The sequence below is a fragment of the Aphelocoma coerulescens genome, chromosome 7, assembly GCF_041296385.1.
Source record: "Aphelocoma coerulescens isolate FSJ_1873_10779 chromosome 7, UR_Acoe_1.0, whole genome shotgun sequence".
NCBI classification, from domain to species: Eukaryota; Metazoa; Chordata; class Aves; order Passeriformes; family Corvidae; genus Aphelocoma; species Aphelocoma coerulescens.
The window spans coordinates 19,425,395-19,476,605 of NC_091021.1; the positions used below are offsets into that span (position 1 = coordinate 19,425,395).

At 40.9% G+C, this 51,211-nt stretch overlaps 1 protein-coding gene across 1 annotated transcript; it reads right to left on the reverse strand.

Annotated features, from left to right (window-relative positions):
- Positions 1 to 3,002: 3,002 nt before the first annotated feature.
- GAD1 (glutamate decarboxylase 1) lies at positions 3,003 to 31,220 on the reverse strand. The gene is made up of 16 exons (XM_069021523.1): positions 31,136 to 31,220; positions 29,326 to 29,388; positions 23,970 to 24,128; positions 23,022 to 23,264; positions 20,220 to 20,310; positions 15,555 to 15,667; positions 14,037 to 14,152; positions 13,855 to 13,934; positions 13,596 to 13,650; positions 12,373 to 12,489; positions 12,149 to 12,213; positions 8,746 to 8,824; positions 7,002 to 7,151; positions 5,566 to 5,673; positions 4,807 to 4,896; positions 3,003 to 3,176 (listed from the first exon to the last, which is right to left on the reverse strand). The coding sequence occupies exons 1-16, from the start codon at positions 31,203 to 31,205 to the stop codon at positions 3,003 to 3,005; spliced, it is 1,773 nt and encodes a 590-aa protein (XP_068877624.1). The 5' UTR covers positions 31,206 to 31,220.
- Between the last annotated feature and the right edge of the window lie 19,991 nt (positions 31,221 to 51,211).

Genomic DNA, 51,211 nt, shown 5'->3' on the forward strand with positions numbered 1-51,211 from the left:
CTTCAAAACACAAGATACTCCATTTAATGAAGACGTAGAAACGTTAGTGAGCAAAACATTGTATACGCACCGAAGAGCTCTGGATCTGTTTCTCACTACATCACAGAACTGTCAGGGGCTTGCTGCACGAATGCCAGTAAGCTGTATTATGGTCTTTCCTACAGCTTCATGATCAGGATGAAGATGATTCTCCTCACCTAGTTTATATGCTTCAAGGAAATTTAACGTCTCGGATACATTATTATTAGAATATTGAGATGGAAATCTGGATACAAGGTTTACAAGGTTAAAGTATTAAGGTTAGAGGATTGAGGGATAGTTAGAGCTTTAGTAATACTGTTATTGACAAGGGAGGTGGAGGAAACCAGCAATTCCGACCTAAGAATTGGTGGAAATAAAAGAACCATGGTGCTTGGGTGGAAGACATAAAATCCTCTAGTGAAGCTAAGTCCCCAGTTATACACCTTTGGATTAATTATATTAGTTCATATTGTTTCTCATAAACAAGAAGGACTGACAGAAATTTTTCAGTCTTCCGTAGCTGCCCTTTGAATAAAGTAAAACTGACTGAGACCAGATTTCAGACAGAAGTCTGAAATAAAAATGTGACATGTGCTTCTTCAAAACAAACTTCTTTCTGTACTCTTAGAACATCTGTCAATGAGAGGTCTTCTAGTTTTGATGAATAGCTGGTATCTATAAAGAATGGCATTTAATATTACGTAAGTTAATACTGAAATCAATGTTCATGCCAACTACTTCTGTACTGCAGGCCTCAGGTCATACACCATGGATGTTTACATCAGGAGATGTCAAGTATTGAATACATAGTAATACTATAGGGTTATAATTAAGGAAGACAGGTTTAAGATCAAGAAAGCAAGAAACCAACTAGACTGTCCTGAGGAAAAAAATCTAATGAAAGAAATACTGTATTGGTAAGATTACTAGGGGGTTTAATGATATAAAGTAACAATGCAGATCTATTTTGAAAGTCATACTCATGAATCTAAAGGTCAGTGACAAAGTTATAATAATTTTTAGATTCAACTTAACTTGAAGAAAATATTTTACAGAAGGTTATGAAAGAGGAATAAGCAAGAGTGCTATGAAAAGCTGGAAAGGCTGTGCTATACAATATAGCATTTACCGTAACTGCATCTTTCTTTTCCCTGTACTAACACAGCCAAAAATGTGAGACATCATCCTCAAAAGATGACCAGTGGGACCTGCAGGATGGAAATCTCTCTTGCCTGTAGGTGTCCTTCCACAGGACTGACAGGGGCCAGAGAGACTGCAAAAACTGCACAGCATGACTGTATTTCACTGAAAATGTCTAAAATAATTCAATTTTATTACTGAGGTGGAGGGGAGGGAAAAAAAGCAATTAATTACTGACTTGCACAGAATCATGTATGAAAACACTTGAAATTAGCATATTTCATTTTTCACCATGACACTAACTCAGTGAACAGAGGATTATTGAATCTCCATTTTGTTCCACTATTCTGTTTCCAGTATGGGCTTTTCCACTCAGTAGTGTTGATTATCTAATGATTAAAATTGATCAAGCTGCAGATGAATCTGGTACCTATCCTCTGAAAAGCCTAACCAGTTGAAACTATTGGGACAAGCCAGCTGTATTAAAGGATACTGAGATTATTTTTGGTTTTATTTATTTTATATGCTCCAAACAGATAGTGAATTCCATTTCACTAGAAGAATGATGCTGGTTAAAACTCCCACAGAATTTAGTTAAAATGGTCACAGAGGTCAGTCCTGAAATAAAACTCAAAACCAGGGGCCTTGGTTAGCAATTAATATTCACTAGAAAAGCATTCAGAATACTGAACAGACAGTCTGACATTACAATAAATAAAACTGAACATTCTAATAATTCTAATAGATTAAAGGGATCTCATAATTTCATAGTCTATACACAATGTTAGAATTCTTTATTTTCAGTAAAATTATCTGTAAGTTATTACTTTAAGGGCATCAGGATTTAAATGAAAGTGTCAACTAATATTTTCGTATTTTTTCTTTGGCTCACAAAGACACTAAAATACCATAAACATTATTTAGAACTTCAATAATATATAAATAGGTTACATTACAAACAGAAGAAAATACAAGACAACTCTTCAGCATGGTAAATCTCTGCATATAAATAAGCAAATATTTCAGATACCTACAATTCAACAGTTATCTTGCTGTAAAACTATTACATTTAAATCCTTTTACACAAAGTCATTTAACAATAATATACACAATCTACACAAATTAACCTCTAAAAATACAGCAATAATATACCTGTTACAATGACTCTGCTACTGTCATCCCCTGATTTGACACTAAAGGGCAAGTACAACTATTTTACTCAAAGGTGCTCTTAGAGATTTTTTTTGTATGTGAGAAAAGCACCAACAATAAGATCTAATACTGTTATACATTTTCTTTAGCTCCTAAGAATCTATATTTTAGAAATGTTTCTATATGTCTATTTCTGTCTGGCAGAAAAACTTGTAGCACATTATCCACATCAAAGTTGTTGAAAGAAAAGTTAATTTTCTTAAAGTGGAAAACATGCTGTGGCTTAGATCTAAGTTTATAACCACTTTATATATATATATGTGTATATATATATATATATATATATATATGTATGTATGTATATAATTATATATATTTATTTATACTGTACATATATACTGTGTAGAGTTCTTAATTTGCTATTTTAATGCTTACTAATTTTCTGCTGTCTACAATAAACAAGGCCAATGTAAGAGTCAATAATACTTCAAGATAATACATTTTCCCTCAATAATATGATCTATCAATACACATATATTTCAGTATCCTATAGTTGTTTTGTTTAAGGATGTCTTAGGAGGTTGGAACTTACAGAAAGAGAATTTCCTTAAAATGTGTTCTGCAGAACTGGGTAAAAAAAATAACCAGTGCTGGAAAGCAGTGAATTAGAGAAACAAATAATTCAACCACTACAGCTCCTGCCCCAATCTCTCAATTTCCTCAATGAGAAAGTCAATGTCAGACTTAGTAGCTGCTGGGTTTGAGATGACCATTCGGAAGAAGTTGACTTTATCACCCTGAGGCTGATATCCAACCATGGTGGTACCTGACTCCATCATCAATGCCTTGATTTTTGGTGCCACCTTTACCATTAGGAATAAAAAAAGAGAGGGAATAAAAAGAGAGAGAGAGAGAGAGAGAGAGGGAGAGAAGAAGAAATTATTCTTTCCTTGTATGCCACAGCATTTCTTAATTTGGAAAAAATAAATTGACAGGTGCTTGTTTTAATAAAAAATGTCTGTAACAAGAAAAAGCTTGAAAAACTAAATATGTAGGATTGGCTGTTTAAAGGAAAATTGACAACAATAATATCCATCCTTTTGATTTACAGATTAATAGCATCTTAGACTACTCACTATATAGTAGTTTTATATATTAAATGTATATCTCATTTCTTTGTGCTGAAGATTTTGTCACAATTAAACATTTTCTGCTTCTGTATGAAAGTCCACTCCAGACCTTTTTGAGGGTTATGGATGTTTTCCTTGAGAATATTACGTATTCTCAAAGCAATTTGTATGTGGGGACAACAATGGAAATTTTTCAACAAGATCTATGTCATAAAGAATATTTTTTTGTTAGCATAAGCCATGGAAACATTCCAGTAGTTTTGCAGTATTGTGCATTTATGACAATCTCCCTTCCTTGGTTTAATTTACAAGGAATAATGTTCTGACAGTCTTAATCTTTGATATTGACTAAGCCCAGTTTTTCCATTCAGACCTTCATCCTCCTGCTCTACTCTCTGCCAGGCAAGGTCAGATGTCTGGCTCTGTTACTGTTTCATAGAGTGCTTTATGATGTCCTCTAACATTTAACAGGGTCAAATCAAATATTTCATCCCTCTTGCTGTTTCTTACCTCTATCTTCCTCTATTCTCTCTTTTTTTCGCAATTTCTTTATTTAACATGGGACTGGCTTGACCCAGGAATTTCTATTCTCTTCTATTCTCTTTCTCCATTGTGATGCAGTCATAAAATCCTCTACAAAATCTCCCAAATTTGCCCATTCTTCTCCTTTCCCTAACACACACTCACACACACACAAAAGAGCAATTACTTTTGACACCTATAAAATTTTGTCTCTTGAATTTATTTCCTTCCACTTCTGTATAAAACACTACTACAAAATTGACGTATTTTTCTTCCCTCGAGTCCTAAGTAACATCATATCTTTTCTGGTGATGCTTCTATGATGCCTTAACTTCCCTCTTCCCACTTCAAATAAATTTATCCCAAAGTCCTCCAAAGGGTATTCATTTTCACTGAAATGCATTCATGCATTGGCATTTAAAATCAAAATAAATACCTGAGAAGGAACTTAGAGGTTTTCACATCCTTTACCTGTCCAAGCATTTTCAAGTAATTACCCTTCTGTTTCTCTTGCTGATAAGCTGTCCTACCTAAAGAAGACTGCAATGTCTGTAGCCCTAGCTACTTTTTGAAGCTTCTAATGCTTGTAAGCACAAAAGTGATCCAAACCAAAGGATAACTGAGTATGTTCTGAATCTGGTTTCACAGGGAAAACATTACTTCAGCATCAATATAAATAGAAGACAAAAGTGGACAAATACCAAGGTCACAAAAAGCAATGGAGAACTGACATCTCCGAATTTGGAATATGTGCCAACACATAGATATATTATTTTAATGAATAATAAATTTTGAGTTGAAAGAGTAGACTATCTTTTTACATTTAACTAAAAATACTTACCCTGTGCAACTTTTCTCTTCTCTCATCAGAGTCTGGCATGCCCCTGAGACTTGGAGGAATATACCAAAAACATACATTTGTATGCTCTGGCTGCAAAAAGAACCAAACATACACATCGATTAAGAAACCAATACAGATCAGTCCCACACTAAATACTAGTCTGTAGCATATTTTATCACAGACATAAAAGACAAATATAGTCTTAACTTTCCTAGTCCTGCATGTTAAATAGAAAGAAATGGATTGCAGTACTGCTGCTTGCCTCTGCTGCCTTAGCTTCCCTATGCATTGTCCCATTTACAATATTTAGGGTGTTAATGAAGTGCAAATGCTTGCACCTTTTTGCAGTTTTTTGAGTAACGGTTTTTCAGGATCACAGCAAGGGCAACCCAATTTTCCTTTTCTTAGTAAAGGGAGAAATGGAGTTTATACTATCACCCAAATGTTTATGTAGTGGCACTAGCAACAGAATATGCAGCCAAAATAGCAGATTCTCAGTTATGTACGTAATAATCTCAGCATGAGTAGGTTGTGTTAAGGTAATCTTCATGCCCTAAACTGAGAAGGTCTCTGCAGAAGAGGAGGAGATAAATCTGACATTTATGGTACAAAACCACATGTATTTGACAAAAAAACTGCCCAGATGCCAATAGTCATGTAGTTCTTTAGAAAATAAGAGCAGTTTTGCATAGCTGTCTTGAAGAATTGTGAGAAGCATAAAGCCAGATTTGGGTCATAAATATGTGAAAGAAAACTTACCTCCCCTTCAAAAACCATCTCAAATTCTTCTCTGTTTTTTATTTTAGTATAGAGATATTCTGCCAGCTCCAGGCATTTATTGATCTGATTTTCAAATCCTACTGTACCCTGTTTTAATAAGAAAATAAGTATTAATTAGGTGGTAAATTTTTTCTGCCCCAATGCAATCACCTTTTCAGACAGGTTCCACTCTTAAATATTTTCAGGCAGAAAACATTTAGCAGTACTATTTCTTGTAGCTTAAAAGTAACATTAATCAACACTAAAAAAGTGGATAAAGATGGCTGAATTGTAAGTCACTATTTGGTTTTGTCTCATTTTAAGAGAACTTATTATGAAAATAACAAGTGCTTTCACTATTTTTAGTAGATTATTTCAGGCCTATTGTGTTTTTTTCCAGTTTCCAAAAATATTATGGATATTAAGTCTTGGCTTCACAGCTGCTGCTGAAACACCAGAAACTTGGAATGGGAAGTCAGTTGAAAGGATAAGAATTGGGAAGTAATTTATTTCCTCTGAGCAGTTTGCAAGAAATGTGCATTTAAGTCAGGAAGTAAAAGTCTGCAATATGTTTACTAGAAGTCGCTTGCCTACCCACTGATATCTTGTCAAGATCATAATCCCAGAAAAAGTATATAAATGTTGATAATAAATACCTGGGGTTTTTTTAAGTACATTTTGAACATGAATGAAGAAGCAAGTATTTTCTCCCAAAGTGAAAATTGTTTTATGATTTTGGAGTCTATAATTAGATTTAATATCAATTTTATATAAAAAATTAGGCTGTGGACAGGTTACCCAACTGAGTTCCCATTTTGCCAGCAGAAGAGCAAGAATAATAGTAATGAGATGACTGCAGATAAAGCAATAAAAATGAAATGTGTTTTCTTGACTACGTGAACCCTCATCTTGTGGACACGTAAGCCTGGACATAAACCTGGACATGCTTAATTTCAGCCAGGCAATACCAGAGTAGTACCAGGCAATCAGCTGTGGAATTGTCACTTGGGCAAAGCTTCCTAGGAAAAGGCTTTGTTTTCCAAGTTGCTTATAAAATCTATGCATTGAAATATCATGATCAAAGGATCCTTGTAAGTCATCAAGGCTACTCTGCTGCTACTAAAAGTAATCTGTCATAAAATACATATGCAAGTGTAGAGCATCCCAACAAGAGACCATTTTGGTACCCTGCTCTCAATGGTTTTTCTTCAGGACTCATCTAGTGATTTAAACTTTTCTTCTAATTGCCATCTGAATTTACTGACAGTTAGCACTGTTCTACAGTTCACGTAGTTCTTTTCTGAGTTATTACATGGATACTTGTGTGTTTAGAGATTGTAATTACACAAACATTTATGTTAAAATATTCTATTACATGACAATTAGAAATTAAATAAATTAATTTCTGTTTTTTGAGCTAAACTCTTGTTATTTACCTTTGCTTTCCACATCAACCAGAATTTAAAAATGTCCACATGTCGACCACACTGTATTGCCTTATCTCCAGTGTCATAGGAGACATCATACTGTTTATCTGGCTGGAAGAGATAGCCTGCACACATTTGATTGCAGCCTTGAAGGATACCCTATAATGAAAAACACATACACTTATATGACTTACCTGGCATATGTGCATTGAGAAAATGTATACATTAATAATGTATAAAAATGTATTTCAAACATGTACAGAAGAAATGTTCTTTGATGGGACGTGTTATACTGACCTTGTTTTGTAAACCTGAGCCACAAAATTAAGTTCATAACCTAAGGTGGTTCTCTTAGAAGTCACTGAGTAGTCATATGGTTTTACAGACACAAACACACCCCCCCCCGAGAAAACATCCTCAGATTAATTTGGATACTTATTTTGTGATATTAGCTTTACCCACTTCAATTTGTAAGGCCCATGTTCTTAATGCTTAAATTTCTGATTTGTTAAATTACACACTAGAATGAAGCTGTGGTCTCTCAGTGCAACAGATGGCTACACAAAATGAAGTAAAAAAACTTAATTGAAGGTTTAAACTTTGTACATTGTTCAGCTTTATGACACTTAACACTAGTGATAAGTATAAGCACAAATGACATAAACTAGACATTTTTTGCTCATAAATAAATATGGTTTACAGACCAATAGAAATCTATGGACTACTGGTTAAAATGTCTGGTGGAAACACAGGAGAAAATTCCTGTATGTTACGCAGCAGTCTTACATGTGACATTTCTAAAACAGTTTGCATTTCCTTTACAGTTTATTTGTTTTTTTTGCAAGAAACTTGAAGACACCAGTGTGTCTGATAAATACAAAAACACCTATCAAAGTTCTCATATAGAGAAAAAAAACTCTTGCCAAAATCCTGCGATAGTTGGCACAATAAGCATGTATGCCACTAAACAAAGGCTCGTGCTTCCCTCCAATAGATGCATTTTACAAAGGGAAATAAATGCTGCAGTCCTAAATACAGAGATGGATCAACTGGAAGAACAATGGCAGACCTAGGGCTGCAACTTACAACACTTCCACCTCAGTTCTATACACAGGGATTACTTCTTCAACTAAGCGCTTTTAGTAGCAATTGGCATACAAGAGATTAGTAGATGATATCATTAGTTCTATCCACAGATGATACGACTTTCACTTTTATAATTTAATAAAAATTTGTATTGCTTAGAAGAAACAAGAAACTGGTTTTGCTTACATTGATGACAAGAAAGAATCTAGATGACAGCCCCAAAAATACAGTCATAATAAAAGCAGCACGTTTTCCTTTCAACAGAACTGAGAAACTTCTAAACCACTGTGTAAGATGAAAAACTTGCTTCTTATTTAAGCAGTTTAGACTGTGACCAAGTACTAAGACTGAGGGTGTATGTTCGGTGTATCATAGAAACAATGGTGCAGCTGCTCCAATGAAGTACATTAGCATGGCTCTATTGTTGTTATTAGAATATGCAAAGATCCAACAGGTGAGGATCTGACCCATGTTGTCTACAACTTTAACAAAAAATGCCGAAAACCCCAGGACAGATAAAACAACTTCCAAAGCACAGTGTAAATCCACGCAATTATTCCTTCCAAAAGAAGTTTTGAAATTAAACATATTTTGCATTACCCTCTTAAAATTAGGGCTTGATATTTACTATTTTTTTAAATGTTTAATTATTAAATATAAGGCAGACCTTCTCCCGGACAAGTATGGCAGAACATTGTAACAACACTCCCATCATCTTGTGTGGATTCCAAGTGACTGAGTTGGCTCTGCAAAAAAATTACACATTCAGATAGGTCTGGAAAACAGAAACTTAATCTGAAGAAATCACCTTCATTTTCTGCTTTCAGCTGGAAATATATGGAGTTTTGACTATGATGACATCATTATGGATATTATTACTGTCTTAAGTGTCTTCTTTCCCAGCTATGCAGTCCAGGAAAGGAATGTTTTTCGTGTTAACATTGCAATGTCAGATTTGTGATTAGTTTATATTATTACTAATACCAGCTAATTAGTATCAGACTGATTAGCTGATACAGTAACAACATCCCCAGAAGAGTCCTCTTCTAGAAATAGCACTAATAAAAATAACAAAACCAGTTTGATATGTTCTATCAATTCAAGGTACTGATTGGGAAAGCAAATTTCAGAGAATTAAGGGACTAATGTGGGTTGTGGGAGAATAGAGTTCTTTACTGAACAGCTGCTGGAAAAATAGAAAGGAAATGAAGATCCTCTGCATGCTTACTTGCTTTCCCAGTTAGAGCCACAGCCCTTGCTTTTCAAGCCCATGGACTGTTAAAAGGCTCTAAAGCTTTACATCATATCCTACCATTCTGTCTGTAGCGCTTAAAACTTCTTACATATAAACACAAGTGAATGCACAAGATCACCTGATTTACAAGTCAAACAGATGTTCTGTATTTTAACATACTATCCTAGGCAGTTTAATGGTGACAATGAAATAAATGTGCCAACATTTCACATCCATTGACCTTTTCACCCTAAGTAATTAATTACCAAATGTCCCCTTGATTCACCGTGTGTTCCAGAGAAGCAAAGTGCATAATTGTATTTCACAGACTGTGCATGTGTTTTTGCGATGTGGTTGAAAGAAAATTAAAAGATGTTTCCTCCTCTTCTACACCCTGCTCTCAGAGGACATGGACACAACCACAGTTTCTCTGTTCTGAGCAACACAGTGATGTCTTCACCCCAGTCTGAGGACCACTGATTTCTAGATACAATTCCTGTGTGTGCTAGGTTAGGCTGTAGCAGCCCTCAGCTGAAAGAAGAGAGCAGCCTGTGCTGTACCTGGGGAGCTCATCATACATCTAAAATCAGCTGCTTATGCAGTGGAAACCAGCAGATAAATAGCTCAGTCTTAAGAGGCTTAGTTTTTCTAATAGAAAAACTGCACTAATAGTTCAGATGGAGCAGTCAGGAAAAAGGAATTTATATAACAACTTACTTCCTTTTTAAAACACCATGCCTTCAGTTAAGCACATTCATTTAACTTTCAGAGTTTCAAACAGAGACAATTTAAAGTCCTTCATTACAAGGAGCACTGGGTTTATTTTAACATGAAGCTGTCACTCTTCCCTCAGTGCAGCCACCCAGCCAGAGGCTATCCTACCACAGGCAATCCCAGCTCTGTACCATGGCACCATGCCAGTCCTCCATGGCAGTGTCTCTGAGCAAGCCAAGTACGACCTGAGTGCTAGCAACAGACCCCAGCTGGGGCCTGTGACAGGCAATTACACAGTACACGTGGGCCTCATCCCATGTTTGAAGATCCATATAGCTGACTAGGAAAGAAATAATTTCATGCTTCATGGCCTGTTGCTTTCTGTATTTGCTTAAAATTGTGGCCTTAATTAGCGCCTCTGGGTTGACCTCAGGTCAAAAGGGGTGTGCCAAACTCCTGTGACCAAACCTCTGTAGCTTAACAAAATTATTTTGCAATGCTGACTTAATATTAGACATGTTGCTATGAGTCACAAGCAAATTGGACTGGGCAAAGGTTGATAGGGTTCTGCTACTTCAAAGTACCTCACGTCACACACTGATGTCCCTGTGACAGAAGGGTCCATGGGGTTTTGCTGCCAGTCCTTCCATACACTATCCTTGATCTTGTACTTATTCTTCACTTACTGTATGACATGACCAAACCTAGGATAGTTTGTTTTCCCTAAGGAAGAGCATTGCTCACTGTACTCATTTTACACCTTTACACAGTGCCCATATTCAGCATGGCCGATTCAAGGAAGCAATTTGGTGCTAATTCAAAAGCACATGGGTAGAGCTTGCTTCAAATATTTTTTGCTTCCCTGATGGCTGATATCTGCAATGATGGAAAAGATCTAAAGTTAAGTTTCTGATTCTTCATTGCTTTTCTGATTTGTTTCAGATGGGCACCATTTTATGGTAGAGCGCTCTCAGAGGAAATCTAGAGACAAACACACCCATGGGATTATAAATATAGCATCTTGTACAGACTTGTCATCGTTGGATATGGGAACAACTGGGCCAAAGACTATGCCTGGAATGACTCCTGAGTCGAAATTGTAAGGACCAGTGGGAGGGTCACACTTTCACTCTGCTGTCACTACCAACACAAATGCTTTGCCTCTTTAAATTTGGCTGTATCAAAGGCTGGCTCCTGGTCTCAGTGGGCATCTTCGTAACCTGGGTTATGTACCTGGGAGCACACACATGCTCTTTTCTGCAGACTTCACTCTGACCTCTACAAGAGCTTCCAGTTTGTTTCATGTTACCCCCACATGGCACCTACACACATGCCCCTGTGCCCTGAGACAGGTGAGCATCTGTGACCCTTTCTGGCCTCTCTGTAAATAACCTCACTCTTCTCCCTGATACAGCAGAAGTGTAGCAGCTCTGTCTATCATAGTTCTTTCCAGACTTACAGGTACTGAAACTTGCCCCTGAAAATTGCTGCTAATTCAGTCTCTACCTCCTCTCTTTGTTCTATACACCTATCTATTTTTGTGTATGTTTGTGTGTGTGTTTATATATAAATAAGAGCAATATAAGACTAAGCATATATATATGTTCCATTTACAGAACACTCATGAACATGTGCTCTTTATTTTCTGGAAGCACTGCATACGTCTTTCAGGAGAGAACCTCTACAAATTCCCATTGTGGGTATTCATGTTCAAACACCTTCCCTGGATCCCTCATTTATCACTGCTATTCTCAAAGCCCTACATTTCAGAGATTGTCTAGCTCCCACACTTCATTTTTTTTCTTCAAATCCTTCTCCATCCATTCCCAGACTTATGATCTTTTCAAAGCTATGTATAGAACAATTTCCCTTCCTTTTTTCCGAGTAATATCCTTGTCTTTCTTGGAATTTCCTGAAAATTTCCTCTCACTCAATGGTACATCACTGATTTCTTCTGTAGTATTGTTTCGATCTCTCTAGTCTGAACCTATACCATCTATTGTTTAATTTAGTGTTTAACCTCCTTAATGTAGCAAAGTAATATTTTCATAAATTTTTGAAGTGTCGTGTACCTTATGAAAGTACTTGAATAAAAGTATTACAAATAAGCACTGTGTTGTACCTTTCTATTCCATTCAGTTTATGACGGTGCTTTCGGGACATTAAGAGTCCACCTCCCCAGGCAGCCTGGAGGAGACAGAAAAAAGAAAAGAGTCATTTCTTTGAAAAAGCTCAACGGATTTTAGTTAACTCAGAATCTAGTAGTAAGTATTTTAATTCAAGGAAAAACATGTGTAAACTAAGATCCTCTTTTGCCTGAATAGCAGCACTTTTTTAGTTACTTACATCTACATGGAGCCAGAGGTTGTATTTTTCACATATATCTGCAATCTCCTGTATTGGATCAAAGGCTCCATATACTGTCGTGCCTGCAGTTGCATTTACAAAAAGAGGAACGTATCCCTACAATAAAAATAAAAATATTAAATATAAATTGAAAACACTTTCAGAAAAAAAAAAAAGGAAAGGAAAAAAAAAGAAAAGTAAAATAATTCCAGAAACTTTATCTCATTTTCTAACCTAAAAATGCTTTTCTTCCCATGTGAAAGGCACACACAAGCAACATTAGAAACCAGCTAATCATATACATGGTAAGAACAAACTCTTTTTATTTTCTTTATTTTCTTGTAACTTCACAAAATTAACTGGTTAGAAGATAAATATTATTTTGTCTGATCTCTTTCAGTGAGGAGTTTCAATGTAGTAGAGGATGAGCAATAGTCAAGTAAATTTGGGACTTTTACAGCAGTATAAGCAAAAATTAATTAAATGTGATTTGTAAGTTGCAATTTGAAGGCTTGAAATTGTTCCTTTAGTCTTTATCCACAAATTAACAGAACAAAGTATAACAAAGCAGTCTAAAACAACAGCAATAAATGAGGAATGATCAGATCAAAGAGAGACAATTTTGAACTAGATGAAATACATATGATACATGTGTATTTCATAGAGTGCCCAAATATAAAGAAGTTAAGAAATTTTTTTTAAAAATAATCTTGATTGCTCTTTGGTTGTTTTATACAAAATCCGTGGGTTTTTCCATTGCATTGATTCAAGAAATAGCAATTAATGCCTAAAAATTAAGCTTACTGCCTATATTTAACAAATATACATGCTACCTACATGAAATCTATAGGATTTTTTAAGGGTTCTATAAAATTTTTTATGGCTTTGGCCAAACTTAAAAGTTTAGATAGAAGTAGCTTTGATTTTATGTTTTCATGCTTTTTTCCATGTATTTCCAAGCAGGAAGTTTTTTTAAAAGTCGTGAAGTACAATTGTGGTTCAAGAGTTTAAAATATTTTTCTTTGAAACAGAAAATGGGAATCTTACCAATACATATAGATAATTCTGTAAACAATACAAGAATGTATATTTAAGCATGTAAAAACACTGTTGTTATATTTATATCTTTGTAATGTTCTCTTTAATGTCAACACTCAGGTTTCAAATGAAGAAGCAATTTTACTAAGCCAAGCATTTAAGCACTAATTTTTAAAAACACAAACCTTTTCTTTTGCTTCCAGAATTTTTGCCTCCAAATCAGCTGGTATTATTTTGCCTCTGTAATTATCACAGAAACAGAAAGACAAAGCAAATTAAAGAATGTATATGGAAATAATAGCTGCAGTTGAAATAACTTAATAGGATTTTCTCAACAGGCCATTAGCAACTTGACACACTAGACTGAATCAGTCCTTAAACACAATAAAACAAATTTAACAGATCAACACATTTAATCTATCAAAACTTTAGTATTCATCCTACCTTTCATTGCATTTTATCAAAATAACATTGTCTGTTCCAAATCCAAGCGCAGCTCCAGCTTTCTTTATTGAGTAGTGACTCTGCAGCAAACATATGAATGTGAAATGGAGTGGTTGTTTAATGAGGAAGCATTTTCACTACATATATCAGTAAATTAAGAATTAGCAGTGTATTAAGCTCACATGCTCTGAGGTAAAGAGAACCAGTTTAGGGACTGCAGCCATGCCTTTGGTTTTAACTTCAGGGAAATACTTGTAGCGTGCAGCCATTATGCTGTACATGTTGGAGATCGCTCCTCCTGTGAATGAATACATAAATGAATAATAAAATAGTGATAATGAAAAAAAATGTGTATTATACCAAAGACATACAAGTCTCCTTTGCATAATGCAGTGAAAGTGGCAGTGAACTATGAAAAAATATTTCTCTGAAATGCACAAGCATCTGTCTAAACAGCATAGGACAGACTCTCTAGAAAGCCAGAGTGATAACCAGAATTTCCTAAATGCCATCTCTTTCAATTGCTATCATTTTGTAACATATTTCTAAAAAGTTCAGCTTTCATTATGCTACTTTTCCATGATAACCTCTTGTTAGCAAGAACAGGAATTTATTAACTTGTCTGAGACTGAAGAAATGCCACATATTGGGTGGATTTATCTCATCTTACTGTAGACATAGAAGTAGATGCTTAAGTGTAGATTTCTACATCTGAGCTACTTCTTTTAAACTCCCTCACAGTCAATTATGGGAAAGAGGCACTTCACAGGCTATGATTCAGCTAATCTATTTTGACACTTACTTTTGAAGAATTTGAATTGAGGGAAAGCACCTATTTCTCTTGGTTTGCTGCTAAAAAGACCCGGAGTTAAAAATTAACTCAGTCCTTTGGTGCAGATCTCAAGCTTTAATAAGACCAACCTTACCTGTAAGTCTAGGACAACCTCTTCCCCTAAAGTTTTTTCATTGACAAGAACACAGAAAGACCTGTATTTTTCTAGCAGATAGGACTTGAGAGCAAACAAGTGTGCACTTTTTGTGGGCTGCTCCAAAAGGAGGTGGTGTTGTCCTTTATGGTCTGTAACAGGGTGGTGCTCCCTCATGCCAAATCCAGAAGAGTTCTGCTGGGGACCCACATTGTCCACGTGTTGGCCAAGGACCTTCACGTGGTTTATCATCAGTCATTTCTGTCACTGCTCATTGCCTTTATGTTACTTGCATGGGAAGACACTTTGTCTTGGTCCTTACACTGGAATCATACTTGTGAATCCAATCAGATTACATCCCAGATAATGTGTCCCAGAAAGTGACAGACAATCACAACCTTTTCCCGACAGTAAGCCCAAATCCTCACTGAGCACCAAAGAAATCAGTACATGATTTTCAACAACTTTTAGTCAACAGAAGCTGTAGTTGCTCAGCACCTCCAGAAATGAGCACAAATGGGGTGTTTAAATTCCTAACTATGCACCAGAGCCCGTAGTCGTTTTAAATGCTGACCAGCCATAGTACATAGCCATACACTAAGATAATTTTTCATCCCAGGTTTTCTGTGGGATGTTTAAACAAAGCATTCCTACTTCTAAATATCTGACTCCTTGCTTTGTGTTGCAGATAGTGTGAATATTTAGACACAGCCTATGTTTATTTTAACTTTTGAAGTTTTAGTCAAACCACCAAAACAGAGAAGAAAAACTCACCAGGTGAGAATATTCCATCACCATCTTTATTTGACCATCCAATAATCTCCCTCATCTTTCGGAGTGTTATTTGCTCCATGAGGACAAAAACAGGGGCAATTTCATAGGTAAACCTACATGGATAAAGCAAAGTAAAGAAACAAAATCAGATACAGATTCTAAAAGCACATAAATTCCCACTCTGGGATTCTTTGTTACAATACTCAAGGTTTCTAAAAGTTTTCCTGTAAATTGAGGTTCTGATCCTGAACCTTTACCCAAGAAAAAATCCTTGGGAAGACAGTATTGGAAATATTGGTGAATAAAACCTGCAGTATTAGTTATTTTCAGCTTTCTATATAGTGGATGTAAGACATAATATTCACCATCATAGCACTGCTGACTTCTGCACAATATTGTCCTGTAAAACAATTGTTGCCAAAAGTGCCAATTCCACACTTGTGGAATAACATACTCCTAAATCCTTGTGAAAACAGTGAGCTTCACTGAGCTAAACAAAACCATAATTAGAAGTATTGAGCCAGGGTTTCAAAGTCTAAATATAATTAATAATGTGGATTTATTCTGTTGAGGATCTCCAAGGACAACTTACTTCTACAATACAATGTGATCAATAACTGTCAAGAGTAATTACAAATGATGATTTTCTAATTACCAATTACCAAAACCAAGTCAGCAGTCAACTATTGTATCCACTTAATGAGGGCAAAAAACATTACATATCCTGGCATGCCCTGATGTCAGTGTCAGATACGTGGATGGAAACTGACAACCATACAACTATTTTTGGTGATCAAGGTACATGGATAAATTACTGCTGCTGTGAACAAACTCTGCTTGTTGTGCTTGGGGAGAAAAAATAAGTAAGGGGGGAAAGGAAGCAGAGAGAAATGAAAAATTCAACCTGTGATTTCCACAGGAATCTATATGAGTATGACATCCTGACACTTTGGATTTGACTGATGTCCTCCACTTGAATAATTTCATTAAAACATATGTGTTGCCTCTCTAATACTAAAAGGATATTTTGAGAAGAGGTACAGCAAACTTGAACGAGACATGATACTAAGAAGGGAACAAGTGTCTGAAAAAACCTGTCTTTTATTTACAGCTACAATGGTTACTTACGCTGTTAACATTTTCTTCAGACTTTTATGTGTCCTTAGTCCATCAGAGAAACACCACCATCATTTTTAAAACATTCCCTTAAGATTAAAAATTTGTAACTTGTTTAGTTACTGTGATTGATATTTTCAGAAGCCAAAATACTACTTATTTTGCTTTTATTATCATTAGAACTGCCAGAGACAGTTGAACACTGATCTGTAGTTTGCTTGCTACCAGTATTTACAAATAGACAAAATAAATACACCAGCTTCTGCTAACAGTGTTTTGGGTTTTTTTTGTTTTTAAGCATGGCAAGTCTAGAATATATGCCAGTCTTTATTTAGGCAGAATGATCAACTGAAGTCAACAGGAACTCGGCAGTGTATAGATCACTGTAGCTCAATACAAGGTACATTTAAGTCAACGTGATTCTTTTTTTCCCACCAGTTTAGACACATTTTGAGTTTTGTCCTGAGACATTACATACTGAATTTTTAATATATTTAAACACAAAGAAAATAGTACTTATTTATTCTATTCTGAAGTTGTTTTCTGAGTCTCCAAAAACTGGCAAGAAATAAAAGACAGCAGATGTTTATAAATTACAAAGCCGGTGCAGCTATATTAGATGATGGCTATGATTTTACAAATCACATATTGTTAAAGTTCACTCCACCTTACTTGTTTTAAATTATTTAGAAAAATTCAGTAAGACCAAAAATATACATTTGGCTTAAAAGGAACCATCCAACTTCAAATCAATCTCCTAAGAAAAAAATTCTGATAAGATTTTTCCTATAGTTACAACCTTTACAGGCATTTCTGTGAATTAACTAGAACAGTCATGAGTATCAGCTCTTTACTAACAGGTTTTTTTGGTAGAAGTCAGTGCTGGCTTAATTCTGCTCTCACCTAAAGGACAAATCACTTTATCAAACCAAATCACTCTAGATACCCATTCTCCCTTTTGCCAATATGTACAAAGCAGTCTGAGAATAAACACAGAGCATTTTACATCAATTTTCTATTCATAAGCCTATCTGCATAATGCTGAAAACACCAATATATTCTCTTGTCTCAGCTAACAGCAGGCATAAACAGAACTTCCAGATAATATTTATTTTCAAACTCAGTTGGCTGCTGCATGATGAGAGAATGCCCTGTACTACAGATCTCTAGAACTGGATGAATAATGAAATTCTGAAATTTCCATGCTGAAGGTCTCATGACTAGTGATTGAGCTATGAATAGCACATTGATACATTATTTCCAAGTCAATGTGGGAAGCTTATTATGTTTAATTTTATATATTATCTTCACAGTGACATTTAAGTAATATTTCCTAATGATAATTTAAAATTTTAAGAGAGTACAGATGTTTTGATTACTCAAAACTCATCTGCAAAAGAGAACACATATTTTTAATTGTTCATAAATATTTCAAGTATTGTTTATCTGTAGAAAAGAAAAAATGGCAAATGGAAAACATTCCCTGCCATAATCCAGTGTTACTGTTGCTTGTATGTTATGTGCTTATGTAGCTGTAATAGGTTAGAACAGTTTCTAGGTAAAGGTCAAAACCTGTTCTTGTATGCTGGAACACTGCTCAAAACAAATAATATGTTCCCCAGATCTCGCAGAGGAGATTTGGCTATTTTTAATAACCTTCTCTGACAGTCCTTTGAATCATATTTCACAAATGTCTTGCTTTAACCTTACTTGCAATTACTGTGTTATTTGAAAGCCCACTATGTTGATTTTGGTTTGCTGAAAAAAAAGCACATTAAGCCTCATACTAACAAATAGATGCTACATTTTCATGTTCACAGAGAAGTATTTTCAATATACGTTCTTGTTTAAAGCAAAAATGGATCAGAAACTAGCTATTTAACAACTTACTTTCAAAAAAACCAAAGGAAAACATCAATTAAAAAGAGAGTTACTCTTTAAGGAGTGAATAAATGAGGACAATGTTATTAAGGGCAATGGCAATGTTTCTTAATCCTGCCACAGAGCTGAATTCTTTTATGTCCTATCAGATATGTGTAATTTCACTGATTACAAAAGGATGGCTAAACTGGGATAACTAAATTAGTCAAAAGGGCTTGGAAAAAGTGACACTGAAGTACTTGTTGCAGAGAAAAAACCTTAAAGCAAAGGTGTTTTTAGAAATGTGATCAGAACTGTTTTCACTTTTAATTGTGCTGCTAAAAAGGCACTTTGAAGCACTTTTAAGCACTTTAAAGCACTTTGCAATGCTTGTTTAACAATTAAAATTTATGTTGCTGCATTTTCTTCTCGATCAGCTTTTAAATCTAAACGCCTCCTACAAATTTTTAGCAAACAGAGAATTAATTGAGATGATTATTACAAAGAAAAGGCTGGTTTTGGCTGGAGCACCTTAGGTATTTATTTTATTTTATTGCTAATGTCACAAAACAGGCACAGCTCCTAATCTACACAGAGCTGCTAGTAAGCAGGTATATTTAATGAACCATATACTCACAGATAGGCCAGAGAAAATATTGTTCATTTTCCAATCTGCAGATGCATTTCCTATGTCATGACAATTAGCAACTAACCACCCAAAAGAGAAGTAGCTTTGCAGCTAAAACACATTCAGTACAGGACTAAAAGAGAGCAGTCCTACCTGCTGGATATTTGGACTCCCATCACATTTTTTAACATATAGAAATCAAAATATTTTTAAAAACTGACTAGAAGGTTTGGGGGTTTTTGGTGGTTTGGTTTTTTTTTTTTTTTTGTTGGTTTGGGGTTTTTTTGGTGTTTCTCTGTGTGTTTTTGTTTAGTGTAGTTGTTTTGGGGTTTTTTCACTAATTGCACTCTCTTGCAAAATTTCATTGTAATACCTTATGCTGACATTTAGCTTTCATTAACTTTAAGGTCAAGAAAAACTAGGAAAAGTTTCTTATTTAATGCATTCAGATATTAAATTTTACTTTTTCATACTTCCATTTATTTACTTACACACTTTATTCATCTTAGATTAATTCCTTCATTATCATAAAATTATTTTTCAGTGTTACATTTTTAATAATTTTGAAGCTACCCAGAAGCCACTTCTTTACTAGCACATGAACAGAAGGTATTGCCTCAAGCCTGCTATCTCTGAAGTCAACAGGAAAGAAGACAATAAATTTTTCCATATCTTGTGTTCTAGTGTTAACATGTGGCTAGCTGGAGAATTGCTCAGTCTAGAGACAAAGCTCTAAAAAAAAGAAAACTATAAAGAAGATTGGTCCAAAAGAAGAAAAATAATTTCATGTTATTATATTAGAATAATTATGTTTTACTTACCATGTCCTCCCAGATATTTGCATTTCTATTTATAAGAAATGTAAAACTGTTCAGTTTTATGTAACTATTTTCATTGTATTACTGACACATTATGAAAGACATGAGACATTTTTCTGGCAAATGTAGCATTCATCATTTAAAAATGAAAATTATTCGTGTCTGTGACAATACAAATCTACCATGATACATGGCAGCCTGTATAAGCACCAGTCACAGACACCGGTGAAAGACACTGCTTACATGTTTGTATTAGCAGTCGATGTCAGCCACTCCCCAGCCAAGCCAATAATGTCCAGTCCTGTGGACAGCTGATTGAAAAAGCGAGGATGACCTGAAAAGATAATTGAGAGCGCCTTAGAACAAGCTTTACTGGTATCTCTCAGGTTTCAATTTTAAACCATCCACCTTTTCTGACACACATGACACATTTGCACTCAGAACACTTACAGCAAAGTTTTCAAAGCAAGTCCTGCTTGTGGGGAGACCGATAGACAACATTCACAGATGTCTTATTACAAACTTGAAAAACTGCTTTGGATGGGAGCTTCTGTATGGAACCATTTGCGTTTAAATTTAAAAGAGAACCTCAGAGCCAACTGAGCCTGTAAAACACCTCCGGGACCTCTTCAAGGGCTCGGGCTAGCCCATTTCCAGAGCCCCCTTCCGACTTCGGTCGTGCTGTGAACTCGGGCAAGGAGTACACGGTGCGGGACACAGCCTTGGCAGTAACAACCTCCAGGTACTGGGGCCATTTGCATTTGAAAGGAGAAAGAGAGGAAGGCTCAGGTGCTTGAACTGGAGCTGCAGGACTGATAGAGGGGTGCAGAGGAGCCAGTGTCTTCCCGAGCTACAAGGACGCGGGAGAGACGTTTCGCGTGGTCTCGCCGGGAGTGTCCCAGCGCGGTACGACGCGCTGCAGCAGGGGGAGAGGCCCCCCACCCCCACAACAGCGCCTCGGCTCGGGCCCTTTCCCCACTTGGTTTATAAGCTAGGATACACCTCCTTAAGCAGAGTCTGCTATTGAACCGAAATAAATCACATTTCTGTATTTCAGCCGAAGTTGCTTTGACGACTTTTATAAGCAAGAATCCCGTCTACTTTTCTAGCACGAAGAAATCTGAGAGCAACTGATAACGGGCATGGAGGGGAGGTGGGAGGTGTCATGATTTAGCCCTCTCTGGGAAAAGACACGCAGACAGCACACTGGGGACAGCCCAGCCCTATAAGGGAGGTCAGCTCTCGACGCCTGGGGGGACTCTGTCACGTCGGATTCTGTTCAACACTGGGAACATCAGCATATTTTGACATGAAGAAATAAACGCGATTCTCCCCCGAGCGATGTCATCAGAAATCTTTCGGAGGCGTGAGCCTGCCGGCGTTGCCACATCGCGACACTTCTTGAAGAGGATGCGCCGCACCCGGGCTGCTCCCGCCCGGGGAACCCACGGCTCGGGGCTAGAGCCCAGAAATACCACTATGGCTTAGCTGTTTGCTTTACGAATCAGCACTTCTGTCTCTTCCCCGAACACACGGACTGGGAAGTTATCTTAAGCGACATTTCACTGACCTCCCATCGCTGCTAATGAGCCCGCGGTCCCCTAAGGCTGGGCTGCAGATTCAGACCCAGTGACTTTGAAGGGAGCTTCGCCTTGAGAGAGAATGTGAGCCCCAGCAACCCGCAGGAGAATGCGTGTCCTAGGCAGTCAGACGATCCGAGCTTTATAGCTGCACCAGATACCGCTTTGAACAGAGCTTGTGTCTAGTCGGATACCTGCCTCTCAGGTCCCGGGGACAGGTCCTGCTGGTCCCACAGAAGCTCCAGGGGAGGTCGGGATGAGGGGAGGAGATTGCTCGACACGCCGGCACGATGAATAGCGAAGTAACGGTGCAAGCACATAGAGCGCAGCCACTCTGACTTAGCTTCTGGCCCACACCCACGCGTCTGGGAGTGAAACACGCTCCCCTTTGATTAAGAGTACAAAAATCAAAGTATGCTCCTGACTCCCCTGAATCAATCAAACCACCAAGTAAATGGGAAAAAGGACCAAACGCTACCCGCCACATCTGTTGTCAAGATTTCGCTCCTTGAATGCATTGTGTTGGGTCTTCACGGCTGCAAAACTAACCACAGCAGAAAGCTGCGGCCCGGCCTTCAGGAGCCATGGCTCGCAGCTGCCCAGCCAGAGACCGCCGGGAAACAGCCTCCCTGTCTGAGCTCCCGCCGCCCGCCGCTCCAGCTCCGCGGGGAGACCGCCGCCCGCTGCGGTGGAGCCGAGCCGAGCCGGAGGGCAGCCGGCCGAGCAGAGCTCGGCAGCCCTGAAACCCTGAGCAAGGCCGGGGAGGGGAGACTCGGGGCGCTCCGTTAACCGCTCCAGTTCCTAACACCGCTTGGGTGTGTACAGCAGTCAGGGCTAGTTACCAGCCGAGATTTCTGTGGATACAAAGTAAAACATTTCAGGCCAAATAGCCTGAAAAAGCATTGACTTTGCTCTAGGGCCTGGCTACAGCTCACCCAGTAAAAGAAGTGATTACAAACCGGGATTTCCGTCTGATTCAGAAGGATCTGGACGGGCAGGGCTCCTGGGTAATGGGCTGAAATCCACAGGGTTCCTTTATTGATGATTCCTAGGATTTCAGTCTCTTTTTCATTAAACGTTTGATGAACATAAAAAAAGAAAAATTGCAAATTCTGTGTCATTTATGCCCTCATTTACCTAATGATATTGCTCCCCGGAGATACAGACAGCTCGCATTTCATCAAGTGAAAAAGATTACATCTTAAAAACTTGTTTCTGTGCTCTACAAACGGCACTGAGCCCTACCCGGCGGGGATGGATGGTCATCAATAACTGAAGTTTCTGAGCAGAGACATTTCCAGCGCCCGAAGCCAGCCCTGGAGCCGAGCCTGCAGGGAGGCACAGGCACGGGCGTAGAGAGGGTGTGGGCTTGCCTCCGTAGGCTCGCCCCCGTGGGCTCTCTTCACCGTGAGTCTGAGAAAAGTCCCAGGAGGGACTCGCCACAGAGTAGTGTGCAAAAACCTACCTGTCCTCACTCCATATTTCAGTGTGTCCCGACAATCCACCAGAATCTGCTCCAGGGACTCAGGGTTGTCCGAAAGCTCCAGGTTGAAGCCCTCCATGCCCTCCAGGAGCTGGTGCGGGTGGTGGAAGTCCAGCACTTTGGTGGATCTGTCAAAAGTCTTCCTCACGTAGTTGAGGAGGATGTCCACAACCTCCAGCAGGAACTGCATGGTCTGCTCCTCACCATTCTTGGAGGGCAACAAATCTGTGGGGCAAACCAGCTGTCAGCGCTTGTTTTGGGAGAGAGAAGAAGAGATGAACCAGCCTCGGCTGCCCGCAGCGCTCCAAGGACCTGGAAGCCGCGGCCCCAGTGCTGCCCGGTTGCAGCGGGGTAGGCTCCCGGTCCCCCTCGCCCCGTGGGGAAGGGCGAGCCTACGTCGCCCACGGCAACAGCAGAGGTACCTCCAAGGCGCCCCGGCCCCAGAGCACGCCCTGCAACGCTAAGGCTCTGCGGTGCGAGGCACTTGCCTCCTGTGGGCCAAAAGTACCCGAAATCCACACCTGCCCTTACCTTGCAACGTCCCCACCTCCGCCCCCCAAAGGGATTGATTTCCCTTTCCCACTCTTCTTGCAATGGCCCCGTACCAGCATCACAGGCTGCTTCATTACTATTTTACTAAGGAGGACAAAAATATAAAATTACTCTCCTCCCGGATGCTGGATCTGGAGTAACCCCTGGAACCGCTGAAGCTGAGCTGCAGAGGATCAGCCCAAAGTACATAAAACTGCATTTCAGGAAGCCCGCATACATCACCAGTGCAGCTCCCGAAAAACACAGGCAGGGAGCTACCTTCAAAAATAGCCAAGGAAAATCACAGTCTGAACGTGGCTGCACTTCCAGGGGAGATGAGGGCAAAACTACTAAGGGACATGCCTGAGCTGGAGCAAGGAGAAACTGTAAAATGTTTACCTCTGGCATACAAATTGGAAAAGTCTGTCTCGGTGCGCCGGAACCTGGATTCCTTCTCACTGTTCTCGCATGCCAGCAGGCTCTTGGAGGACTGCCTTTCCTTGAGAGAGCTGACGATCCGGCCTTTGTCTTCCAGGCTGTTGGTCCTTTGCAGGAACCCTACATTATTATTGCAAGGTGCACAGGTCAGAGTTTTCTCACTTCCCAACATGTTTAGAAATATCTAAAGCAGCTCCCTAGACAACAGTTTAAAGTGGTGTTGGCTCTAGATCTGACTAATGAGGTCGGGAATAAGGGTATTTATGGGGATTATTTGCCTCCAGGAGGGAGAGTTCAAAATGCCATCAACAGCAAAAACGCAGCCATGCAAAAAACAAAATTTCGTCATTTAGTGCAGTGGTAAATTCTTATTAAGTCGATCAGACAGATTCCACTTCAGTAATCAGCCACTGGAAGAGAGTTCAGGATGAGTCAATGCTATTTCAGCCTGCAGGCGAAGTTTATGGACCTAGCAGACAGGGGCAATGATGTATGATTAAAATCAGGGCCATTTTCAGTTCTCCTCGTGGTGCTCTCACACATGCACAAAAGGCATGAGAACAAGCAGCCATTCTGGAGCAGCCGTCCTGAGAGTGCTAGAGCTCTGAGGACACCAGTAGCACTCATATAACCCCACCTTCTATTATCAGTAAGTACTGATGCGGATTTTCCACCTGAAAAGATGCTTTGATGCTAACAGTAATCATCCCCGGAGGTTTTAGTAGCTCCGCTCTCACCGGAAACGCATCTTTGGCGCCCAGAACCCGAACACAACTGCCGCTGTTATATGCCGCAGCAATAATAAACCCACTCACCCCAAGAATTATGGGGGCGGGAGCCACGCAGAGACCGCGGCGGGTAATGAGATCTGTCTACTTTAACAAGGCAGGGAGAACAATTATTTTTCTGGATTTGATCTATTAAATCTATGATGCCCACTAAAACACGCATAGTGTTGGGCTTTTCGTCATTGAGGAAAGCATCGGAGTTTGACCTTCCAGGTTACAGCGAGCGTGCCTGCATGTTTGGAAGAGGCACTACGGCGGCGCCGGTCTCCTTTATTCTTTCTTTTCTTTTAAAGCAAGCAACAATCAAAACCGAGGCTCGTCGCGGCTGGGGATATCCGCCAGAAAGAAGGGCTTAGCAGGCAGGAAAAACAACGTCCTGAGTTCGCTCACCCACGTCCCCCGATGCCGCTTCTGTCCAGCGCCTTCCGCTTTCCAGCCATGTGTCCCTGCTCTCCGGAGCCTCCCATCGGGCGCCCACCGCCGGCCCATAGGGGACCCCTGCACCTTGGGTAGGAGTAGGGGCTGAACAGGGAGCGACAGTGAGCTGCTGGGCCGACGGCTCCCTGTGCCTCGGACCTTGCTGCCAGCCAGGCAGTCAGGAAAGAGCTACCGAAAACGGAGCACTCGGCTGGCAGCCTCTTCTGCATCAGTCGGGTACCCAATACGAGTCTCCAGGAGGGTCGCTCACAGGTAAGTTCGTCGGAGCCATACTTTCAGTGAACACTTCACGTTTTGCCTTTTAATTCTGATCTTCTACTGATTAGTCTTTTTCTGTGATGCTTTTACGAATGAAACAAAGACTATTTAAGGGAAACTTCGTGCATAAGAGTAGCCGTCCATATATATATATAGTTATGTTGTTACTGCTTCTAATGGCTCTTGCAGCGATCATTAGGTCCTGCAACAGCTAGTGCTATTAGGAGGAGCAGCTGATATCGAAGCAGGTGCAGTGTAAACTGAATTATGAATCCTCTTTTACCAGGTCCTGAGGCTTCATTTTGCTTTTTTTCCCCTCCATCTGTCTTTTTTTTTAGGTTCTCGGTGGCAGTGCCACTTAAGAGCCTAAAAAAGTGGGACGAGTTCCGTGAGAAGAGACGTCTGCTCTGCTTCCCTCAAGAGTCGTGCTCCTCGCACAACAGGCGCTCTCCTCGACGTGCAGACACGCATTCCTTAGAGGTTGGGAAAAGAGGGAGCGCAGCTTCAGCAACAGAGAAAGGCTGCAGTTGCCTCCAGTTAACTCTTATCGGGCTCAGCGTGGCCGTGGCTTCGCTAAAGGGTCTGACCTAACTAGACGCTGCGGGCAGGGAGCTCAGCCCTTGCCCGAACGACTCCGCGGCTGTTCTTCCCCGCGGAGGCTCCCCGGCCCCTTTATCATGTCCCGAAGCCGGCGGCGGGGATCAGCTGGGGCTGGAAGCGACTGCGCATGGGGCCTGTCAGCCAGCGCCTCGTGGGGCTCGCGGGGCTGCGCGGCCGCGCTGGGGAGGCTCGAGGGCGGAGATTAGAGGACAAAAAAAGCCTGTAGGCAGGATCTCGCTGTCGCCCGACATCAGCTCATCCGGCTGTAGGTAACGTGCCCTTCGCCCAAGTCCCTCGTCCACGGCAGTGTCTCGTGGACCTGGAGACTCCGTATAAGGAGGAGCCTGGGGGGCAGGGACAGCCCGCGCTCTGGAGCCACTGGACCGTCTCGTTTCCCGAGGGAGGGTATGGGACGTTCCCCAGCGCCGTCCCGGGCTACAGAGAAGCATAACAGCCGGCCCTCGAGGACTCCTTCCGCGCCCGGGGAGTAGAGCATGACTGTAGCCGACCTTTCATCTGTGTCCTACGTGAAAAGTGAGGCCGGTGTAGTAGAGTTCCAGCAAGTAGCAGAGTATGAAATAGCGTCCACGCTGCTTCTCCTGGAGAAGCAGACAGCGCAGCCTTTCTCAGCAGTAGGTCCGTCCCGCAGGTGCATTTTCATTGATGCGCTTTAAGACACCAAGTTTTCAAAAGCCGAGTGACACCAGACTGGCGAGGGAGTCCCTCGGTGCGCAACGTGACCACAAATTCAGGGTGATTTCACATCAGGCCTCGCACAAAGGCAGGTGTGTGTGTCCCCCTCGGCCTCGCAGCCCTGGGGGGACACTCAGGTTCCGAGGCGGGGACAGACCTGCCGGGTCCCGGCGCGCACCGCAGCCGTCGGGGGATGCACGTCGGTGGCAGCTGCAGGAGATCCTGGTCCCACCCCGCGGTCGGGGTGTTTAGCATCACCTACGTGACTTGGCAGCATAGATCCCACGGACTTCGGAGACGAGCCGAGTTTCTAACATACATGGGCTGCTTTTGAAGCCTCACTCTTCCGCGTTGCTCACTGGGCTTGGAATCATCATCTGGCGGCGGCCAAACGGCTGAAGATGCACCTGAGCAATTTTACTACGTTGAGCACTTCCACTGATGCCAAGCAAATGTTAGCAGGATCAGTCTCAGCAATAACAACTGCCAGGGTGGGAATGAAAGGTGTAGCATACAAATCCAGACACAGGGGGAATCTGCCCGTATTTTGCCCGCTGTGACTGTTCATTAAACCGCTTTAAAATAGGGGGTTGGGGGTGTTTTTTATGTTTGTTTTTGGTTTTGGTTTTGGGTTTTTTTTAAGTGGATATGTGCAGAGACGAAGACGGGGGGGGGAGTTGTGGGGTGGGGAGGGGGTAGTGGTGGTGGCAGCGGCAGCACTCTTTTCAGGCGGGGGCTTTCAACCAGAAAAGGAAACAAAGCTGATCCTTAAATCGGTCAGTTATTTGAGAAGAAATTACATACATCTTGGATACGTAATTTTTATAAATGTCAAACACATAATATACAACCCAAATGGAAGAACCAACTCATTGTTCAAGACCTGCCTTTTCTCTGAGGTCAACCCTTATTTGAAGTTTGCATTCAAAATTAATCAACTTCAGTGTGATACGCACAGAAGGAACAATTCCAAGGCGCCTTTGCGACTATACAATATTTAGGGTCCGGAATAATGTCTTGCGAAAGGTAAGGACAAGGAGATATCATCTGCAACAGTCAAACGTTAACTCGTTTAGCATGTGTAATTAGAATTCTTGGCAACCTTAATACTCCATTCTGTTTACCATAGGCAACGTTCCCTGTATGTCTTTGTGAAGGTGTTCGATTCAAATACGAGGGCTCATACAAGCAAAAACAGTGGTCGCGATCAAATCCGAGCATTTCAAACTGGCGTCACTCACTATTCAGAGTATATTTTTCATGTAAAACAGAAAAGAGCCAATCAAGGAAAACTGAGCACCAAACCACAACCAAAAATACATCTTGTCTTGAACTCCCTTCACAAAGCCTTCACTAAGCTCTCTTATGCCTTTTTCAAATCCAAAATGGTGGGATATTTCATTTTCAGCGTATTTGATCTCATTGAGAGAAGCTGCACTGTCCGTCTCTAACCCCGGTAGTCTAGCAACACGGAGCACGCCTAACAGCGCGTTACTTTATCAGTTCTGCTTGCCGGGCTAAATTAAAATGATGGTGAAAATGCCCATCGCTCCAGCCACTGAGGGGACTGGTAGGGAAATGGTCCATTAAACCCAGATCAGGAGCTATTTATAGAACTAAGCGACTACTCGTTAATGTCGCCAGCGGCTACCAGTGAAATCTCTCAGACACAGGGCTAAACATTTGCACCCTGATTCTTTTCCTGTTCAAACTTCCAGATGACAAAACGTTTAGTGAATGAACTTCGACTCAAGCAAGCAGGGAAAGAGGTTTAAATGTTCCTTTGCATTGAAAAAAAGGTTCGTTTCTCCCAAGACGTATATCCCATCTCCCCAAAAGAGACAGAGGGGAAAAGGGGAAATTATTTCTATGCGTAGGGGGTATGGGCTAAACGGAATGATTCTCTCCATCACAATATGAAGATTTGACTGTTAGTCTCTGAAAGCGAAGACGCTACTTAGAAATCTAGAGAAGGAAGACAGCTTGTTATCTGCAAATGAATCTCTTGCTATAACGTTGCGATCTGATTGTGCATTTGTTTCCCTTCTGCATTTCATGTGCCTGCGCGCTGACTGGCTGCCAGCGCTATCTTACCAGCACAGCAAGCTGACGAATTGCTCTTTAATAAGGCTCTCGTTAATCTTTTTTCCCCAGGAGATCCGTATTTTCTAGTCAGATAAGGTTGAAAAATTTCAGACAGTGAGAGGCGGCGAACTGGCCCCTCGGCCCCGTTCTCCCTTCCCGCCGGCTCCTGCGCTTTCTTCGCCCGGAGCGCCCGGCGCCTGCACCCCCCGTGTGTGGCAGGAGGGGCAGCGGGGCCGCAGCCCTCCGCTCTCCGGCGGACAAAACCTCGGCCACCGACAGCGCAAGGGGGGCACAGCGGCGGGGCCGGGGCCGCCGAGCCTCTCTGCGGCCGGCAGGGGGCGCCCGAGGCGGGGCCGGGCTCGGGGGCGCTCGGCCGGCGCTGCCCCCGCCGGGGCGGCCGCGTAGTCACGCGTGGGTGTGCGGGGTGTCGTACGGGGAGGCACGGCCGCACTTACCGCATATCTTCAGCCCGATCTTCCTGGTGCACCCGTGAGCCACACCGCACCACGAGTCGTAAGCTGGAAGAGAGAGCAGATTTGTTCCCCTGGGGCAGCGGGGCTGCCCGGCCGCCGCGCCCCACCCGGTCCCCCGCGCACGGCTCCATCGCCGTGAGATTCCAAGCCCGGCGGCACTGGGCGCGGGGCAGCTGAGGCTCGGATGACACCGAGGTGACATGCTGGCCTGCCCAGAGGAGAGGGGAAGGCACTCGGGACCTGACATCTCATCATTTACTGGCGGGGCTCCAGGGAAGTAGCAGCTTAAAATAAAGTGGCGTGAAATGGGGTCACAAAAGAGTTCAGGAATTAATTGGGTGAAAAATAGTATTTGACTAGATGATCGGACTCGCATCACCGAACCTCGGACGGACTGACGGGCTGCCGACGGCCCTACTAGGACCGCACCCCAGAGGGAACAGGCTGCTTCCCAGCCCCTGGAGTCGTGGCTCGGGAACGCCCCGGTCGGCCCGGACTGAACCCATGGGAAGCGGGGAACGAAGCCCAGGACCGAGGTTGGAGGGTGCACCAACCGCGGGGCCGGGCACTGCCGAGCCTCTCCGATCCGTCGCCCGCGGCAAGGGGCAGCCAGAAATCCGGCAGCGATGGACCTCGGAGGGCGACCGGGGGAGAGGGAGCGCTGACCTGGCGTTGGGGCATGAGGGGAGAAGGTTTCAGAGGAACCGGGACGAGGACGGCTCACCCAAGCACGGAGGACAGCGGCCCGACTCTCGGGGAGGGGGAAGCGGCACGGTGCTCCCGACCGGGCAGAGAAGCCCTCTCGGCAGGGACGCTGAGAGAGTGCCCGAGGGCGGGGAGCCTGTGTGGGCAGGGCGGGGTGCTGCTGCCAGAGGTTATCTCAGTTTTAGCCGTGTTGCAAATTAATTCGATTTCTGCGTGTGACACCTCAGTCGAAGGCAGCAGTGCCTGTCACGCGCGCCTGAAACAAGACCCAGTGCTGCCGTTCGCCCCCTCCCCCGTTTTTTTTTCCAGTTTCAGAATAATGACAATAATGACTCCGATGCTCATGCCTCGTAGCTCTTTCCGGGTAAAAGCTATTACCCGCTCTGCTGTCCCTGACAACCGTTCATTTCTTACTGTTATTCGCTCTTTGTCTCCGATCTTTATAGCTTCTAGCCTCTTTTTAAAATTATTATTGTCTTTTTCTGTAGGCGACGGTCTGAACTGCCTGGGAGGGCTATAAACTGATTCTCTATCCACCTGCAGCAGCCTTTGCTTCCCACTCACACCTCAATAACTCAAGGCGAATTCAGAGCAATTAGGAATATAACGCTTTGAAAAGCTGCAATTAGCATCCAAATTTCGCTTGATTACAGGCTTCAGCGTAGGCTGAAAGGAAGCTGCAGCATTAGCATTTATAAAATGTAGCGGGGAGACATCCGCTTTAATATCCTGGTGTAACTTCGCCCTTTAACGGATTCATTTTCTCCACACCCCTTCCAACATCCCGATTTTTTGTCCATCTGGGAGGTCAGTTTATTGTCTATATCTCTCAAAGGCGGCTGTAAGGTAAAGACAGCGTTGGCCACTAAGGTGGGCTTTTCCTCACAGCGTTTTATTCGCCACGGACCGACCTCTCCTGTTCCCAGTACGAAGATGGTTTCTTTGTGTAGAGCACTTTCCGCACTTTGCTTAATGGCGCGGAACAGGGCTTCACAGATGCATAATTTCGTTTCGAAACTCGTTTTTTTTGAGCCTAAGTGGAGAAAGCCTCCAAAACACTTAAAACGAAGAAAATATTAAAACCTACTTGTGGGTCGCAAATTAGGTGGGGTGGGGTCCGGAGCATCGTTGGAGGACGAGGGAGCGGAGGAAGCCATCCTTTCAGAAAAGCCCCAGTCCTCGGAGCTCGTATTTTCTCGATATTCCTCTGAGGGGTGGGCAGCAAGGAATTTGCTGGAAGGAAGAACAGGCAGGTTTAGTAGTCTAGTCTCCTGGAGCACCGCACCGGAGTCCCGTCCAGACGCCAGCGGGCGGCAGCCGCTCAGGTCCCGGGGCGGCGGCAGGACAGGCAGGCTCCGGCCGAACCGGGAAAATGCCTCGACAGACTGAAGAGAAAAATCTTCCCTTCGCTAGATTCCAGGGCGCTACCCCCCGCGCCTGAATGACGGATTTAGCAGAGCATGAAGACTACAGCAATTATATCGGTGGCCACTGAGCAGGGCAGTTATACGTCTCGCATCAAATGGAGACCAGCGTGCAAAGCGGGCTTCGAAATCACCAGCCCAAATGACCTACAATCCCAAACAGAGCCCGCTTCTCGGCTTTACCACGTCAGGCTAAGCATTCAGGAAAGACTGACAGACAAAACCCCACCACCACAAAGGTGCGTTTTGCCCAGGTCCAATGACAAGCGCCATATACATGTGTATTTGCACACACATGTTTCAGCAAATCGGGGCCAGTATGTGCTCCGGCACTAACCAGCGATCTCCCGTGCCCATGGTCGCTTTAGTGGTGCAAATGGCAGGAGAAGCATGTCTGTCTGGGGAAAGGAAGGTGTAGGAGCAGCCCTCGCTCCTCGCCAGATGTTCAGCTCTTTCCTGGCGGACACGGCGTTCCGATAAGCAATACAGGGTCGCTGATCGAGAATTGCCGGGTCAGTGCCCAGATCGTCTCTTTGTCCCCACGGCTACCTGCGATTTATTTTCTTCCCCTTGTAAAGAAAATGAAGGTCGCGGTAACGAAAGAATGCTTTCTTTGTTAGCGGCTTTTTTCAAAACGGTAGCTACCGATTCATTTCCACTGCTGAGTGGATTTACACCCGCGTGTAAACGCAACGGATCAACGATTTCAATGGAAAACAGGTATTTAATTTTTTTTAAGACGAAAAAGAAAACAGACACAAGCAGAAGAGATTTTCTAGACAATGCCTGCAAGTGAAGTAACAGGTTAGCACTATGTCTAGGGCGCTAGCTGTATCAAAAACCCCATTATTTCTCCATATGTACGACAGCGACCAAAACCGATTTTAGGGGGAAAAAAATGCTCCAGAGGTTCCCAAAGGCTTGGAAAAATAGGATGCTGTTTAGAGGACACTTACCGAGGGGGCGAGCGGACACTCTTATTGCCGTAGTCCAGGCAGGCAGGGCGACTCTAGCCTGGGAGCGACCTGCCGCTTATAAACTCTGTCAGAAACGACGTCGGAATACCAATCGCGCAGCGGAATTTAATGCGAGATGACCTTTTTTTCCAGAAGTGCTCCGATTTGCTTTTTTAAAATCGTGAATCGCCGGTTGATCTGCTTCGACGCAGGCATGAGTCACAGGACTGCCGCCACCCCCTCCGCGCCGCTCCGCACGGGGGCTGGGGACCGCTGGGGCGGCCGGCTGGGGCGGGGAAGGGCGGCCCACCGGCCCCGGCTGCCGCCGCTGGTCTGCTTCGTCCCGGGGCGGTGGGGCTGACTCCCGCGGCGGGCGGGGCTGTCCAGCCGCGGCAGGGGCGGCACCCCAGGCAGGCGGTTCTGCCGTGCGAGCCCCTCGTTGAGCCCCTCGTGCGGATGGAGCCAGAGGCTCTCCCTAGACAGCACCGGCCTGACCCGAGGTCGCCACTTGTGCTAATAGGCACCGCACACATCGGCGCACCGTTGAGGGGACGGGGCCGAACTCCCGCCCCGGCCGTCCCTGCGGCCCGGCCCTCCCCTGAGCATGGTGCGGGACACGAATGAGCCAGGCGGGGTCAGTGAATTGTATCTTAGCAACAACCCTTGTCCCCCCCTTCGCCGTGCCGAAGGTCGGATGTGACCCACTGGCTCAGCCCGCGGTTCCCGCGGCTCGCCCCGCTCCTCCCCGCCAGAGGGTGGCAGAGGCACGGGTACCGCTGCAGGGAAACACCTGGATGCCTGTGACTTGCCCTCAGGGTTGCCATTAGATTACGATTTTATACCAGACATCCCTTTACTAAAACCAGAAACATTAAGACAGCAATTTTTTGTACCCCTGACAACCCCATGTCTGCGTTACTTGATCCCACACCCCGAGTATGCTTAGCCAATATTTTGTGGTGGCGACCGCCGTGCTGTATTTCAGCACACCACAGTAGCTACGCAGATGCCTAAACCAAACCCTTCTCAAAAAGATGTCACGTAAGGGGCTGGGAGGAATTCGCAATGAGATGAGAGGAGGGAGATCAGCCCGATGGAGCCAAAGAATTTCATCCTGTGCAGGATATGTTGGGCAGCACAACGAGCAGCAGGGCTATGTCCTTTTTGAAGGACTCGAGGGAAAAGCAAAAACTTACAATCCCGTTTTGTAAAGGAAACCGGCCGACTGACAGCATTAAGTAGCCAAGACGATTGCTTTGTCGAGCACACCTACTCTCTAGGAACTGGACATGTAACGAAAACACGGACAGCACAAAGACTAGTTTTTAAACACGCCTTTACAGACATTAATGGCCCTGGGTGACATGACCTTTTCTCATATCTAGGCTGTCATTTTAAACGTGGTTTCAACCAATCGAGCAAAACATTTGCTTAGTGCAGAGTGTGAGAAATAATAATATAACTGTAGCTATTTGTCTTTATAAACGTAAACAAACGTTCAAAGGAAGTCATGGCAGGATTGCAGTACAAAGAGTCAACGAAAGACCACGTGAAGAACCCTTAAGCCATCAGTCACTGCGAGGCGAGACCCGGGCGGGTGAATGCCCGGCAGCCACACAGCGTGTGCGCTTATCCTTCCCTGATGGCTTTCCAGAAGTGCGTGTGTCTGGAGTAAACAGACATGGTTTAACTAAACATTTACATCCTCGTAGAATCTGAGGCCCGCGAGGGGAAGGAGCCAGACAATGAAGGCCGGCGAGCCTTCCGCGGCACGTTGGAAATACGATTCTTTCCAGCGCCTCGATGGCGCGGCGCTCCCGGCTCGCCATTCCGCTCAGCACCGCGGACAGCGCCCGCTCCGGGCCGGCCGCGCTGCCCCGGCAGGGTGAGCGGCACCGTCGGGGGGCGCGGGCAGCGCGGGCGGGTGTGCGGAGCCCTCGCTCCCTCCCGGCCGTGCAGGAGATGCCGAAGGCGAACCGCAGCGAGCCCGGCCCCGCTGCCCGCCTCACAGCCCCTCTGGGTGGCGCTGTCTCTCAAGCCCAGACGCTCCGCAAAGCCCTGCGCAGAGCCGCCCGGCCGCGGCTGCTCCGAGACCGTGCTCGCCACGATCATTCGTCCCGGCCCCGGCCCGACAAGGGGAAAGCAGCAAACGCTGGGGCTCTGCGGGTCCCCCGCTCGCTCATCTACAGCGTGGCTGCACAGCACGCCTGGAAACGCTTGCTAACTCTCATTTGCCACGGACCCGCTTGAAAATGCGACCTAAACCCGAACCACTCCAGCTCAGCGGCTTCATTGAGAACTCGCCACACCAACTGAAATCTTTGGAACACCTTTGCCAGGTGTACACGCCCAGGCCAGGGCACTCAGAGATGTGCCGCTCCCACCGAGAGAGTTCAAAGTCTTCCCCTCCAGCTGTCCTGCTCAACCAGTCTGCTATTTTCTCCTCGCATGTGACTTCCCTGAGGCTACTGCTCGAGTGCACTCTAGGCACAGGTTACAGAGAATCTCTTTGCAGTTTGGGGGAGTTGGGGACCCAGAAGACTTGGGTTTTGCTTTGAATCCAGATGTTCACTGAGGATGTGAAACACACAGGAAAAACCACTGATGCACGGTATCAGCAAGGCAGTAGGATGAAGATACATAATTCCCTTAGCTGAAGCTTGTAAGCAGCACATCAGTTAGAACTCACTTTAAAAGCCAAACCATGGAGTATTTATGGAATTCGCTTCCGTCCACAAACTGGACATGCTAAAATAAAATGTGAACCCTGAATACACTGAGTGGGCAAAGGAATGAAAGTGATGCAATAAATATCTTTAGCAACAAAGACTACTCAATTATTACATAGTTTTTATAGCTGTGGACATAGAAACAATGACTGTCCAGCAGAAAAAGAATTTTTACTATTTGTGTTGCAGCCTGTAGGTTTGAAAAGTCACTGTGTTTGGAGCTGCATACAATATTTTAAGAGCTATGAGTGCCTCCTGCCTACACTGTGAGGAGGTTGCAATGTAACTACATGCCAATAGAAAGGCAAATAGAAAAAAGCCCCTGCGCCGTAACGTTTCTGTTTCTTCATATTCTGAACTAAAGTCACATTATATATGCATTTATCTGAAGGCAGGGCAGTAAATTTGACTTCTGGTGATTATTATTGTGGAGGGTCCCTCCATTAATACTCCGTGTTGCCTTTTAATTGCCATTTTGTGTGGATTATGAATATTTTAGCATGCTGGGATTAGGCAAACTCTTTCCTTGAAACTTCAATATAGTATACAACACTAAGTACTTGTGATGTTTCTGAACTTGTGGGTTTGTATTTTTGTCTTTGCAGTCTGTGGTTTTTTTTTTTTTTTTAGTAACACAGCTATAATAATTTTTAATCCAGTACATTATTACAAAATATATTTATTGCATCCAGTATCTCTTTCTTTTCCTACCATTTCTGGTATACAAATATGTCTCATTTACCTGTATCTTAGATAGAATGGAATAATTTAAATAAATTTCCTTAACTCTTGACACAGAAAAATGGGGAAATTGTTCAAAACTAAGTGTTTCAGAACTTTTCTGGCTATCATCTTCAGTGCTTAAAAACACAGATAAATAAATTACTGTATATCTGCAACCAAAAAAAAATGAATATGCTGAGAGAAAAAAATAACCAAATTAGTGCTCTGATTATTTGGCCCAGTCCAGAAAATTCTACTAATAGAAATTTGGTGAAGACTGTGGATTTATACTCCTACTCTACAGATAACTTTGGCTGTTTTCTGTCACTTGAAAAAAATTAATTGAAGAGGAATGATACGTTTGCTTTGGGTTTTCTGAACAGTCAATAACTGATGTACCCAACTGGCACATACTTAAGGATCACGTGCATCACTCAAATTTCAAAGACAGCTCAAGATGAACTGCCAGACAGAAAATTCAGCACTGCTGTGATGAAGGGCATTTAGAAAAGTCTAATCTGAAGCACACTGTTTTACATACTTTGTGGCTTCTTGTTTCAGGATGTCCCCTCCTTGATCCATGCTGGCATGTCTTGTTGTCCATTTTGATCTGCTTTATCTGAAAAACATTCCAAAGAACAACCCACAATCCCAAAACAATAGCAGTGGCAAATCCCAACTCTCAATACCCCCCAAGTAAACATGGAAAGAAGCAAAGAATCCCCTTACTTTCAAACTGTAACAAAATATCTAGATGGATTTAAAAAAATTACTTAAGTTAGGTAACTGTGATTGTAGCCTGAAAAAAAATAACAAAAGGGATAGTATACCCAGTATGTCTACCAGTTTAAGAGATTGCAATTTTACCCTGCATCTGGAAAGGAAATTTATTTCCCACCTCCCCCAGTAGCCCTGTAGAGCCAAGACAGCTAATGCCTGGATATAGTTCCCCTTATGATATGTTATTATAATTGTTGCATCTCACTGAATTATATCCTTTTATCCCATAGGAGGGCATCAGTTTACAATGAGAACATTCAGCATTTTCAGCAATGCTGCTGCAGGAGATCATGCAGTTTGACTCTTCAATCTTAGAACAAATTTGGAGAGCTGGACTCCGGGATTTTTTAACACATGATTGTTTAAATTAAGCATATTTCATAAATACTCCTCAGGAAACAAGAAGCATGGGCTTTTCTGCTACTTTTGAAAAAAAAGTTTAAAAAAGTAAAAAAACATTTCTCAAATCATAACTCAATTTCAGGTATGGGCTTTTGAAAGTCTCAAAAGTTGTTGGGATCATTAGAGTTGTGAGCTTAGCTAGGCGCTTTTTTGTTGTTGTTGTTGTTGTTTTGGGTTTTCTTTGTTTTGTTTTTTGTTTGTTTAGTTTTGTTTTTTCCCCTTTTTCTCCTCTTTCCTCTGTAGTGGATATGTAAGGTTTTGCCTTGACAAGTTTGTTAGTTTGCCCTGGATAGCTATCAGTACTAGCGAAGTAGCAGACTTTCTGCAGCACCACATTTGAAACCCTTCCTTCTTCTGCTTATTTTTGGATAAAATATTACAGAAATAGAAATAAAAATTGTTTCCAAAATGAAAAGTTAAGGGCACCTGATTGAAATACAAGGGGTTTAAGCAAAACACCAATATCTACATTTTTTAACAACAGTGCAATCAAAGCACAGAAACACAAACAGGAAGGTATGAACAGCTACAAAGATGGACAATTGGCACATTGTACTCCGAAAAGTACAGTGATTGTGCTTGTCCACCAAGATATGAGTTTGTCCACCAGAGAAAACAGATGGGCAGGTAAGAAAAAAATCTCTGTGTTAGACAGAGTAGTTCATATTCCCTATTCTGAGTGGATTTCATTAGTATTCTTAAAACTAACAGATTCCTATTTGGGGGTAACAGAAGAGTGCATGAGCTTTAAGCAAAGCCATCAGCTGTTACAGAGGCTTCTCTATTCATTAGGAGTATGGAAGATTATGAAAACACTGAGGGGCATTTTTAAGGAAAAAAACACTTCTCCCAGATCAAGAGAGAGGTGATTCAAATTGAAGACATCTCCCAAACAGAAAAATCAGATTAGAGTTGACTTGTTACAGACACATATTCCAATCTATTTATATAATAAAATCTCATAGTCTACTTCGTCCCTTCAAAACTTCTCTGCAAGCACACACTTACCTAATGCTCTCGACTCCTCTTGATGGTATTCTGATAGTTGCACTTGAAGAAGACAACCACAGGAAAAAAAAGAGCTGCTGTCATCTGGGACAGCATTAGCAACTCAGCACTAGAGCAAGAGACAGAACTTAGCCATGTTATCTTTAACAGTTCAGCCACAACAAAGATTTTTAAAGCTAAAACACATGAGATAAAGAGCAGCACTGCTCTGAGCAGTGAATCAAGCATAACCTCTCTCTTCATAGTCTTAAGGGATACTTAATGTTTGCTAGGGTTTAAGGGAACTGTCTGGGAAGGGATTCAAGAGAGTACAATAGATAATGCTCTGGTTTCCAACAGCTCTGTTCTCCCCAGGACAAGTAACAAGGTTACTTACTTCCCTCTCCAGCTACAGAGAGAACACCAGCTTGGGACTTCACTTCTCAACACTCTTCTACCAGTCATCTTTTTTTCTTCAGAGATTAGTAACCTGCTTAAACAAATATCTCAACTCCACCGAAAGTAACATGAGCTAGAAAAAATGCTGAAAGATTTGTCAGATATCCACACTCAAGCTAGTCATACCATGCAGAAAAGCTTAAAGGTGTTCCACTGGCCACTTCCTTCAGAGAAAATTCTGTTACAAAGGCTTTAGGGATCTGAAGACTACAAGAACGAATAACATGTAGCTTTTCTAAGCTGTTAAAGAGTCCAGAATTTCCTTCTCCAGTATCTGAAATGTTAGACATGGAATCTGGCTTGTGTATTGGTGTAAATTAGCTGTCAATGTCTTCAGATATTAACATAACCATTGCTTGCTAGAGGCAGGCTATATAAAATGCTGCAACAGGCTGCAGTCTGCAGTGAGCAAGACTGCATTTCGGCTACTGGTTTTTAACGTGTTAAAAAAAATATCACTGTCTTGGTGAGTGAATAGGCTCTTCCTAAGATACAGCATGGGATCCAGGCAGGTGAAGGATAAGTCCTCAGAATTTTAAGAAATTCTTGTTCAAGTAAAGGTATTACAGATCGACCTACTACTTTAAAATGTTTTTTTGGTCAACAGTCAGTTTAAAAATGCATATTTTAACCAACCAACCAGCCAGACAGCCAGCCAACTAACCAAGCACAAAAGAGGAAAAATCCTTTCAAAAACCATTAAAAACCCAACAATTACCCTTCATTTTCACTTTGCAGTAATTCTCTACAGAAGAACAAGAATATACTGGTAATGTCAGGGACTCCAGTAATGACCTTAGATGCCACTGGGATACAGAGATATTGTACCTTGGATCAAGACAAAGTACTGGAGACCTGCAAAGGCACTTCTGCAACACAGGAAGATCTCTTCAAGTAATTAAGCTCAAAACCTGTGATGTCATGTTCTTTATGCTGCTGGGGTTAAACAAAGAAACAGACCCTGCAAAGCTAAGCCCTGTTAAGAGGCACAAGTATTTGATAAGCATTTTCTCTGTCATGTTTATCCAAACAGATCTGCATCAGGAATTACTGAAAGCAAAATAACACAACACAGAGATATCACTTCAGCTAAAGGCAGGAAGAAAATCATGAATGTTCTTTTTTATATAGGCACACATATCTAAGCATGAGAATATTAACCTATTATTTCTCTAAGACTTATAAACTTTATTAAATAGCATTTAGACACATCATTGGTAAACAGATATTTTTCTTATGCTAAGGTAAAAGAAAAACACACACTTAAAATCATAGCATGAAATGGTTACCACATAGTCTTAAATATTAATACCTGGCCCTAGAATTTTTGTAGTAAAAAGCAATACTAAATTTTAATGTACTCATGTGTTTAATAAAATATGCTTATTGTATCTTTTCTTCTGCCTACCCCAGAACAGCATGTTAGCTATGTTTGGTTTTCATTAGTTAACTTTACTGAATGTGATTACACTCAGTCCAATTCTCCATACCTATATAACTGCAGGTTTTTTACAGTAAAATTATTAATATCTAAAAAAAATTAAACTGTAAATACAGTAAGAGTTGGGTACAAGTCTTACCTGCAGCAGCATGGCTCAATCAAAGTATTTTTTCACCACCATAAAACCAGAGAAGTGCACTATCTGTCAAGTTAGACACATACCTTTTTACAGGAATGCCAGCCAATGTATATCCAAACTTCTAAAAATATTTTAATTTATTATCTATTTCTTTCAGCATTGTAACATGGTTCACTTAGTCCTCACCATGTGGACACCAACTGATTTGAGGTAATACGTATGGCAGGCATCCCACATAGATGTCTGCATTAAAAATGGCAAAGATATTAGTATAAAATGTAAACCATCTTGAGTTTATAGATATGATCTATTCTTGAGATACTCTACTAAAGGGGAATCTGACTCTCAAGAGCATATCTGAATCATTTTCAAGTTTTAATGCCAGTCCAGAAAAATAAGTATATTTATAAAGTAGGAAGGACTCCCAGCCTATGGTTTTTCCCTGTCACTATTTAAAAGCATTCATATGAATTCACTTAGTTCTTCAGCACATTGCTTTCTCTTAGAAAAAAATTCAAATTCAAAAACAAGCAATAGGAGATGAATGATGTGGACACTAAAATGAATATTAGTAATTCAGGAATCACAACCTCAAAGAGGTTGATCATTTTAATTCCTTTCAATTTAAGTGTGAAGGGAGGTGCTCCACTTCTCTCTGGAAAGCAGCTGGTTTACTTATCTCTTATCCATGTCTAGAAAATAATCTTTTGTCCTTTCTACAGCCTTGATGTGTCCAGAGAAACAACTGAATATCTGTGGTAAATTTACTTAAGGAGTCTCAGTCTTATAATCTCCTTATGCAGACCAGCTCCTCAGGACTGTAAATTCAAACCTTCCCAGTTGATATGAATATTTCACATCACAGTGGCAGCTACTACTGTAGTTCATGCCATCTCAGTCTGTAACTTTTATAAATGTTAACAATAAATTAATGTTAAATTGGTACAAGTCACAATCTTATCAGTTATGTAGATTTTCTGATCAATTTTACAACTGGCACTTTTTCAACAGTGCTATTTGGTTTATCTCCAAATCTGGACAAGAGACTGTCATTGAAGCTATATATTTTTACAAAGATGTCAGGCAAGGCTTTTCAGCTAAAATACTCTTAAGAGCTGCATCATTAATGTCAAGACTATAAAAATCACAACAATTTTCAGCAAGTGGTGTTTTAATTTTAAGACAGCATTTCTGCCACTCAAAACTACATCATCGTTTTGCAGATTACAGAGTTTTATAAAATCATGCTGGTTTCCCTTGTTCAAGTGGTGCAAAGGAATGTATCAAGTCCAATACTAAAATACTGTTTTGCTCAAGTGATGATCGGTGTCACAGTTTCCATGTAACTTACTGCTCCAGCAGGAAAATACTATATCAATTACTTCTGCATACATCAAGTTTACATGTGTCATCAAGTTAGAAAACAAGGTAATTTTTACAGGTGTAAGTTTGAAAATATTGCAAGTACTACAAAAATTCTAAGATCTGATATTAATTTTAGTAAAGAATATTGAAATTTCTAATAATAATTATGATTAAACAGTGTACTTCAACACTGTATGTTGAAGATTGTTGGAGAATCAAAATCATCAATTTAAATACCATACTATCTCCACACTAATTTTCTTCAGACTTTTCTTCATCATTACAATTTGGACAGCTAGGGTTTTATCTTTTTGTTTTATTATTGCTGCTTTCATCACTTGCTTCAGCATCATCTTCACTATCCCCACTGATGAATTTCTGTGCTGCTTCTGCCATAAAAACACACAGAGCCCAACATATCTCTTAAATCAGCACAGCTGGTCACCAGAAAATCACTTGTTTATGGGAGAAGGTTTGGATGAATTACGCCACCAAGCCACCTTGTTGTTCCTGTTTCCTGTAGCTACACAGTGGCAAGAGAATGGAAGGTTCCCCCTCTCTCTCTACCCCTTGCCCCAGGTATCTTTATATCCTAAACTGATACAGGACTAGGAAGACTTGATCACAAATGAGCAGTGTAAGCTATAGTGAATATGTGAGAGAAGAAAATACACAACTAAGCCAGGTTTGGGAGTACTCAAAGATGGATTGAGCTGATATTTGTAATGTTTTCCTTCTCATTACTTCTTTCTCATATTACAGAAGTCAAAGGGACTTCTTTAGGTTAACATCCTTCAGACTAACATCCCATTTCATAGTAAACATGGCTTACATTTTGGCACAATTCAATTGCCATGATCACAGGTAGCATCTCAGAGCACTATCAGAGGTCATTTTGTGAATAAGAGCCAGTTTAAAATTGATTTACTTTACTAATTTTTACATATTTTCTGCTGAAAGTTTCCTGCTCAAGTGCTAAAAGAGTTTTCTTGAACATTCCTCTTCCACATCAATGCAGGGTGAGCTTTTTTGAGGTGAGGTTTTTATTGATGATTTGGATTATGTTAGTTGATATTCTATTGAGACAGTTGATGTGAACTCACATGGTCTACTTGTTCTGAATTTAGAAGACTGTTTTTAAGTTTTTAGGATTTCTGACTTTTCTTTCTCTCTTAATATACTGTAAAATGAATACTTGCAATTGAACATTAACAAATGGAGAATGTTTACTTTGACATTTTATAGACCAAGGCAGAATATTTAAGACATAGAAACCCCAGACATTATAGAAGTATTTTCTCAGTTTCTGGCTTTTAAAATACAAAGTCAGGTTCCTGTTCATACAATCATTCTCAATGTAAAAGGCAAGACTGTCCATACAATAAATATTGTAGTTGCAATTCTCAAACTTACAGACCACCTTTTCTTCAAGAAGTGGAAAAAAACTGCTTGAGCTCAGTATTTTCTGGTTCATAGATCAGAACTGCAGGCTGACAACATATTATATTACAAACATGTATGACATGATGACAAAATAAACAGCAAAGAACACCCCAGAGATAAGTCTGCCTCTTATGGTTCATGAAAGTGTAAGTCATGTAAAGCAATGAAAAACCTTACAAGTACACAGATCAGAAATGGATGATCAAGCTTACTGTTACCACGCGTACTCTAGCGTAGCACCATATTTTGAGTAAGTGTCTGCAGTGCAAAAAAAAAAAAAAAATTAATGGCATCAATAATTTTAGGATTAGGATAGAAAGCCAAAAAATTACATTTAAGAGCAATAAGATGATAAAGATCTTGAATAAAGATCACATTTATGATATAATGATTATATCAATTAAGAATAACAGACACAGAAAATTCAGACACCTGAATTTAAGGTTAAACCTGAGAGAAACCCCGAAATAGCAAAACATGAAAAACATGTATTATTTTGCATACCACTTGCACATATGCACTATAGAGTGAGCAAAACCAAATTCAAAAATCTAACAGAGAAGAATAATTCTGAAGGTGAAAACTGCTCTAATTGCACCCTTCAAGGTTCTGTTAGACAATGGCTGTGCAATTGTAATTTTTCACAAGCTAATACAAATTTCACTGGTTTTGTTATAGCAAAGTGCCAGTATTTTGGGTTTTGCCATCCTACCTCCCCTTATCCATCTTCCATCTCTACTGCATTTTCTACGAAAACCAACTGCAGTAGTTGAAATGGAGGTTTCCTTCCGCATCCTAAAAAGCAATGCATGCAGGAGCTTTTGACCAGATAATGAACAGGGAGCCAGGAGAAATCAGCTGAAGTCACTTGGAGGCAACAACAGCAACAGAGACCAAAGAATAAAAGCCAACTGCTCACTTTACTGACGGCAGTCAGGCAGGCAAGAGAGAAACCATTATAACACTAATAATCATATATTTAGGGCCTCCAAAGTAGTGCTGCTTGGCAAACATAGCAAAATATATAAATATATTTCTTGTCAGGAGTTGTCACTGGGAAATCATAGGAATAACTGACACAATGTAGCATAGATATTTTTCACTATAAGCCAAAATCACATGTAAACCCAGGTCTGGGAATGAAAGGCTGTCTAAACAACGTGGTCTGGTGGAAGGTGTCCCTGCCTGTGGTGGGGGGGTTGGAACTAGATGATCTTTAAGGTCTCTGCCAACCCAAACTATCCTATGATTCTGTATTATTCCACAATTCATATACCTCTTTTCAAATTACCAAAATTTCAGTCAGCATTTACTATGCATAGAAGTGCAGAAATTCTAGAAATTAGGTCTCAGTACACTGTCTATATTGAGATTGCCCTTACACTGTGTCTCCCAAGGAGGAGCAGAACCTTGTAATGAAGCAGCATTCTGATGCACTGAAAAAACAGGAGATACACATATATGACTTGAAGATCAGAAGAATAAAAAGCCACATAGTACCTGGTTTATATTTGACATGCCCATAGGTTTCTCTTAGCCTTATAAGAATTTTAGCTCTAGTGCTTAAATTTTCCAAGTTGTAGAGACAATATAATTCAGAAGTCCGCACACATTAATGCCCTTGATGTGCTTTCTGTTGTTGCTGGGGCACAGAATGATCCCTGGAGAAACACTTTCACAAATGTTTTTTCAACTACTGTTTGTAATTGTCATGAATTTACACATTCTACACCAAACAAAACCATGTTACATTATTTATCTATACGTTCACCTATAATTAGAATACAAATATAAAAAAAGATTAAAGGACAAGTCACAGAACATGAAGATGTTGAATTCCCATAATGTAGCTTACCCACTACTATGTTTTATTTGATCTAAATTACAATGGTGCCAAGTGAACCACAGGTTAAACAGTTCATCCATGCATTTCCAGTCTTTCAAAATTAATTGGGTGACAAATTGTTGTATTATTGAGCTCTAATTGCTTAAAAAAGCATGTAATAGATCAGCTGCAAAACCGAAGACATTAACATGGTACTGCTTGAACTGCCACTTCTGAAAAGCAAATTCAAAACAGTTGTTCCACATTTTGGTTCACCTGATGCAATTTCATTCCTCAACTCAAATATTTCTTTGACTTGAAGCTCTATGGTGAAATTTTTTAAAGTTCCACTTCAAATATACACTATCAAATTGTTCAACCCCTTGCTTTGTTCAATTTCCCCGATTAAGTAATGAATATTTTAAAGCAATAGTATTATAAAAATTAGCAATTGTTAAATAATTTACCTTTTGGCCCATAAATACATAATTCTTCATTTTGTTTGTCTGCTTCCAAAAAAGAGACAGTAACTTTAAAAAGCATTAATTTTCTATTCATGGTATTAGTAAATTCCTGAGGTAATGAAAATTTTCACAATTTTCAACGCAAATCCACACAAGGATATAACCTGAAACTTTGGAATTACTTAATCTACTGCATGAATATGCAAAGCAATGGAATTGAAAACATCATTCAATTAATCTATTGCCACAAAGGAGGTGTATATTAGGTTCTGGACTAAGCTGAAGTTTACCTTCTTGGTCTCTGTCCTTTTTAAACAACTGTATCTAACAGAAAATGAAATGACAAAACAAAAGACCAACTATGTCTTTTTCTTTACAGCAGACTATCAGAATTTGTCTGAACAGACATTCAACACCAGAACAAACAGAACACCCTTTTTCTCTTCTTTTAAAAAAGTCTTGGGACAGCACCTTTTAACTTCTCTTCAGTTACTGAAACAATTCATATTGATTTAAACAAAGAAAAAAATTCAACAAACAAAAAACCAGTGAGGACTTCAATAGGGTTTCCTACAAGTTCTTGAGGTGGGCTTCTTCGCTGGGGTCTCCATCACTATTAGAAGTCATCTATCCAGTACTGATATACAGCTCATGATCTACCTGATTATGTGAACACCCACAGTTTGTTCTTACATCCTTTTGAGATTACTAAAACTTACATGTGTTCTTAAATGAATTTCTCTGGGGATTCTTTAGTAAGCAAACCACATGAATACAACAATTATGCTCTTTAGCGTTTAAGAGTTGCTAGAATTTATGATTATAATTTTTGACAGCCTTGATTTTCCACTGTTATCAAACCCTCATCTCTACAGATTGATTTTGCAGTCCTAGTGGATCACCACAACAAAGCAATATGGAAGAAACATATAGAGATTTAAAAAATGTGTCTAATGTCTACTCTGTCATTAGAGAAATAAAAGATTAAGCTTCTATTTTTAATGACCTCACATCTTACTCTAGAGTAATTTAAAAATCTTATTTGGTACATCTTATTAAAATAATGTTTAAAATTTACCAGCTATTCCACCACTGGCATACAACAGGTACCTTGGCCCATCCCTTGGATAACAGGAATTAAAAAACTTACCTGGGCGTGAATAAACAGGATACAGCCCCTTCTGATTCACTGAGGTGTTTGTGGCGTTAAAGAGAGCAAGTGGGAACGAGATACTGCTAGAAAAAGAGTGAAGCTGTAAGCCATGCAGCCCCTTTTCCTCTGTCTAGCAGATGCCAAACCATGTAATTAGGAAGGGTTATTTGACATTATATGATTGTACAATGGTGAAGTGCTTCAGCATGAGGAGCAGCAACAGTATCTAGAATTGTACATCCAGAAAGGAGCATCAGTTCAGAGATGTATTGCACTTTCACAAGTACCTAACTAAAAGCTCCCTATAGTAGCTGCAAAAAACTACTTTTTTTCCCCACTACAGCATGACCTCCATAACTACCTAAAATCAAAGTACAAAATTTGAATGCAGAAGTTGAAATAAAAAAAGCTTAAAATTTGACACATCCCAAAAATTATGCCCAGTGCAGTAAGTACCATACTTAACCTACTTTGCCCTTCAGAATGTGCACTATTTATTATAATTCTAACTTAGTCCACTGGGTGGATTGCTCCTTTTTTATCCACTAGGCTCAATCAAATCAGTGCAATAGAACTGCTGATGCATGAAATGATAGGTCAATGTAACCTTGTCATGGAGTAATATCCCCGCAAATCACAGTAAACAAATACAACAATTCATTTTATTTGCTGTAGGTATTAGGCAAGGCATAAATTATCAAAATCTAAGGCAGGAACATTTTAACTGCAAATATAATATAGTGCTCCATACTACTATACAAAAACCTCATTTAAATAACATCTTAACACACAATATGGAGGAAAAGCTTTTATAACTAAATGGTGGTTGCAGTCACACTACCGTCTACCACTGGACTTTCCCAAATCAGTATAACCAATGGCCTTCATACAATGAAGGCTTTCTAAAAAGTTTTGTCATCAGGAGGTGTCTTTCTTTTCTTGCTTTGTCAATTACAGATGTTCCTGGAGTAAGTTCATCTAAACAACTGGCACAGTACATTTAGCGTAATTTTTACATACAAACGTTCTCTTATTTGCTATTTTTATCTTTCATTTTAGTCAGTTTCCCACACTAAAGTTAGCATTGCGTTCTTAGAGATTCCATGTACTTAAAAAGAGATTTGTCTATGAGATGATTCATGATCATATAAGAAAATACTTTGGAAGGTATGTGTAAAGGTAGCAAAAATTGAACGACTGTAGTAGTCAATTGCTAAGATATCATCCCATAAAACATATTGGAAACATTAATGCATGATATTATTCTTACGAGCATAAGATGTTCTATACGGACCTCTGCTGTGCATTGCTATTAATACAAAATCTTTCTTTAGAATAAATTACATATATGTTTGTGTAAACATATACACATTTATAGAGACTGTGATTGGTAAATACAACTTACAGGAGCTTACAAGGCTGGTGTTGTGTAATTTGCAGCGTACATGCTCATAATGGTTTTATGTAGCAACAGTAAAATGTAATGTAAACAAAATTTAAATGGTATTTAAACTGGAGCCTGCAATCTTGAACGGTTTGTTGTATGCGACAACTGTATAGAGAACAAATTACATGTACTACTGAGAATCTAACGTGTGCTGAACTTCGAAGGTGGGTGAGTTTTATTTTTTTTCCTAAAATATCCTCAGGAAAAAGTGTTCAATTTTACAAACACACACAGAGAAATTATTTTAAATGTTAGGGATCAGTGAATGGGACGAAAAATACATGATCATTTTATGTGAGACAATAAATATATAAAATGCATGGTTTAACATTAAAAAAAAGTGCAAAGTAATTTTAAAATCTGAAATATAGTATTTACAGTTATACATTTAACATGAGAATAAAGTGTTGGAATGAGGTCTTGAAAAGATGTCATTTTTTATTTGGGACATGAGTGGGAACATATGTGTTATCATGATAGATATCTCAAGTAGAGTACTCTTGTCAGAGCAATTTTCCAGCAAGGGGACATGTCAGCTACATTATAAACCCCACATACTACACTACGATGCCATTATTAATTTTAAGCAGGGTCTAGCTGGCCATACAAAAGACAAGTTACAAATATTAATAATATTTCTTAAAAACCTGATTAAAAAGTCAAAATAAAATCATTAGATACTAAAATGCGTTACTGATGCTATCATAGCAAACACACTTTCCAACATTTTAATAATAGACTTGGAAATTACAAACTTTTACTAAAAATACTTCAACATTACTTATAGTCACAGTTACTTCATAAGAAAATACAACTGGACTGATCACTTCTGGCATTCCAAAATCCTGAAAAATAAAATTAAACATAAAGAAATAATTTTAAAACAAGTTTCACAACCATATCCACATAAAAACTAGTAGAGATCTAAAGGCTCCTATAAACAGAATCAGCTGTTTTTCCTTTAATCTTAGGCTGAAAGGGTCTGTGACACAGTAGCCATATGCCAAAAAAACCCTTAAGAACATTAAACAAAAAGATCTGCAACTTCTCTGGTCAGTCTTAAGGATACATTCATTTTTTTGTATAGCATACAAATTAGAAGTTCAGAAGCTCAATAACAAAAAGCAGAATTCCTGAACACACAGTAGTTGTTCATCCTTAAAAGCAACAGACCAATGTCTCCCTGCTCTCCTTGCCAGTACTGGCATTTATAAATATTTTCCCTTTGCTGCTCTCTCACTTTGAAGCAGCTAAAGCAAGCTGTATTTTGTTGCTGGGTTTTGACCTCCCCTCACAGAAGGCACACAGCTGTCAGGAAAGCATGATGTTTTATGTTTGAATTCCACTGCAGGGCCAGACCCTGCTCCCTTAAAAGTCAGAGAAAATCATTCCTTTAAGTTAATGAGGAGCAGAAAGAGGTCTTGAGTAGCAAGTTTCCTCAGTATTGTGTGTATTTATAGAACCATAGAGAGGTTTGGATTGGAAGGAACATTAAAGATTATCTAGTTCCAAAACTTCTGCCATTAGCAGGGACACCTTCCCCTTGACCAGGTAGTTTGAAGCTCCCTCCAGCCTGGCCTTCCAGGGATGGGGCATCCACAACTCCTCTGGGCAATCTCTTCCAGTGCCTCACCACCCTCACAGCAAAGAATATATTCCTAATATCTGATCTAAACCTACTGTCTTTTAGTTTGAACCTATTACCCTTTGTCCTGTCCCTCCTTGCCCTTGCAAGAAGTCCCTCTTCAACTCTCTTGTAGGCCCCTTTGGGTACTGGAAGGTGCTCTGAGTTCTCCCTTGGAGCCTTCTCTTCTCCAGGCTGAACAGCCCCAACAGCCGTCTCAGCCTTTCCTCATAGGAGAGATGCTCCAGCCCTCTCATCATCTTTGTGGCCTCCTCTGAACTCGCTCCAAAGGTTCACATCATTGTGTTGGAAGCTCACAGCTGGACACAGTGCTCCAGGTGGGGAGTAAAGGGGATTTCAGTGGGGTGAAATGACTTGCAGAAAACAATGCAACTACTTGGGGAAGTGGCTGAAATTCATATACCTCATCAACACCCCAGATGTGAGCCCACCTACTCTTCTGACAACAGAGAGAAGAGGCAAGTGAAATAACCATGGCAGCACTGCAGAGGTGATTAGTAGACTTCTTTATGCAACTCTGCCTATACTTAAGAGTTGCTCCACATACTACAAGCCCCAAGAGCTGGCAGCAACACCACACAGCTGCTGCTTCTACCCTTGCCTTATTCTCACCTGCTTTTACTTCTTGTAACCTGGGCACTGATGAGATTCAGTGTTGCCTCCTGCTCCTCCAGGTGGGTTATTTTACTCATACTAGCTAGATGGGCTAATTCAAGAGTAGGAACAAAAAAGTCAGATGAAGGGAAGAAAAAAAGATGACCAAGAACTATTTAACCTCATCTAAATAGCACAGAGTCCAAACACCGAATCATGCCTCTTGCAACAAATAACCATCATCTGAAACACTCAGGAAACTCGACAGATCTTGTTCATTGTATTGGGGGGAAAAAAAAAAAAAAAAAAAAAAAAATATATATATATATATATATATATATATGTCAGACAACAATAATGTATTACAAAACTTATCCTGAGAAAAATAAAGTAGCAGAAGGGCTATCACCTTTAAGATGTTAACATCTTAAACACTTTCATCTTTTTGTATGACGTAATAAAGGGAAAAAATAGAAGTCAAGACTGCTTGTCTAATCACATTTTATATTTTAAATGAAATCAGGTTTCGTGTTATACAGGCATATAACAAAAAGGTTTGGAAAGCCATAAAACCACATATTTCAACACACTCCGTTAACTCCAAAGTCCACTACTGAGAGAAAAGTTTCTCTGGACTTCACATAACCTGGTTCAGAGACAGGGACATTCTACAGCCCAGGGACAAGCTGTGAGGACAAAGCTCTGAGTGGAAATGCTGTTGCACATCTGACCCTCAGAAGAAATGAACTATAACAATGCCAAAGCTTATCCCACTGCAGTGAAAGATGAAGAGGACGCATTACAGAAATAAAAGCTAGGAGTCTTGAGGGCCATGTAAATTTAAACCAAAACAAAACAAAACAAAAATCAAACAAAAACCAACCAATCAACCAAACAAAACCCAAAAAATCCAAACCAAAAAGAAAAACAAGCCCAAAACACCAAAAGCCACTATAGCAAAACCTTTAGGTATTCTGGACCTACGACTCTGGGAAAATAGTTCTAAGTTCTCGCAAAAAAGCCTGAAATACTTTCAGTGTTCCAGTCGGGTTTATTTCCTCAAGTCCCCCTCAGCTACCACGCGTCCCACAGCGGAACGGCACCCGCCCAGCAGGGCGAGCCCACCTGCTCAGCACCAGCGGCACCGCCGTGCTGACCCCGCCCGTGCGCCGACAGCCTGGGGGAGC

Bases quoted from the DNA above. Each gene is read 5' to 3' on its own strand.
- GAD1 (XM_069021523.1), bottom strand. From the start codon at position 31,205: ATGGCTTCCTCCGCTCCCTCGTCCTCCAACGATGCTCCGGACCCCACC. The intron at 20,311-23,021 runs GTAGGTTTTTGC...TTATCTTTTCAG, and splicing joins GAAATATGGAGTGAGGACAG to GTCATCCTCGCTTTTTCAAT. The intron at 12,490-13,595 runs GTTTGTGTTTTT...TTTTTATTGTAG, and splicing joins TTCTGGAAGCAAAAGAAAAG to GGATACGTTCCTCTTTTTGT.